The following is a 66,595-nucleotide window of genomic DNA, read 5'->3' on the forward strand; positions in this document are numbered from 1 at the left end:
TAATTTTTGCATTCATATAATCAATTCTTATTTGCACGCATTGTCTCTTTTTCCAGTGAATTTGATTCACAGGTAACCATTACAATACAATTAAACTAATCACATTCAATTTGTAGTGGTTTGTACCATGAAAGCAAATAATTTTAATATTTTACACTTACCCCTGGTATCAAACATTGCGGGGGAAGTGGAAAAATATTCTGATCACGCAATTTTTTCCGCAATTTCCCTCCTGGTTTTATGTGAATCTTAATATGTTCCTTCTTTGCTATCATTATGATTTGAGTGGTGATTGGAATAATGTACATAAGAAAAAGCCTGATTAATCCACCTATCAGTATTAATGCCTTTCACATGTATGTTCACATGAAATGTATGAAAAAGGTAAAAATAGCACCGGTAGGTGCATATATTCCATAATTCACATTCATTTATATTTAAAGCAAATTTTGGTGTTGAATGCAATTTTTTGTGCGAACAAATTGGTTAAGGACAAGTGCTTAAAAATAGGAGATAATTTTGTACGTGTTTTTCGCACACACATACATACAAACACGCACACACAGACATCACCTCAATTCGTTAAACTAAGTTGATTAGTTTATAACCCTGTAAGCCCCATTTTTCCTATAAAAAAAATCATTTTTGGGGCGAACCTATAGATTTTACGTACACTTAATGTTTGAGTAGGCAAAACCAGACCTCCACTAGCTATTACAAGAATTCTTTGGGACCTATTCCGTTAAGGACATAGTTGGAAGAGTACCACAATGGCAGCCAATATGGCACCGGACCTTCCACGGGCCAACCCCACACCTCCCGCACTCCTCTCCCACCAACATTCGAATGCATCGAACAGCATCGAACAAAAGTTTAATATTCAAATTACTAACCTGTTCACAGCATATTTCTTTACTTCCCGTGATAATGAACATGTTTCTTCAATGAATCCTATGTATTCCGGCTCGAATTGTAGCATAAATCAGCAGTTTCGTGCCAATTTAATAGCCGTTCTCGATTTGTTGGGGTCATCACTGCACTTCACTTCTTCTCAAAGGGCATTGAAAAAGTCAAGCTTTGACTCACTTCTCCGCACATGAGCAGCCCGAAATGTTGATAGAATGCAAATTAAACACCACTTTTTGATATCAGTCACTTATTTGAACCGAAAACTTAGTATAAACTGCTGGATTTGCCCGAAAAAAAACGATTAAAAACTGATCGCGGAGCGAATGTAAACACCGCGGTGCACCGGCACCGGCAGCAGCAAACTAATAAGTAGGGTGGCTCAAAAAATAATTTTGCTTCGCCACGCTCAGTTGATTATGATTTTTAAATTGGGTTTCGGCTGGTTTGAATAGGCTTACCGTGCGCAGGTCGTTTCAGGTTTGTATGACAGTCGTCATTGGGCGATGGCGAGGGGGGAGACCATATGACTGGATGAAATATTTAAGAGCTTCAACTCCATAGACAATCCATATTGAATGGTCGTCCCAATAGTTGGAAGTCGGTTTTAATCGAAGTTGCGATTCTTTCGCATGATAATTAGGCTTCTCAGAAGGCATCAGTGAAACGTGCAATTCAACAAAATACCCAGAATTTGCATGTGAAATATATCGCACCAGGGGCAGATACTTCTAGTCTAGTCTAGTCTACACTATCGTACCAGGGGCAGATACTTCATACAAAAAGTGTGAAATAAGGGTGAGTGGAGTATAAAATGCTATATTTGCGTTACGTAATCAATGGATCTTTCCTGCGGTGCGGTTTTCGTTCACTGTCTCTGGAATGTTGCTTTCAGCTATGTGGGTTCTCTTTTCGCCAGCGTTTGGAGGGAAAGCGCCGTAGTCAGTGTAATAAAAGGTTTAGTTTCCCATTCTAGTTTTCATACAAACTTGAACCGGCTTGTGCTCAACCAGTTTTTGTTCGAATCGGTTTTTTTAGGACACTCGGAGCATGGGACGGAATCGAGTGAGCGTGATGGTGCTGGGTCGTTTTTTGAACCACCCTACTAATATTCTTTGTTTTTTTATAAATACAACACCAATACTACTACAGTATATGAAAGTTTTTACTGTACCAATACTATCAAAGCTTTGTTTTGGTACTCAACCCACCTTCACCTTAAGCCAATGAAGTTATTCGACAACAAATACTCAGAGCAATTACCGTTTTGATTTTAGTTATATGTAGCTACCCATCACAATTGAAGGTCAAAGTAATTTGGGTTTTCCACTTACCCCATCCCACTGGGTTAAGTGGAAAAACAACTCTAGTGGGATGGGGTAACAACTAATTTTTAAATATTTTTCCATGAATTTCAAGCAAACAAATTGGTCTGAATTAACGCACAGCTGGTGCAAAATTGACTGTTTTTGATAGCCCATTTTGATTGAATGCATTTAGATTATTTAAACTGGTTTTACACTAATTCAAACATGCACTTTCGATTTTTCCTTTTCCACTTCCCCCAGTGTACCTTACTTTATTAACGTGATTATATCATGTAGCTGTCAATGATGGTTGGATTTCAAAACGTGTTGTATGATGGACTTAAAGTGCGAACAAACACTTCAACACTGCCTAATAGTTCGTTGTTTGAATTCCATTAACAAGAGAGATATTTTGGTAGTTCAGTAACCTAAAATAAAAAAATGAATTTTTGTTATCTTTTCGTATAAGTTACTGCAACTTGCGCTTTAACTACGTTGTTAGTGGAATTCAATCAACGAACTATTGGCAGAGTTATAGAAAAATCCTTTGCACTAAAAGTATACCATACAAGAGTTATTCTTTGTGATCAAAAAACATAATTCACACCATTGGTTTACCATTTTGACTCTAGTCTAACTTTTGACTAGGGCCTAAGCAAAAGCACCTTGAACACTTTCAAAAAAATTTAACTTGATGTCTTCGGCAAAGTTTTAGGTAATCAATGAGGCTATGTGAAAAAAATATACACTGCGAAAAAAAATTGAATACAAATTCATATACTGCAACGAATGCCAAAGGGTTCAAACATGCACATGGTGTTGCCTCTACTATTGGCCAATGGTAATTTTGTAATTTTTAAATTCATTTCTTATATTTGTCTACTACTTGTTCATCCTGATCCACCCTAAAAAAAAGGATAGAATCACCGTCTTCGACCAGTGGTTGCACAGACTGAACACTTAACATCTAGCATGAGACAACGGACAGGACATTCACACAACACTCAGTGGACCAGGGGAGAACTTTTCGCTTTACGAAAACCTGTAAGTCCCTTTAATTAGTAAGGTTGAAAGATTTGGATTTGAGTATTACTACATAAAGTATTTTTTCCACAACCTCATACCACGAAAATGACCAACTACCGCGCCAATACTAGCATTTGTCAATAAATATCAATAACTCAGTAAAATTTGATTCTAGGTTTAATATAATCGAAAAACATGCGAAAACGACTGAAAATTTAAAAAATTGGTATATTTTATCTTATAACCGCTATATCTAAGAAACGGGAGCACTTAGAAAAAAAAATGCCATATACCTTTTACATTGAAAATTTTACGTACTTTCATAAAATCGAGCTGATAAAAGCATTTAAAAAAATTATAACTTTTTTGTCCATCATTTCTCCATTATGACTCATAGTGCAAAAAAATACATATATTATCTACTACAACATATCAAAAAATATAAAAAAGAGGAATTCGTTTTTGAGAAAAATCATTTTTAAGTTTTATTTTCAATATTTGAACAATTTTTTTCGCAGTGTATATTTTTTTTCACATAGCCTCATTGGTTACCTAAAACATTGTCGAAGACACTTTAACGATCGGGCAAGCCGTTATCAAGTAATATTTTTTTTGAAACAGTTCAAGGTGTTTTTGCTTAAGCCCTTGTCAAAAGTTAGACTTGAGTTAAAAAGGCAAAACTCATGATTTCACAGAGAATTACTCTAATGACAAAATGGAAGATAGACGGATAACTCCGAGTCACTCGAGTCGAGTCTCGGAATAGGAAAATAAAATGCAAGTGTGAGAGAAGTGACTTGAATCGTGCAATTAGAGTTCCTTAGAACTCTTTCGAAAATTATTTCAAGAATTCCTTCGGATATCGGAAATTATTAAGGAACTTCTGAAGGAATTTCCGAAATTTTCATAATTATGGTTATCTTTATTATCTAGATTTTCAGCCCGTGGTTGATTCGTCTAGTAATCATTCTCCAAAAATCTGTTTGGACATTCCTCAAGAACAATTTCGGAATTTACATCGGTGATAAATCAAGAAATTCCTTCAGAAATTTCTCAAGACATTGCTTTGGAAATTCAAAGATGGGATTCGAAGAAAATTTCGATTTTTTTTGAGAGTTCCTTTGCGAATTCTTTAAGGAATTTCTTCGGAATTTTTTAGAAATCCCTAAGAGTTTCCCATGGAAATATCTTCGGAAATACCTTTATTTCCTTCAAAAATTTCTTCAGGAATACCAACAGAAATTCCTTTAGGAGAAATCCTTTGAAAATTTCTCTAGGAGTTTATTCGGAAATAGATTTAGGAATTTCTCAAAGATACGTTTTTGGAAATCCTTCAGAAATTCTTTTGGGGAATCTTTCAAGAATTCACTGCAGGAAAATTATGCGAGGAATTTTTTTTATATTCGTCCAGGAAATCGTTCGGAAAAAAATCTCTGGAAACGCTTTCGAAAATTTTTAGCATGATTTTTGAAAGCGTCGTATGTTCAAATGAGAGACTCCTTCGTTGCTATCTCTTTCACTAATATCTAAGCTCGCTTTGCATTTATTGCAATATTTCCACCTCAGCTCGCTAGTCAAAGCTATTTTCTTCAGATCTCTGTTAGGCCGTTACAAATATTTAATTTGAATTATGTCCTACTGGTCTCCGAAAGGTCAAGGGGGGATAATAAAAAATAAATATTAAAATGGAAAAAATCAATAAAACTCCTCGGATTTGTTAAAAAATGTTTTGAAAATCCTCAAAATAGTCCGAATTTTTTTTGTTGCCCCTCAAAATATTATTTTTGGGCAAAAAAACCAAGGGGGAGGGGGACATAATTGTTTTTAAATATTTGTATCGGCCTTTATAAATCCGATGTAAATGTCAGTATGGCTTCGTAATAATCGAAAGAGAAAGTAAACAAAGAGAGCTTCTCTTTTGAACATACGACGTTTTCAAAAATCACATGAGATTTTTCCTGAAATTGCTAAGAAACTTCCTCCAAGAAATCTTTTTAGAAATACCATACGAAATTCCTTTTAAAATTCCTGCCAAAATTATTCCGGAAATTTTGTTGGAAGAATTTTTGTAGAAACTTATTAAAGAATTAAAAAGGAAATACTGATGGAAATTTCAAAGGAACTTTTAGATGAAGTTTCATACAGAAGTCTTATAGTAATTTTCTAATGATTGCTTAAAGTATTTCTGAAGTGATTGTCGATTTTTTTAAAAGGAATATCCAAAGGTCGAATTTCTAATTAAATTACCAGAAAAATGTCAAAAAGAATTAAAAAAAAATCCGAAGTCTTCTAAGAATTTCTTCCAAAAGTATCCGAAGGATTCTCCTTATGAATTACTGGAAGAATCTATTCCTGAAATAACTGCAAAAGCAATTTCCAAAAAAAAAATGAGTTAGAAATTTTGGAAGGTTTTCTTGAAACAATTTCCGTAGGCATTTCCGAAGAATTTTCTATAGGACCTAATTTCCGAAGGAATTTGAGGTATTTTCAAAAGAATTCCTGTATAAATAGGCTGACCAGATCATTTCGGTGGAAAAACGGGACAAACGCACTTGCAAAACGGGACATGTCAAAAAACCTTCTGACAACATTCAAGAGCTGTGGAAGCTTAATTTTCATTCCCCGTGTAAGAAGTTAGAGAAATTTTTTAGAGTGAATCATTCACCACCATAACCTTCTATTGCATTAACCCTCTACAACCCAAATTTTTGTTTTCGCTCAAAATCACTATTTTGCTTTCTGAAATCGATCTAAAATCGACCGGTTTGGGCATTAAAAATTTTCAATTCGTGATTTTATCAATTCCACACTTTGAATTTTTAGAATTTTGCAAAATCACTATTTTGCTTTCTGAAATCGATCTAAAATCGACCGGTTTGGGCATTAAAAATTTTCAATTCGTGATTTTATCAATTCCACACTTTGAATTTTAAGAATTTTGTTTTGCAAGTTTTTAATCCAATCGAATAGTTTCCTAAATCTATTGACCTTTTTGATTTTCAACATTTTTACAGTTTGAACATTCTTATCCAATGCTGACTAATTGAGATTTTTAAATTTTCAGAAGTATTTTCCGTGAAACGAGTTCGATAAATATTTTAGCGTGTAACATTCATCTCTATAACCTTCTATTGAATAAGGTTAGTTGTAGAAAAATACTAAACTACAAATATTTCACTCTTCAAAGGTATACGAGCGAAAACACGGAAGAACAAAATATTACTCAATTTTTAATATTTTTTTATAAATGTGTAGAGCTTTGAAAATTGACTTTAAAACACATTTAAACATGCTTTGAAGTTAATATTATTGATCAAAATCAAAAACTTTTCAAAATTTAATCAATAAAAAATTTAAAAAAAAATCAAAATGCCCCGTCTAAAGGCGGCCTTGGGCACTAGAGGGTTAAGTTAGTTGTGGAAAAATACTAAAATACAAATATTTCACTCTCCAAAGGGACGCAGAAAAAATACAAAAAATACGCATTTCTCAAAATATTAAAAAAAAATGGGGAAGTTGGATTTTTTTAAAACTGCTCTTACACATGGATTTTATTACTGACCAATATCAAAAAGTTTTGCAATTCTGAACAAATCAATATGACAAAAAATTGTCAAAGTATCAAAGCCCAAAGCCGGTCTGAGCTTAGAGAGAGTTTGAGTTGAGTTTGATTGATGGCTCGTAGTTGCTACTCCATTATGACCACCAGATCAGCTGTTCTTGCACAGGGAACCAACAGATGTTTGTTTGGGACTAGCACACATTTTCAATGTACAAGTACTGGTGATCTCGTTTGTTAGGTCATACTGGCGCCTGCCACGTCAGAATGCAAGTCAATGTAGGGAAGATGGAGGAAATGATGATGCAATCACTCGCCCACTGCAAGCCGAATATACCTCTGCACTTGCCACGAGCTCATGCGGAATTTGTTGGAATTTTTGGGTTAGGTTCGAGAGGCAGAGGTCCGTCTTGGTTAACGAGCTGCCAATGTAATAGATGGGAGAAAGCAACTGATGGAATTTCTAATTGGATGTAGGAAACGAGCTCTATAGTTCATTTCCAATTCTAGCAGATTACTGTTAGAATACTCAAGTTGAAGGTATAGGAATAGTAATGGAAACGGTGTGGAAGTCCATTTCCAGTTCTAGCAATTGATAGAACATGAGAAATATAGAGAAAGATACAAAGTAGGAGAATTTAAAGGGACCTGGGATTGAACCCATGACCTCCTGCATATAAGGCAGAAGCAGTAGCCATAAGACTACCAAGTCCGCTTCCAAAGCCGGTCTGGGCTTAGAGGATAAAAAAATAAGTTTGAAAAAAGTTCAAAAGATAAATGTGGGTGGAATTATTGATTTCCCGTACTAAATAAAAATTCATGAACATAGGTGAGAGAAAATCTACAGAATATCAAAAATATCAACAAGTAAAGAACATTAATAAAATGTAATTTAAATTATTCCCATCAACATGGTTGGCGCATGTGAATAAATGTCAAATCTTATCGATTCACAGTGATTTTTGATCGAAATTGATTTGAAAGACGCTAAAACTAGTGTGACTAGCCTTAAACTCGATCTTATTCAGGTGATGTATAAATTATTTTTTATTATCGTCTTTTACAGTGGATGATTTTGAAATATTCAGAATTGTTCAAAAAGGCTTTGAATGATCCCCAATGTTTCGAAAAGAATCATTCAGGCTTTCGAAAAAGTCATTGAAATGGAACTGTATGAAAAAATCTCCCGTTGTCACCTATTGTCATTAACTGTTAAAAACGTTAAGTTTTCTCATATTTTTCTTATATATGTTGACTTAGTTCGACTTTTGTCAATCCATGCAAAATACATGACGGCATAAATAGCTTTCTCTTAAAAGAAAAACTAATAACATAACATCTCAAACTTTTTTGATGGGTTTCATTCACTTTCTTTGTATTTGGTTTTAGATTCCTGCCTAAAATATTGAATTTGTTTGAATGATATTTTGGAGCTCTTTGGAAGAATCAATGGAAAAACGGGACAAATTGAGGATTTTTTAGATTACGACGGGACAGCACAATAAGGTCCAAAAAACGGGACTGTCCCGTTAAATATGGTACGCATGGTCAGCCTATGTGTAAAGGAATTTTTGAAGGAATGGCCAGAGTAATTCAAGAATATCGGAAATTCCTTCGGGAGTTCATTTGGAAAATCCTTTGGGTGTGGAGACAAGCCAGCCTAGGGCTGAAAGTCTCCTTAATAGAGAAATAATAAAGTTAGGAAAATCCTGAAGAAAACTTCGGAGGAATTATGGGAGTCGAGGGAGCGGAATTTCTGACCTGGAAGAATTACTGAAAGTATTGCTAACAGTGATAAAGGAAATTGCGTAGATATTTTTTTTTAAATTCTTAGAATTTTTTTTAAAGAGTTTTTGAAAGAGATCCTAATGGATTTTCTAAAGGTAGTATTTCTAGATTCATTTGCCGAGAATTTTTTTTAAAGAAATTCCTTGAGGACTTTTGTAATGTATCCCTGGGGGAATTTACGATGGAATTTCTGGAGGAACTTTTGATGGTATGCCTGAAAGAATGTCTAGATGACTAACCGAGTTATTTCCTAGGAGTATTTCTACGAAAAAAGGCTGGAGAAAATCCTGAACGACCTATAAGATAAATTTATGAAATATCACCAGGATGAATGCTTTAATAAATATCTGAAAAAATTTCCGAAGCAACTCCTGAAGTAAATTCCAAAGAAATATTCGAAGAAGTATGATGATGGATTAACCGCAATCCCGATATTCAAAACAGGGATTTGTGTTACTACTGTCCGAATTTTCAAAAGAATTACTAGATTAACTCCAGAAGGAATTCCTGTAAAAAATCTAGAAATTTGTATGTAGAAATGTATGTGGAAATTCTTTCGTGGACTTTTTGTATAATTCTTTAAGAAATTATTTATAAAAATAGTCGGAAAACTTTTTTTCAGAAAAACTTTGGCGTATATTAAATTTTGGGGAAAATATTCGATTTGGCGAGTCACTGTCCCATCGTGCCCCAGCTTAACTCCCCCAGTGATGAAAGCTCTAATGTAGAAGCTCCATCGAGGCCTGGATGCCCTAACAGGTTACCTGCTTAGTTGAATGATTTGCAGAAATGCTGCAAAAACTGACTCCCCGGGTTTGTCAGAATTGGACTTCACTGACTCAATCATTGACAAAATAGTCATACTAATGTTGCAGCAAGTAAATTGGTAAAAATTTTGCCTCTTGAGCCAGTTATTTATCCTTGTTGCGTCTGTGGTTGTTATAATCGTTGTATACGGCACATAAGGCAATGTGGCTTACTTTCTCGTTTCGGCTCTATACATAAAGTGAGCCGTGTAAAGCTCATCTACAGATAGAAGATGAGGCAGAATAGTCATAACACAAAATCCTTTGTTGAAATGGTTGTAGGTACACCTGAATCAACCAAAGATCGAAAAAGTCCTGAAAAAATTGTTTAGATCTAATATGTACTGTCTACTAACAGATCACCCACCTCCCTGACTACGATATTCCGATAAACAATCTGAATCAATTCTTCCGCATTATTATGAACACCCAGGGTACACGAACGTCCAAGGCTCAGCAGCTGACTGGAATGAAAATTCTTGAAGGCTTCTTTGGTGAGACAAAAAAGAATTTTAGTGTGCGTTGCGAAATACAGGAAAACCAAATTATGAGAGTTTTGTTGGTCAGGTTTTAACATTTCAGAGTCACTTAGATAGTATTTTTCTATTCAACTGATGCTTTGTAACAATAACTCATTGGTAAATCTTAAGAGTTTGAATAAAACAATCAAGCGTATTTTAAAGTTGAAGCGCAGATCACTTAGAATGGAGGATTGTTATTCAAACAAGAAGAAATTGATTAAACGTGAATTTAACTAAACTAAATAGTCGACTTAAAGTGCATGGAAGTAAATTAATAAAAAAAGTGAGCCAAATGTCTGACATCTTTCTCAAAATAGTCAACTTTTTTAGACGCAAGAGCTCAGAATATTATAACTTCGTATCAGCTGGCTCTAGCTTAACTCAACGAACGTTGGTGCACACATTTATCCATTCTGATTTCCTTATAATTCTCATCAAAGCATTTATTCTTATTCCAAGCATGTTTCATGCAAACGACTTTTCCAGCTTCGACAAAAGCAAATTCTACCGATCCTAAGTGGTATCACGAGTATCGCATGTTTGCTGATGCCGGCGATTCGATCGTTTGTATTCGCGCACAAATGGATCGAACCATGCCTCCGCGGCCACAGTCAAAACAATAATCTTATAATCGTACCGAGTTGGAGCGCGGCAAAACAGTTGCATTTGGTGCTTCGAACGGTTCAGATCGGTGACGACTTGCACTAACTTCTTGGGAGCGCTCGAGGACTGGTGGTTTGATTTGTGATTCGAAAGGAGGAATTGGTGATTTTGTTTTGATTCCCGCGTTCGTAGTGGCTGACCGCGTTGAAGTCTCTTCCAACCGGTTGGAACAGTTGGACTGAAGACCGAGACTGTGCTGTGCTGGTGATTGTTTGTGTTTCCCATCGAGAAACGTTCCGGCTTAATAGTTACTGGTTAGTGGAATAGATTCGGTAATTAATGTTTTAGATAGGATTAATTGATGTTCTGCTGAGGACGTTCAGAGTGCATATTGATGGTTTCCGAACGATTTTTTTTGTGTGAAAAAATTAACAAAGGTGATATATTTTACGCGAAGCCTTTCAAACTCAGTTTTATTCTCAGTTGACATATGTATCAGAATTATACATGTATAAATCGAAAAACTGAATGTGTAATTATTGTTAAAAAAAGTTAAAATTGTGCGCAATGTTTGGAGAACAGCAAATTTTTCTTCCTAGCAAATGTATTTCAAAACTATAAAATATTCATTTGTGGAATTTTCAAATTTGTAGACTTCATATTCATCTTACAACCTTTCTCGAAGATGACAACCTTCTAGTTGGTCAAGATAACAACCTTCGTGATTTTCGAGTCAAATGATAGCCTTTCGATAGGATTTCCAAAATCTGAATTTCACAAAGAAGGAAAACATTTTATAGGTTTGGAGAAATTAATAATATTCAGAAACTAGTGTTTTGTCATGGATTTTGGTACTAGTACATTTTGAGCGAGACTTTTTTTAAATTAAAATTACCCATTGAATTACGGAAACCTTTTCCTAAAATTTTAACTTGGCTTTATTTAGTTTCATCTGAAATAAAAAATATTGGCAGGAAATTGTAGAAATCGAAAAATTTTCCACGTTAGAAGTGGATACATCCTTGAACATGTTCATTTTATTTCCAAGTTCCGCTGCCATAAAAAATGGCAAAGATCAATGTGGCATATGCAAAACACAAAATCTCGTTCATCCCATTCTGCGTCAACAGTGCAGAGTGCTTGGTTGCGAATAAAATTAAAACCAGTCAATATTTAGTGTGAATAGAACCTTGGCAATTTGATAGTATCTTGGACAGCACAACGACCTGTTTGTTGATTGCCGACCATAATCTCGCAATCTTTACTGCGCAATTTTGTATGCTGCACACATCAGAGTGACACATAAACGCTTCGTACTTTTTATTTGAATTGCATGCCTTTCCCAATGAGGCTGGGGTGTCAAAGTACACTTATCTGGTAAAGTACATTACAAATAATGCCTCCATTCCTCGTATTTAGTTGAAGAAAGTGACACGTTACATGACTCAGCTGAATTTAGTCGTTTTTGTTCGGATATCCGTTGGTAAACGTGTTGCACAAACATAATTTCATATCCACACTATGCCATTCGTCAACGCACAAGGAGAGTGAGGTGCGGCATTTCCAGTTTATCTGCATTAGCGTCAATAGGAAGTGTAGAATTGAATCCAGTTGACGCACTCGTTCCAATTTTTGGTTGGCTATTATATGGATGGAGTTTTTTTTTGTTCTAGACCGGTTTGTTTCAATAGTGCCCGGATTATCGTTTTTGCTGGGGTTTTGGACGTGTACAAGGTTTTTTTTTATTAAAAAAAAGCTGTCCTGAACTAGTTAAGTGAAGTCTGAGCATTTTTTTTAAAATTAATTGTTGTTGTCTTTGAACATTTTTTTCTTTTTTTTTACTTGCTTGAGTTTATTTTTAGTAAGAAGGACTTAATGTGTGTCACATGATAATGTTGTAGTATTGTACATGTACATATTCTCTATTGTATAATTTAAACCACATCCGCAGAAGACGATTATTCTGATATTTTGGCCATATATTCCAGTAGGTAAAATGCCCTTTTGCCTTGTTGGGAGAAAAGCATATGTTAGCAATAATCATTAAATAGCATTTAAAATACTTAGGCTGGGAAAAAATATTTGCAAAAAAAATAATTTTTCTAACTGGAAGCAATGCTATCCATGAATTGTTATCGAACACATATCTCGCCTGTTTTCTTGAAAACGTCGAATTTTCAAAGGGGAGATTATTACAAAGCCTTTTAAACATTTATATCGGAATTTTTGACACAGATCTTAAGAAAATAATTTGGCTTACATGCTGAAGTGAAAACAAATGCAAAACTAGGTCTAGGTATTGGCGAATAACAGCGTAATGAGAGAGAATCTTTCATTTGGACATACGACGTTATAAAAAATCATGCTAGATATCTTTAACTACTACGTTGAAGAAAATTCGATATAAATTGTGATATCTAATATATGTAAGACTTTTAGCGGAATCTCGAACTTAGTCTTTAAAAATGAGCAATAACAGAGAGTGACTTTGACCCTAATGATGAAACGGACTTTTCGGTAGAAAACATTTAATTATTAGAGCTCCAAAGTGCCAATAGAAGATTTCCTTAGAATTTAGAATTCACTAAAATTGTAGAGCATATGAATAATACTTTGCTGGGCCCAGAGTTTACTGAGTCATTTTTGGTAAACTAAATGCATAATTTCAAGCTATCATAACTTTCCTTGCATTCTTCAATAAATTCCTCATATAGGAAAGGAATATCTAGAAAAAAAATGGATCCTTGGCAATCAACGAGCATGAAGTTTATATGAGAAAAATCAACTAAACATATAAGAAAATGCATACTTTTCACTTTTTTGTTTTTTGACAAAATCACTCGCGGTTTTCGGAAGCCTCTTCGTAAAAATGTAAAGATAGTAAATGTCACTAATGAGCGGGATAGAATGTCTACAGCGCTACCTAGAGGTAAAAAGTGGAAAGTGTGCATTTTCCCATATATGTATTTAGTCGATTTTTCCCATATAAACTTCATGCTCGTTGAGCATCCACTTGGGCTTGACGGACCTGGCTGAAATTTTTACAGAAGCTTCTGGGAGCAAAAAAAACTTTATTTTTGAGGGGGTATACATCTGCAAATTTTTTTTGCAATTTGGGGGCAGCAGGGACTTTGTCCAAGGGCTTGACGATCCCTCCCCAGGCCATCTGCGAGTTGTGGCGCCTGCCTAGGATGTGGTGGGGTTTGACAGTGGGCCCTGTTAAACCTCTAAAAAAAGCTGCATGTATCCGCAAGTAGGCTCCGCCAAAGCGACCGTGTGCCGCTCAAAGCGCACAAGCCCAAGTCCTAGTGTTAGGTGGGACGCTAAACAGCCCTGACACGACGGCCCTCCGGCGAGACAGGAGGTTTGCGCAGGCCCAATAAGCCGCCTGGAAAACCAATAATTACGAACAATATAAGAGATAATGCGACTCGATATAATCGGCAAAGACCTAGGCGACGAATAAAGGATCACGATTGGAAGCTTGGAACATGGAACTGCAAGTCGCTAGGTTTCGCAGGTTGCGACAGGATGATCTACGATGAATTACATCCCCGCAACTTCGACGTCGTGGCGCTGCAGGAGATTTGCTGGACAGGACAGAAAGTGTGGAAAAGCGGGCATCGGGCGGCTACCTTCTACCAAAGCTGTGGCACCACCAACGAGCTGGGGAACCGGCTTCATAGTGCTGGGAAAGATGCGCCAACGCGTGATTGGGTGGCAGCCAATCAACGCAAGGATGTGCAAGCTGAGGATTAAAGGCCGTTTCTTCAACTATAGCATCATCAACGTGCACTGCCCACACGAAGGGAGACCCGACGACGAGAAAGAAGCGTTCTACGCACAGCTGGAGCAGACATACGATGGATGCCCACTGCGGGACGTCAAAATCGTCATCGGTGACATGAACGCGCAGGTAGGAAGGGAGGAAATGTATAGACCGGTTATCGGACCGGATAGTCTTCACACCGTATCGAATGACAACGGCCAACGATGCATAAACTTCGCAGCCTCCCGCGGAATGGTAGTCCGAAGCACCTTCTTTCCCCGCAAAAATATCCACAAGGCCACATGGAGATCACCTAACCAAGAAACGGAAAACCAAATCGACCACGTTCTAATCGACGGTAAATTCTTCTCCGACATCACAAACGTCCGCACTTACCGCAGTGCGAATATTGAATCCGACCACTACCTCGTTGCAGTTTGCCTGCGCTCAAAACTCTCGACGGTGTACAACACGCGTCGAAGTCGGACGCCGCGGCTTAATATTGGGCGGCTACAAGACGGTAGGCTAGCCCAAGAATACGCGCAGCAGCTGGAAGTGGCACTCCCAACGGAAGAGCAGCTAGGCGCAGCGTCTCTTGAAGATGGCTGGAGAGATATTCGATCCGCCATTGGTAGCACCGCAACCGCTGCACTTGGCACGGTGCCCCCGGATCGGAGAAACGACTGGTATGACGGCGAATGTGAGCAGTTAGTAGAAGAGAAGAATGCAGCATGGGCGAGATTGCTGCAACACCGCACGAGGGCGAACGAGGCACGATATAAACAGGCGCGGAACAGACAAAACTCGATTTTCCGGAGGAAAAGCGTCAGCAGGAAGATCGAGACCGTGAAGAGACGGAGCAACTGTACCGCACTAATAACACACGAAAGTTCTATGAGAAGTTGAACCGTTCACGTAAGGGCCACGTGCCACAGCCTGATATGTGCAAGGACATAAACGGGAACCTTCTTACGAACGAGCGTGAGGTGATCCAAAGGTGGCAGCAGCACTACGAAGAGCACCTGAATGGCGATGTGGCAGACGAATATGGCGGTATGGTGATGAACCTAGGGGAACGCGCGCAGGACATAATTCTACCGGCCCCGGATCTCCAGGAAATCCAGGAGCAGATTGGCCGGCTGAAGAACAACAAAGCCCCTGGGGTTGACCAACTACCAGGAGAGCTATTTAAACACGGTGGTGAGGCACTGGCTAGAGCGCTGCACTGGGTCATTACCAAGATTTGGGAGGATGAGGTTCTGCCGCAGGAGTGGATGGAAGGTGTCGTGTGTCCCATCTACAAAAAGGGCGATAAGCTGGATTGTAGCAACTACCGCGCAATCGCATTGCTGAACGCCGCCTACAAGGTACTCTCCCAAATTATATGCCGTCGACTAGCACCAATTGCAAGGGAGTTCGTGGGGCAGTACCAGGCGGGTTTTATGGGCGAACGCTCCACCACGGACCAGGTGTTCGCCATTCGCCAAGTACTGCAGAAATGCCGCGAATACAATGTGCCCACACATCATCTATTCATCGACTTCAAAGCCGCATATGATTCAATCGATCGGGACCAGCTATGGCAGCTAATGCACGAAAACGGATTTCCGGATAAACTGACACGGTTGATCAAAGCGACGATGGATCGGGTGATGTGCGTAGTTCGAGTTTCAGGGGCATTCTCGAGTCCCTTCGAAACCCGCAGAGGGTTACGGCAAGGTGATGGTCTTTCGTGTCTGCTATTCAACATCGCTTTGGAAGGGGTAATACGAAGAGCGGGGATTAACACGAGTGGCACAATTTTCAATAAGTCCGTCCAGCTATTTGGCTTCGCCGACGACATAGATATTATGGCACGTAACTTTGAGAAGATGGAGGAAGCCTACATCAGACTGAAGAGGGAAGCCAAGCGGATCGGACTAGTCATCAACACGTCGAAGACGAAGTACATGATAGGAAGAGGTTCTAGAGAAGACAATGTGAGCCACCCACCGCGAATTGGCATCGGTGGTGACGAAATCGAGGTGGTAGAAGAATTTGTGTACTTGGGCTCACTGGTGACTGCCGAAAATGATACCAGCAGAGAAATTCGGAGGCGTATAGTGGCTGGAAATCGTGCATACTTTGGACTCCGCAAGACGCTTCGATCGAATAGAGTTCGCCGCCGTACCAAACTGACAATCTACAAAACGCTCATTAGACCGATAGTCCTCTACGGACACGAGACCTGGACGATGCTCGTGGAGGACCAACGCGCACTTGGAGTTTTCGAAAGGAAAGTGCTGCGTACCATCTATGGTGGGGTGCAGATGGCGGACGGTACGTGGAGGAGGCGAATGAACCACGAGTTGCATCAGCTGTTGGGAGAACCATCCATCGTTCACACCGCGAAAATCGGACGACTGCGGTGGGCCGGGCACGTAGCCAGAATGTCGGACAATAACCCGGTGAAAATGGTTCTCGACAACGATCCGACGGGCACAAGAAGGCGAGGTGCGCAGCGGGCAAGATGGATCGATCAGGTGGAAGATGACTTGCGGACCCTCCGTAGACTGCGTGGCTGGCGACGTGTTGCCATGGACCGAGCCGAATGGAGAAGACTCTTACATACTGCACAGGCCACTTCGGCCTTAGTCTGAATAAATAAATAATAACATCTGCAAAAAATGATTTTGAATTTTTTCATCTTTTTTCATTTCATTTTCATTCATTTATTTAGTTAACATCTAAACAGATAACACTGAATCAACAATTTGACGCCACAATGCACGGTTCGAGGCCGCATCTCTCCATCCTCGGATACGCCCCACGCTCGCCAAGTCGTTCTGCACCTGGTCTGCCCATCTCGCTCGCTGCGCTCCACGCCGTCTCGTACCTGCCGGATCGGAAGCGAACACCATCTTTGCAGGGTTGCTGTCCGGCATTCTTGCAACATGTCCTGCCCATCGTACCCTTCCGGCTTTAGCTACCTTCTGGATACTGGGTTCGCCGTAGAGTTGGGCGAGCTCATGGTTCATTCTTCGCCGCCACACACCGTCTTCTTGCACATCGCCAAAGATGGTCCTAAGCACCCGTCTCTCGAATACTCCGAGTGCTTGCAAGTCCTCCTCGAGCATTGTCCATGTTTCATGTCCGTAGAGGACAACCGGTCTTATTAGCGTCTTGTACATGACACATTTGGTGCGGTGGCGAATCTTTTTCGACCGCAGTTTCTTCTGGAGCCCGTAGTAGGCCCGACTTCCACAGATGATGCGCCTTCGTATTTCACGACTAACGTTGTTGTCAGCCGTTAGCAAGGATCCGAGGTAGACGAATTCCTCGACCACCTCGAAGGTATCCCCGTCTATCGTAACGCTGCTTCCCAGGCGGGCCCTGTCGCGCTCGGTTCCGCCCACAAGCAAGTACTTTGTCTTTGACGCATTCACCACCAGTCCAACTTTTGTTGCTTCACGTTTCAGGCGGGTGTACAGTTCTGCCACCTTTGCAAATGTTCGGCCGACAATGTCCATGCCATCCGCGAAGCAAATAAATTGACTGGATCTGTTGAAAATCGTACCCCGGCTGTTACACCCGGCTCTCCGCATGACACCTTCTAGCACAATGTTGAACAACAGGCACGAAAGTCCATCACCTTGTCTTAGTCCCCGGCGCGATTCAAACGAACTGGAGTGTTCGCCCGAAATCTTCACACAGTTTTGCACACCATCCACCGTTGCTTTGATCAGTCTGGTAAGCTTCCCAGGGAAGCTGTTCTCGTCCATAATTTTCCATAACTCTACGCGGTCTATACTGTCGTATGCCGCCTTGAAATCAACGAACAGATGGTGCGTTGGGACCTGGTATTCACGGCATTTTTGAAGGATTTGCCGTACAGTAAAGATCTGGTCCGTTGTCGAGCGGCCGTCAACGAAGCCGGATTGATAACTTCCCACGAACTCGTTCACTAATGGTGACAGACGACGGAAGATGATCTGGGATATCACTTTGTAGGCGGCATTAAGGATGGTGATCGCTCGAAAGTTCTCACACTCCAGTTTGTCGCCTTTCTTGTAGATAGGGCATATAACCCCTTCCTTCCACTCCTCCGGTAGCTGTTCGGTTTCCCAGATTCTGACTATCAGTTTGTGCAGGCAAGTGGCCAGCTTTTCCGGGCCCATCTTGATGAGCTCAGATCCGATACCATCCTTACCAGCTGCTTTATTGGTCTTTAGCTGTTGAATGGCATCCTTAACTTCCCTCAAGGTGGGGGCTGGTTGGCTTCCATCGTCCGCTGAACTGACGTAGTCATCTCCTCCGCTGCCTTGACTTTCACTACCTGTACTCTCAGCGCCATTCAGATGTTCCTCGTAGTGCTGCTTCCACCTTTCGATCACCACACGTTCGTCCGTCAAGATGCTCCCATCCTTATCCCGGCACATTTCGGCTCGCGGCACGAAGCCTTTGCGGGATGCGTTGAGCTTCTGATAGAACTTGCGTGTATCTTGAGAACGGCACAGCTGTTCCATCTCCTCGCACTCCGCTTCTTCCAGGCGGCGTTTCTTCTCCTGAAAAAGGCGGGTCTGCTGTCTCCGCTTCCGTCTATAACGTTCCACGTTCTCCCGGGTACCTTGCTGCAGCGCGACCGCCCGCGCTGCGTCCTTCTCCTCCAGAATCTGTCTGCACTCTTCGTCGAACCAATCGTTCCGTCGACTTCGACCCATATACCCGACGTTGTTCTCCGCTGCGTCGTTAATGGCTGCTTTGACTGTATTCCAGCAGTCCTCAAGAGGGCCCCATCGAGCTCACCCTCTTCCGGCAACGCTGCCTCGAGATGCTGCGCGTATGCAGTGGCGACATCAGGTTGCTTCAGTCGCTCTAGGTCGTACCGCGGCGGTCGTCGGTACCGAACATTGTTGATGACGGATAGTTTTGGGCGCAGTTTAACCATCACCAGATAGTGGTCAGAGTCGATGTTAGCGCCACGATATGTCCTGACGTCGATAATGTCGGAGAAGTGCCGTCCATCAATCAGAACGTGGTCGATTTGTGATTCTGTCTGCAGTGGTGATCTCCAGGTGTACCGATACGGGAGGCTGTGTTGGAAGTAGGTGCTACGAATGGCCATATTCTTGGAGGCGGCGAAATCAATTAGTCGTAGGCCGTTTTCGTTCGTCAGCCGGTGAGCGCTGAACTTTCCAATAGTCGGTCTAAACTCCTCCTCTTGGCCAACCTGAGCGTTCAAATCTCCTATGATGATTTTGACGTCGTGGCTTGGGCAGCTGTCGTACTCACGTTCCAGCTGCGCGTAGAATGCGTCCTTATCATCATCAGTGCTTCCGGAGTGTGGGCTATGGACGTTGATTATGCTGAAGTTGAAGAACCGGCCTTTGATCCTCAACCTGCACATTCTTTCATTGATCGGCCACCACCCGATCACGCGCCTTTGCATATCGCCCATCACTATGAAAGCTGTTCCCAGCTCATGTGTGTTGCCGCAGCTCTGGTAGATGGTATGATTACCTCTAAACGTTCGCACCATTGATCCCTTCCAACAAACCTCCTGCATTGCTACGATGCCGAATCCACGGTCCTTGAGCACATCGGCGAGTATGCGTGTGCTCCCGATGAAGTTGAGAGATTTGCAGTTCCACGAACCGAGTTTCCAATCGCTAGTCCCTTTTCGTCGCAGTGGTCTTCGCCGATGGTTCCGGTCCGTACTCTCTTGTTGATTGTTCGTTGCTTATAATTTTTTAAAGGCTGGCTTGCAGGGCCTGACACCAAACCCCCTAAATTTCCGGAGGACCATTCCTCCTTATTTCTGGTGGACCATGGTACACAGTTTCTAGAGTCTAGAGTCCCTCGCTGGCACTCGGACGATGATCAGCCGCCCCTAACATGGAGAACAGACGCTGTTGTGAGCCGATCCTGACATGGAGAACAGACGCTCAATAAGATTTGCACCTCTGGAGAGGAGCAAACCCCCCCTTCCCTGTCAGCATACGACCATAGTTCCCACCGGGGTTGGTTACCCGATCTTCCCTAAGGTTGCTCGTATCCCGGCCAACACCGCGGGGAGGTAGGGATAGGAGTTGCTGGGTAAGAGGCTAAGGACCGCGAGATGGGGTCTATTTTATTCCTTCAGGTACGCGAAGTACCAATGGTACGCTTTACCCAGCATTTGCCGTGCCGAATTTTTTCATCTACATTTAACAAAACCATGAAACATGAGCCATCACACGCCTTGTTTAGACTCGATTTTAGAAGTGGCCGATTTTCCAAAGGTAACAGAATTCCAACAGAATCTGATTCTAGAATAATTCGGAAACCAAACAATGGATTGCTAGGGAATGAATCACATGGTTGGAAAATTTGGGCTCTGGAGAGAGTGCAAGTTGTTGCGAATGAATTGACCAGGAGTTGTGCTGTTTACATATTTGTAATCACTTATACCTTAATGCGCATAGATTGAGAGTTCTAAACATTGAAAGATCATCTTGGAAATGAAGAAATGCGATATCTGTTTTAACTAGATACCGAGATCAAATCTGTATCTCCATAGTTTCCGATGGAGGGATTCTCATTATTGGGACAGGGTAAGAAGTAGAACGAATTTGGATTCTCCTTGGTAAGTGATGCCATCCATGAAACATTATTTAGATGAAAAATACATTCAGATATTTTGACTGAAATATGAACACCAATATACGTCGTTAATCCTGATGACGAACTGTTCAATTGATATTAAAATATAAAATCTAACAAATAACAATGAAAGTTAATTTAATATTTATTTTGGTATAAATTTATAATAAATTATCGATATTGTTATGACGAACCATACAATTTTCATTTTTCAGAAAACAAATCGACAGTAGCATTGCAATAAACAGAGTTTGGGCACTAATTATACTCAAGTTTCTTTCGAAATCCCTATCCCAACTGCTATGAGAGATTAAGGTGGGACCAAAGCGTAAAATAAATCGAAAATTTTTGGTGAAGTCCATTTTTCTTCATTTGTCAGTTCACTTCCGACACGTATTCGGCTCTGGACAGTCATTATTCAGTTGAATATTAGTCATTGAATATTTATGCACATTTTACAAATTGATAAATTATCTGAAATCTGAACACGTTTCAAATGAGTAAAGTGATTTATCACACAGGACTGAATCCGATTTTCATCCGCGAGGCACTTTCAACGGTAAACATCAACATAAACAATGCTAATTATGTTTTTTCTGCACATAGTAAACACACTCAGTGACAGTCGAATGAATGAGTTCGTGGAGTAGTCGTCTGACTATGTCATTCTATGTTTTGAATATTCATGCGATGTTTGTCAAAATTCGGACCGAAGTTGCTTTATGAAGATGAATATTTTAAGCTCTGGGTGGGACGCAATCCTTGGAACCATTCCTAAAGATAAAAATTGCAAAATCTTGAGGATCACTGCAACCAAACACGCCCATCCCGAGCAAAATCTTAAAACATAATGAGAGCATATAGAAAACATATTTTGATTTTGAAATCAAATTGTTTTCTAGTATGAGTCATCATGATTGATTACTTATTTTGATTTCATTTTGCTCAGAAAATTATTTTGAGCTTTTTAGTGGAATGTCTTCACTTGTCATAAGACGAGTTTGGACAAGACACTGAAGACGACCTTACTGTTGAGGTCGAAATACGTATCTGTCAAGGTACAATTAAGTGGTGGAATTAAATGGGATTGTACAAACTCGTTCATTTTTTGATAGGAGAACTGTTCCGTTTTCCATCTCACTCATCGCAAAACAAAGAAATACAGCACCAATCTCGTCGCTTCTTTTTGTTAACATGCGTGCTCACTGCTGAAAAAATCACAAAAATAAGAAACAAATTAAATTTCTTTTCATTGCTTTGTTTTTGATAGGATGAAAATGAGATGCAGTGCTATGAGTTATGAGCTATGAGCTATGAAATGAAGTGCTAAACTGCTCATGATTTCATAGTTGACGTAACAACCATTGCACTTTTGTATGTATTTCGAATAATTAAGAAACAAATATCGTAAATTTAAAGAATTTCAATCCGTAACCAGTCAAATGAGGTTTGGAACAAGCAACATGTCGACGTTGCAGCGGTTGAATTGCTTGTAAACGCGTGATAAGTTAAATTGGCTGAAATTTCAAATGGTTGATACGTCAACTATGAAATCATGGGCAGTTAACTGTTCCCCTATGACATCAAACTGTGTACTTATTTTACTATCGGGGATCAATATTAAAATTTGCTTTCGATTTGCTCTCATCGATAGCAGGAATAGTTTTCGAATTGATGTCACAGTAAGATTTTTATGCTATACGATTTTAATATATCAAAAAGATATCAAATTAAGAAGTCATAATCGGCGATTTCACAACATCGAACCAAGTTATCGAATTGCTCTCAAACTTTGTACGGGATCTTCTACTTAATTACATATTATACCAACACACCGTCATCTTTATAGGTACTACGGAGTAGGAGATAGGAGACGATATTCCTTGGGTCAGGATTCGCCTGAAACTGATAATCTGGCCATGATAAATCTAGCTCCGTAGCACACCACGAAATGGTTTTATAGTGAAAAGTAGTTTACAAAAAAAGTGTCTGGTGGTCAGGAAAGAACACAAAGCCACTAATAGTGATTCGCTTTCGGCTTGCTAATTTCCTTGCAAGTTGCACAGAGCGTTATTTTAGCGCAAGTTAAATGTTTATTCTTTTATAACGCGATGTAATTTGAGTAGCACTCATTGAAGCAACGAAAAATATAAAAGTTGTTTGAATAGGATTAAATATTATTGATTGAACATATAAATAATGATTATTGATTAAACACAAAAGATTTATGAATATATTTAATGATTACCCGAGCAGAAGGTCATATCAAAATTTTATCAACATATGTTATTATGTTATACTAAATTTAAAAAAAAATTGTTTTAAACTTGGTGCAGGCTGTTGTTAAAATATCTTTATTTATATTAAAACTACACTAGTTGAAACAAAAAGCTTTCAAATTTTGTTACAATTTTATATTTATTAAAAAAATCCCATACAAAATTTTTGCGAAGTTGTTCCATTTTGCATGATTCGTCGCGAAATCAAAAAACGTTTTTTTACACGGATCTTCGAATTTTGAACTGAAAACTTTTTTTACACGGAACGCATCCCCCGTGTAAAACAAGAATCGAGTGTAATAACATATTTTGTTATAAATTTCAGAATAAAAATAGCTAATTTATAACAGAATCAGATTCAAAATATATTGTTTATCGTGCAGTTGAAAAATTTTACAGGTCTTGACAGGTCTACAGATGGTGACCAACAATCAAACATCTTTGTTTGTGTCATAACAAATTAGGCAACCATTTCAAATTACATATAGTGGTGGAAATCTGTGAACCTTGCTCACAAAACGAGAAGTAGGCAATGCAAAATACTCGCGAACACTTGTTTTGCCTACCTACTACTCGCAGAGAAAACAGAAAAACGAACCCCGAAAAATGTTCGTGAAGCTTCGCGAGTCATTCGGGGTAATTTGCAAAATGTCATAAAACAACCTCGGAACATGTTTATCACGGATGTTCGAGCAAGAACACATTAGTTTATTTTTATTGGGTTTATCTCAAGTGAAATTTATCCATTCTATTCGAAGTAACCACAAATACTCGCGACCGTGATTTTTACTCGCGAACAAAATACTGCTCTGCTTTTTGTCTTTGCTCTGTCCGTACTCGCGAACAAAGCAAGTGCCAGGGAAATGCAGGCGTCAGGTTCGCGCGAGTATGGCATTTTTGGTAGGCCCAATTACACTTTTTTCTTACTCGTAAAGCGAGTATTTCCACCACTGATTACATTAGTGTTGTGATGTCTATAGCTGGGAAACTTTGCTACCAGTCAGTGACGGGAAATGTCATTTAGATGTCATGGGACCGATTTGCTAATAACTTTTTTCACAAGTTATTTACAATTGAGCTTCTTATATAAACATGTAGCCCTTAAACGATCCTGAAGCTTTTTCTTAGAGGTCATTGATCTAAATTTGAGATTGGCGGCGTGAGAGGCGAATTAGTGTCAAATGGCATTAATGTCATGATATTCCGTGACAATTTCTTAATGTCATGCTCATGCCTTACATCCTTAAAGCATTACATGTTAATAAAAAAAACTGAATTGTTCATAACTTTCGAAAAAAGATATTAAAAAATTAATTATATCCATCCCATGACATTTTTGTGACATTTCCCATAACTGTTTGCTACTACCATTTTTATTGCCTACTTTAGGGCATCTTGGTGTTACGCATTTTTATAATTATATTATGAAAAATAATAACTACAAAGAACAAAATGTTATCAAAATAGTTTATAAATATCACAATGTGTTAAAATGATGAACTGGCATTTGAATAATTCGGTTGTCATGTCCATCAAACTATTTCAATTATTATTAAAATTGGAACTGTACATATTTTACAGTTTTCAGCACACAATAACATCGTGCAAAATTATACTTGTATGTTCTCACTAACACTATGTAAAAATTTGTTTTATACATACACCAACACAGTTAACGCTGGAGCTGTCATTTAATTTTGTACGTGTTTTGCGCACACACATACATACAAACACGCAAACACAGACATCTTCTCAATTCGTTAAATTGAGTCGATAAATTTATAACACTCTAAGTCAAATTCTTCCTCAAAAAAGTTCATCTTTGGGCGAACATATAGACTTTACATACACTTAGTGTTCGAGAGGGCAACATTAGCTCTCACCTAGCTATTACAAGAATTCCTTGATAACTATTCTGTTAATCCAACGAAGTTATTCAAGAAAATATACTCAGAGACCCTTTTTTATTTTAATTATATTGCATTACTCAATTGAAGGTTGAATAGTTTGTTGTGCAACAAAAATAGTTTGTGCAACAAGTTGCAACAAAAAAGATTATTTCAGCACGAGTTGTACGTTTATCCAACGAGGCTTGCCATTTTATTGGTATGGAAAAGCTTCACTGCCGAAACACTAAAATCAGGTATTGTGATCAGGAATTGCACAAATAATATTTTTGAGTTATTTTCATTAATGAATAATGATTAAATAACTCATTATTCATTAGTAATGAATAAATCTATAATTAATGATGTCTGAATGAAAACAATAAAATTAATCAAGTATTTCGGTGAGCTCCATATGACAAGGAGGTCAATTTAGTAATCCTATTTAGTTTCTTTCAAATTTCTTTCCTTGTAACAAACAAGACATCTTATTGCTTGCATTCATCTTCCAAGGTGTATGTAGAATTTCCTTTTACATCTATTTATAGAACCGGATTAAACCTTCATTCAACGAAATAGAAAGGCCAAATTTTTAACAGTCCACTATAATATATTCTGCTGATTCGAACAGGTTTTCACCTGCCAACCGGCATTCCGCTAGCGAGCCGAGTTGTTTGGTATTTTATCGCTGGTAGACTCTGTGGCTAGCCTCATTTGTGCATAATTGATTCTTTATCATGCTGCCCTTGCCAATATTCAACCAAGCACATTCAACTACATATGCAAAAGGAGATTAAGGAAAAATAATTCTCGTTTAACTTTTTATAAAGGTCCTAAGAATCAAAGTGTTCTTTAAACGCTCTGTGCCACATCATAAACAAACGTCGCATGACTATTCAAAACATAGAATGACTTACTCAGTTTTCATCTTCACTTATTCATTCATTTGATTGGTACTGAGAATGGTCACTGCGTTTAAAGAAAACATAATTGCCCTTGATTATGTTGAGTTTTGGCACTAAAAATGTCCCTCAGTTTATCGTCGGGGTCAGATCTATGTGAGTAACGGTTGATATCATCATTTAAGTGTTTAGTTTCACAGTAATTTTTAAGTTTACGAAATCTAAATAAATACTCAATGACTGATATTTGATCGGAAATTATCAATGTTCAGCCGAATATGAATATCAGAGCATAAAATATTCACTTTCATGAAGCACATTCACTCCTACTTTTGACATTCGTGTTTTGATTATTCAAAACATAGAATGACTTACTCAGTTTACTTCTTCATAAATTCATTCAATTGATTACCACTGAGTACGGTAACTACGCGCGAAAAAAACAAAATTAGCCTTGATTATATTGACATTTGACGCTAAAAATGCCCCTCAATTGACCGTCGGGATTAGATCTATGCGTGTATTTATTTAAATCAGGCCTGCCCAACCTTTTCAAGCAACGGGCCAATTTTCAAAATGGCCACTTGCGTGCGGGCCAGACAATATTCGGTACATTTTTTATACATTTTCAAAATAACCAAAATAAAATATATTTTTTCTCGAATGGCATTTAGTTTTACAGAATGGTTAAAATTGTTTAAAAGAAAAACTAAGCATAAATTAAATCTTGTTTGAACAATTTTTATGTGTGCTTATTTTCTTTCTCTTTTTATATGGAATTGTTGGCTTCTTTCCAATACTCGACACATATTGATTTCGCAATCGGTGATCGATTTTCGCAAGCGAGATAATGAAGATCAACAATTACTTGTTACTACTTTCATTCTTGATAAGAGTTGTTCACACAGATATGATTTCTGGAGAGAGAAAATATCTTACAAAAGATATGTCTTTCTGAAATTTAGATTTGAGCACGTTGCTGCATTGGAGGTCAATTATTTCCATTTGAAACATTCTAAGTACGTTATTCAAACCAGTGAACGGTGTTGAGGAACTGTGTTCTCAAAAATAAGCAAATAGGTTTGAAAATTTCTGTTCGTAGGTTTCGACTGTTTTCCACCGGAATTTGAGAAATGTATCCGTTTGCGACAATCAATTGTGCCAAATTGTTTCAATTTTATTTCAATAGTTTGCATGTTGGATAATAAAGGTTCGATGTGTTGATCCTTGATTTGCAGCTTTATGTTCATGTTATTGAGATGATTGGTGACATCTACTATAAATCTCAGTAATTCATTCATTCAGGATCATGCAGCTTGGGCATTGGATTTGCTTTATCTTGTAAAAATGGTGTAATTTTCTTACGAAGAGAATAAAATCTCTCAAGCAAGGTACCACGGGATAGCCAACGAACTTCACAATAACACAGCAAATCACTTCCATTTTCCTCAACATAATTTGGAATTAGTGGTGGTTAAGTTTCCTCGCATAGGTAAAGTTGATTTTTCTAATAACTAGCATCGCTGCATCACGAATATTGATAGTTTTTGCACATATAAATTTTTTGGTAAAAAAATGCAATGTGCAAAGATTTATCACAGAATAACTTTTGTTTCTTATTAACAATCGTATAACAAAAAAACAAATTGCTTTAATTTTCAAGTGTCACAACGCCTGTGTTCTTTCCCGTCATCGCCGGTGCCTCATATGTGTTTAGGCCTTAAGTTTTCCAAGAAGAGTTGAAGCTCCTTCATACGGGTTTTAACAGCTTTCCTCAGGTATATACCTGAAGTAGTTGTTACCTTTATTAAGATCAAAACTGCTAATTCCTTTGTAATCTAAAGATGATTCTCTGTCTTGGAAAGCTCTCATCAGTTTTGTTAAAATCTCATTAACAGCAAAACTGGCCCAGATTTAATTCTTATAATTAGTAATAACCTACAGAAGGAGCTTTTCGAGTCAGATAGAAAGGCTTTCGGGCCGCATATGAAGTATTTTTTCTTACACGCCGCGGGCCACAAAAAATGGAGCCAAGGGCCGCATCCGGCCCGCGGGCCGTACGTTGGGCAGCCCTGATTTAAATCATCAAAACTGTGTTCAGTTTTACGATTATTTAATAATTTGTGATATTCAAATAAATACTCACTGACCCATATTCATTCTGAAAATTGACGGTGCAGAGCCGAATATGAATATGTTTAGAAGTGAAGTGACAAAGAAGGCCGATGGGCTTCATAAAAAATAATCGAATATTTACAGCTCTGATGAATATGCACAAAGTGAGGGTGACAAAGAAAGCCGATGGGCTTCACCAAAAATATTCGATTATTTAAAGCTCTGCTCTGTGCGACTAAGTAAGTAACCTTTTCGATTAGAGCTGCTTTTTTGTGTAATATCAAAGGTAAAAATATGCGATATCATTATGTATTGAAGATTTTTCTGAAAAACTTTGATAAGAAAGAGCGAAAAAAATAAAAAAAACATATGGCCTTTACGCGTATATTTAGTACACGAAAAAAAAAAAACAAATATGATTTAGTTCTGTCTTACTGCTTGGTTTACCGAATGGAAAGCACGTATTCTTACTATTTGGACCACGAATTGCTGTGTAGTGCACATTAAAAGGCAAACATTTATGAAAATCAGTTATGGTGTGGTGAGAGATGCTGATGTTCATTACTCAAGGATTCTTCTTATCTTCTTATTGGCATTACATCCCCACACTGGGACAGAGCCACCTCGCAGCTTATTGTTCATTAAGCACTTCCACAGTTATTAACTGCGAGGTTTCTAAGCCAAGTTACCATTTTTGCATTCGTATATCATGAGGCTAACACGATGATACTTTTATGCCCAGGGAAGTCGAGACAATTTCCAAGCCGAAAATTGCCTAGACCGGCACCGGGAGAATCGAACCCAGCCACCCTCAGCATGGTCTTGCTTTGTAGCCGCGCATCTTACCGCACGGCTAAGGAGGGCCTCAAGGTCATAAACAATTTGTTACCAATTGTTAGCGTCTACCATACCTAATTGACTTTTTTAACATTTATATTACACGTTATGAGACTTTTTTTTATGGATCAAATTCATTGTATGAGAGGGTTTCACTCATTATGTTTAGATCACGGGGTTTACTTTTTAAAAAAGTTTATGGATCACACGAAGATTCCAATGTGTCAACTAAGAGCTGTTTTCCTTAAGCGTGCCCATATTAAGTTTACAATATGTACACCTGGAATTACTGTAGTTCCCATACAGTCTTCTATGATTAATGATTAAAACAGAAATTGATTCAAAATCGTAGAGATATGACAATTAGCGACATCGGTAAGTATGTCATTCTCGTTCAAGTTCGGATTTTCGCACTTCATTTGATCAGTGCTCTACATTTAAAAAAATAGTTCACATAAATTAGCACCTGATCGATTAGATGTGTGATCATCAAGATTTTGATACGAAAATTATTTAGTAATTTTGAATTTTTTAGTGGAATGTCTTCACTTATCATTAGATGGGTTAGTACTACAAGTTTGACATTACCACCGGAGACCACATTATCCACAACCGGAGACATTGCCCTGTTAATTAATCTTATCGCTTGAAATTCTCATCCTTTATGTTTTAAGTACGTTGTCAGATTGCCTTATATCAATTTTATTTTCATAATTCGCGGAACGGGTCACACGCCGGGAACATGTCCATCCTGAGACAATCGGGAAATTAAGCGTGCTACTTCTAGCTTGGTAATACAGACAAAGCTATGTGAGGTTAATCCTAGCTCTGAGCAGCACAATTCAAATCGATTCAGTTGCAACACCGCATGTATGACTTAATTCGGTTGTAAACTTATGTACTTTAATCATAACTAGTAATTTGTCCCTGACAAGTGCGCTAGCACTGCTTGGGAGTAAATACACGAGTTTCTTGTTTTATTTTTGATTAATAATTAAAAGCGTTTGATAAACTCATACGATTAACAATGAACAATCAAACACGTTGCAATACGAACCAGAATTAAAACCAGCAGCGTGGTGTCAATGGTAGGCATACAATAATTATATTAATCAGCACCATTTGCGTTTCCTTGCATTTGCAAAGCCACATTCAAAGTGTCTATTGTGAGCAGAAAACATGCCCACTGAACTAACTGTGGTAACTCGGTAGTGACAATGGAAAGTAATCGCGAAAAAAAGCAGAACTGATCCAAATCAGATCTGAATAAATGCAGCTCACATACGATGGCAATGGCACGACGGTTGCCGCCAACCTGATGTGAATAAGCTCAATGCTGCTCATTCCTGTTACAAAGTGTAGTATGTATAATGCAATATTATGTAGGTGTAATAAAAAGTGAAATGATTGTGTGAAAGTTATGCAATGGTACTGTGTGGCATCACATCAGAGGAGGAGTAGTAATGAAACGGTATTCATTTGAAAATTATCGGAAATTTTTACTTTGTTCTCAATACGGTGCAAACATACAATTGTCGTCTCGTTCAATGTGTGATTGTTTCATTAAATGCATGATTATCAGCTCTAAACACTTACCGAACTTTCAACAGCTGAACGTTCGCCAATCAGTTCGGTAAACGAAAATATTACAGATCGTTCGGTAATTTTAATTTGTGATGATCTTCAAAAAATACCGTACACTTCGGTAATGTATAATCCAGAATTTCCACACGCTCCGGTAGTTTTTATTCAGAATTATTTTTTGTTATTTAAAGTTTTCATGGATTGTGATCAAATAAAATACACTACCTACCACAGTTTTTTTATTTATTCGATTCTTAATTACTACAGTCTTAAATTCTTAAGTTCAGAAAAATGCAGGCCAGAAAAATTTAGGAACTTTTTTCAAATGGGCGGAATTGATTCTGACCTTCATTTTAGGAATTGCGATTGTGCGCTTAATTCAAACTATTTTGGGCAACTAATGCACCCAACACAAAAAATAGATTGCGATCTATCAGGTAGTAACGTCAATTGAACAAAATATGCTGAATAGAGAGAGTAGGAGTCGTTTCAAATTTCAAGGTCAAATACAGTTACGCCTATTTGAGAAAAGTTCCTAGAAATTCCTTTTACACTATTTTTACAGCTTTCGCGGACTTCGGAAAGAAGACGGAAGTATCACTGAATCGATGATGCAGGAAGAACCATCGCAAAAATAAACTAAAATGAGATTTTATTGTCATGCAAATTTAATTGCTTACATGATTATTTTAATGTTGCATGTACAATACCTGTTGCTGTTATTGTTCCTCCTCCATGGTCGGCATGCGTAAAACAAACTTCTTGTTTTTTTACAATGTTATGGAAACTCATATGTGAATATGTACGTTATGTGGAAGATATTGATTTGAAAAATGTATTGAGGTAACCACTTTCCTTCGATGGGACTCAGACCCATGACCCTACAGTACTGTAGGGTCATGGGTTCGAGTCCCATCGAAAGGAAAGTGGTTACCTCCAATACATTTTTCAAATCAATATCTTAACGTACACATAACGTACATATTCACATATGAGTTTCCATAACATTGTAAATTAACGTCCAAGTCGGGTGGTTTAATCCCCGGAAATAGGCAATTAACTTTGATTGAACTGAAACTTCTTGTGTTGATGCCGTTAAAAATAGTGACAATTGTTTATGTAATATACAGACTAGAGCTACAAGTAATTGTTGATTAAACTTAATTGGATTTGACACTTCGATTTAACAGTAATTCTGTAAAAAATAAATCAATTTGCAGTTTGTTCGGTATTTACTTTACATTGTCCGCCAAATATTCGATTCTACCAAACTAATTGTAAGTTCATAACCGAATTATGGCTAATTATTGTGTAGAACTTCACCGACATTCGGTAAAATTTATAATTTCTACCGAACTACCGAAAGTTTTAGGTTACCGTCCAAACAGCGAAATATATTTTATGTGTTTGTATAAAGCAGAGAGGCAAAGAGGCAGCAACATAAAATTTCCATGAAGAATCAGAGTCTCTTAATTCTCGTGTATACATAGATGAGACAGTGTGCCATGAGCTACAAAAGCTCACGTAGCACCGATTCAGTGCGACGAGAGAAGCTAGCGCGCATAAAATAACTGAGTGAGCGTGTCTCAATGTACGTCTCATGAGACTCATCTCATGCGCTAGCTATGCATAGCTGGCGTTACTTAGGCGACGATATTATTGAATTAAAATTTCCCGCCCATGCTGTTTTACGCACTTTCGCTGTTGTTTGCAAAGGTTTGCCATGGCACACAGCGCATGAGCTGATCGCATTGAGATGTCTCAATCTCATTCTTTTTTGTACGCGTGCATGATGTCTGTGAAGAATTAGAAGTTTTCTATAAAAAATAACAAAAAAAAAATAATACAAAATTTCCATAAATCAATCAATATTAGCAATAAACAATTACAATTTTTTTCCTAAAATAAATGTTTTTTCCATTAAAAATTTAAAAAATTTCCACAAAATAATCAATAAAAAGCAATAAAAAAATTAGAAAATTTCCATAAAAACTACAAAAAAGCAATAAAATTGATAAAATTTTCCATGAACTTTGAACGCTTTTTAAAAAGGGGTCATATATTGATAAAATGCTCAGTTTATTTGCATTTTTATATTTTTTTTTATGGAAATTTCCATATTTTTTATTACTCTTTATTGATTTTTCCGTGGAAACAAATATTGATTTTGTGAATAATTAGTAATTGTTGATTGCTTATATTGATTTACTTATGGAAACTTTGTATTTTTTCCGTAAAACATTTTGATTTAATTGTGGAAAATTCTTTTATAATTGTAGTTTTTGCTCTAAAAAGTGCTACTTTGTTTTTATTTTTTGGAAATTTCTAATTGTTCAAGGAAATTTTGCATTATTTGAGGAAATTTTATACAGTACTTATTTATTGCTTATACACTGAATAAAGCAATCAGTGTATGAGCAATAAATAAGTACTGTATAAAATTTCCATTGGCAATTTTCTAATTTTCTATGGATTTTTTTTGGGACTGTTTTTATTTTGATCTTCCAGAGAGAGATTGGTTGTATGGCAGAACCGAATGATGGCTTTTTAAGCAAGGGTGAATGAAATTTTACAACCTGGCTCCTGGTATGGGGTTAGGAGCAATATTTTTAAGTGAGTAGATTGGTGCATGGCCCGACCCTATAAAACGCAGAACCCTTTTCACTAGTGTTAATCTACCCAGCTTTGCAATGACACATACCTTCAGGGGGAGCTTCAGTTGATAGCCGAATTCTGGGAGAATGAACAACTATCGGAAGAGTCGATAACAAGGTGGAATGTGTGCACTAAAGTGATTCAAATTTTGACTTTTTCGCTCCACTATGCTTAAACGATGACATTTACTGTTTTATTATTCCTCCTAAATTTTTAACTGATTTGGATGTAACTAGACTGAGCAGTATATGGAAAAAGTGAAAAGTCTGGAATTTCAAACCTTGCACCCTTAAATGACAGTTTAGGGGTCCCAGAAGCTCCCCTGAAAATTTCAGCTCATTCGGTCCAGTGGTTGGCGTGCGCAAATGGCTTAAAGTTTGTATGGGAAAAGTGATCCAAATGTATGAGGAAACGCAACCGTTTCAGTTTTTAGCTTCTAGGTGGCGCTGTAGTCGACGGATTCCTGTTGTGGACAAAATGTAGAACCTTTTTATATAAGGAAGCGACTGATGAAGACCGGATGTAAAACCTTTGAAATTGGCCAAGTTATAAGCATCCAAAGTCGAGGGTGTCGAGCGTGTCCCCAGGGGTGTTTAAAATGAGAGCAACGTACCACCGACCATTGCGGCGGCGATGCAGGCGTATTCGGTGCCGTGCGAAATTAAATGCATGATTATCACGCAATCTCGCGAATTTTTATCCGATTGGTAAATACTTTCCGTGTTCTATACAGTAGTGTAGCTAGAGAGGGAGGGGGTGACTTACCACTGAAGCCAACGAGCTGAAGTTCCCTTTGCAGAATAAGGAACTGTTTATCCTTATCGTTTTTAATCAAATTGAATGCATTTCGTCGAGCAATGTCAAACAATCGATCCAAATTATTAATGAAACTAGACTCTTGCTCTTTCAGTTTTTCTCCCGCGTGAGAAGATTTTTTGATAATTGCTCGCATTTTGTTAAATAATTTTAGGAGCTTAAGGTGGTTATACAACAAAGCCACATATCGGCCATCTTGGAAACCACGTGCTTTTTCTAGTGATTTTTCAAGAGCACGAATTGAGAGAACCTCAATGTCCATGGGGATAAACACATCCGTAGATCATTTGCTTACTTATGATAAACAATCGACTTGAATTTCAGCATTGTACGAAAATGATTACGCTAGATTTGAACTTTTGATGATAGGAGTAGAGAACCGTGTGGTGAATTTAAAATTCACCACATGGCTTGATTGTATAATCACCTTAACAACAGCATTGTAGTGTTGCATTAGAGAAATTCTATATTTCTCCCAAAAAAATTGAAGTTCAGTTACTACAGTTTTAGCAGCTGGTTTTATACTCAAGTGTTGATTTTTCATTATAAAACGCATCCGACCAAGCACATCACCGTTTGAAGGCAACTTTACACCTTTAAAACTTTCAATTGGGACAAGTTCCATACTTAATTCTTCCTTAGATTTTGAATCCATTTTATGTATTCCACTTGCACGATCAAATATCACTTCACAAAAGCAAGAAGCACATTTTTCTTGCTGGACCAGTGGTTTTGGAGATACAACGATTTGAAGAGTGAAAAATTAGTTACGTTGTATCGAGGTATACCTGTAGAAATAAAGAGCTTTTATTTGATTGGTTAATACAATAAATAGGCCTAATGATTTGGGAGTTACAATTTTATGAAAAATTAAAATTCCTGAAATGATCGATTTTTCTGAATACCCTATATTGAAATTGGTCACCATAATGGGGAAATAATAAAAGGGTCCAATATTGTTCTATAAGGAACGATTCTACCAAATATAAGGTAATTTTGAGGGATCATATCAATAATGTTGGAACTGGATGGCTGTATATTTTTATTTGAGGCTAACAAAATAAATGGAAGAAGTACTTAATTTATTCCGTGTATTTACATTCACACTTCGAAAATTGAGCTCTAAACTATAGCATAAACCAAACTTGACCAAATTTTGAGTTCTTCAATTTATGTCAATTTTGAGTAAATTTTTTTAGCGTGTTAGCTCGAAGATAAAACGACGCCAGAAAATTGCGAGATTAAACATCGAACAATATCCCGGATGTGTTTTTCTACTAAAAAAAGATCGTCCCCTTGCCCCCCCTTATTTACCCCCTCCCTCTCTAGCTACACTACTGTACAGAACACGGAAAGTATTTACCAATCGGATAAAAATTCGCGAGATTGCGTGATAATCATGCATTTAATTTCGCACGGCACCGAATACGCCTGCATCGCCGCCGCAATGGTCGGTGGTACGTTGCTCTCATTTTAAACACCCCTGGGGGACACGCTCGACACCCTCGACTTTGGATGCTTATAACTTGGCCAATTTCAAAGGGATTTACATCCGGTCTTCATCAGTCGCTTCCTTATATAAAAAAGGTTCTACATTTTGTCCACAACAGGAATCCGTCGACTACAGCGCCACCTAGAAGCAAAAAACTGAAACGGTTGCGTTTCCCCATACATTTGGATCACTTTTCCCATACAAACTTTGAGCCATTTGCACAAGCCGGACCGAGCGCAACCACTGGACCGAATGAGCTGAAATTTTCAGGGGAGCTTCTGGGACCCCCAAACTGTCATTTTAGGGTGCAAGGTTTGAAATTCGTAGCCTCTTTATTTATTTATTTATTTAGCTTACATCTAATCAGATAACACTGAATCAATAATTTGAACAGCTTTCGAGTCCGCATTTCTCCATCATCAAATGCGCCCTACGCTCGCCAAGTCGTTCTGTATCCGGTCAGCTCACCTCGCTTGCTGCGCTCCAAGTCGTCTTGCACCTACCAGATAGGACGTGAACACCATATTTGCAGGGTTACTGTCCGACATTCTTGCATCCTTCAAAAATGCCGTGAATACCAGGTCCCAACGCACCATATGTGCATCGAGTTGAAAGCGGCAAATAACAGCAAACGCGTAGAGCTTTGGAAAATTATGGACGAGAACAGCTTTCCTGGGTAGCTTACCAGACTGATCATGGTGGATGGTGTGCAAAACTGTGTGAAGATATCGGGCGAATACTCCAATTCGTTCAAATCTCACCGGAGACTAAGACAAGGTGATGGGCTTTCGTGCCTGTTGTTCAACATAGCGCTAGAAGGTGCCATTCAGAGAACCGGGGTACGATTTTCAACAGATCCAGTGAATTTATTTGTTTCGCGGATGACATGAACATTGTCGACCGAATATTTACAAAGGTGGCAGAACCGCGGCCGTCAACGTAGCCGGCTTGATAACTTCTATGAACCCATTCAATATTGGTGACAGATCACGGAAGATGATCTGGGATATATTAGGGATGGTGATCGCACGAAAGTTCTTACACTCCAGCTTGTCACCTTTCTTGTAAATGGGATATATGACCCCTACTTTCCACTCCACCAGTAGCCGTTCAGTTTCCCAGATTCTGACAATAAGTTTGTGCAGGCAAGTGGCCCGTTTTCCCGGGCTCATCTTGATGAACTTTTCTTCGATACCATCCTTACCAGCTGCTTTATTGGTCTTTAGCTGTTGGATGTCATCCGTAACTTATGGTGGGGGCTGATTGGTCTCCATCGTCCGCTGAACTGACGTAGTCATCTCTTCCGCTGCTTTGACTTTCACTGCCTATACTCTCAACGCCATTTAAGTGTTCCTCGTAGTGCTGCTTCCGCCTATCGATCACAACACGTTCGTCGGTCAAGATGCTCCCATACCTGCAGAGCTCGGATCGCTGCACAAAGCCTTTGTGGGATGCATTGAGCTTCTGATAAAACTTGCGTGTTTCTTGCGTTCTACGTTCTGAGGTCCCTTGCTGCAGCGCATACCCGACGTTGTTCTCCACTGTGCGTAGAATGCGGCCTTATCATCATTAGTGCTTCCAGAGTGTGGGCTATGGACGTTGATTATGCTAAAGTTGAAGAACCGGCCTTTGATCATCAACCTGCTCATTGATCGGCAACCACCCAATCACGTTCTTTTGCATAACGCCCATCACTATCAAAGCTCGTGTATCTTTACAATTTAACAAGGAGAATCAAGAACATCCAATACCATTGAAAAATCTTCAGCTGATTATATTTCCAACGAGACACGCATAAGTCGATGGCAATGATGTATTTGCAGCGGAAACTTTACGAACAATCACTGCTACAACATCCTGAAATAAGCTATTTGCAAATGAGTCTAAATGATCGAACTTTTCCTGCAAACCAGTGTATTGCATTTCTCGTGCATCACGTTGTAAAGATGTAACTACAATACACGCAATAAAAAATGTTGTCTTCGTGACGCACATCACATCTGAAAATAACTGAGGTAATACACCTCAATCGTATCATCATTATCTCATTTCGATATCGTTTGTAATATGGTCGGGGTTCTGCCAAATCGCACCGAGCGCCAATGAAAAATGACCAATTTTCTTGCACAAGTTTTAGTGTAGCAGATCCAATTGATCACAAATTGTATCAGATATCCTACCACCCTATAATTGAGGATATCCGAAAACAAATATAAGAATGTTTTGACTTGAATTCATTTCCGTTTCTACGAACAAAATGTCACAAGTCAATCATAAAGGCTTTTCTCAATCAAATATACTTCTCACAGAACCGAACTTTCCGAAGCAAATTTCAGAACAAAAAAGGAATGGAGATGTATTTTCTAATATATTTTGACTGAAAACAAATTTGTCAGCTTATGCAACAATCGATTAAGTTGACTAAGGGTTGCCGTTTCGTATCCTGGGCCAGTCTAATATGGACGAAAGCTTAGATAGAAACATATCTACCACTAAAGGGTATCCGGGTTCGCACTTAAATTTTGATCTGACCATGTCGTACGGTGTGATTTTTTTAGAGCACTATGAGTTTTACTACTCTTAGCTTGTAGATCTATTTTCAAGCTTTTGCCCAAGTACTAACATGTAGGGTAACCGTACCCTTAGTGGAGGTAGTACCAATAGTGGAGGTAGTGGAGTTTTAATTGGATTTATCATATTTATACAGTTTACGATGGTTTCAGTTGATTCGCCGTGCTTTAAATATCCTGTTAAATGCAGCTTATCTTAAGATTTTGCTTTAAAAACTATTTAAAACAATGATTTTCCTTAACAAAATTGACTCCCTTGCACCTATAGTGGTGCAACTGTACCAATAGTGGCGAGTCTCATAAGACACCAATGGATAGCACCACTATGGGACCCAAAATTATTTTTTACCGCCACTAAAGGAACAGTGTACCCATAGTGGTGCAAGCAATATTTGGTAATTGTTGATGTTAAATGACATCTATCTCATTTTAGTTAGCAAATTTATTAGTTTATCTATTGACTAAGATATTAAATCTGTATATTTCCCATAATTATCTATTTTTAAAAAATATTTTCTTTTGTGGATCTACTAATACCTCCACTATTGGTACCGTTACCCTACGACATTGCTATTGAGATAAAATAAAACAGTCGTTATTTATTCAGATATTTCCATAACTTGATATGAAACTTTTATATTGAAGTACTGCTTTTTAATACCTTTCGAGAAATAGCTTTCACTGACTTAGCTTGTATTGACTTTTCAGTACAGAGATCTGATTTTATTGCGCTTCCGGAATCCCACGGAATCAGTCATGGCTGTCCAACAGATCTACCAAATAGGGTAACCAACTTAATTTGGACCCCTACACATTAAGGAGGAGGAGGGTGGCATTCTTTTGATTTCTGAACTAAAATCAATGCCGCTGCTAATTCCCCCATTGGCTTCAGGAAAATAATATTGATCAGCATCTGTTTCACTGGTTTCTCGTGCGAAAATTTCTATGCTGAGATGAAATTTCGAGGAAATTAGTTTGCTCAAGAAGGCGAGCGTTACAATGCTTTATGCTTTAAAGTATACATCACTGAAAATCTCAGAACGTACACAATAAGTTTTTGTAGAAATTGTGAATTTAAAACGCATCAGGAATGCATGCCATTCGAAAGATAAGACTTTGCTTCGGCTTAATTGACCAGAGTAAATTAGAAATTCGACTTTGAAGAGACTGAATTGGGGGTGTCCAAAATGTGTACAAAATATGTTGCACTGTCCAAAACGAAAAATATTTTCATTTCAGAAAGTTACAATTCACAGCGATTTATCAACACTTGATGCCAATTTCAAATTTCTTTTTCATAAATGAGACTTCTATGAAATGGTGTGATTTCGCCTATATCAAACGTGCCATTTGATACATATAAGCAAATATCGGCAAGCACTTCCTCTAGGGGACCAAAATGGAACATTTACCCTACATATTAGTTTTATTCTTCATTGATGCGCTCATCATTACCTGGAGCTTATGGTTAATTGAGCTGCGTTTTTTATCATCTACTCATTTGACATGCCATTAAGGAAATCCTAAAAAAGATTTGATGAGTAATTATAAAGCCAGTTATTGTTGTTCTTTCATCCGTCAACAAGAATACTTAGTTAGAAGTAGAGTGAAGTGTGATAGATCTTACTTCGCAACACATCTAACTACTAGTAGATATGAACTGCGAAGCAGAGAACGCATCGTCCATCGAGTTAATCCTGATTCATGGAACAGTATCAATTTTCCTGCTCAAACAAAAACTCGATTCTAACATATGATAATAATGAAGATGTGGTTTAGATGTAAGTCTTCCAACAGTTTTCCAACATAGTCAAGTACGAGACACTGAAGACGGCCTTACAGTTGGGGTCGAAATACGTATATGTAAAAGTAATACGATGTAATACTTATGACATTGAAAGTTTGTTATTTATTTATCATTTGCATTTTCAACATATATTTTGCTATTGGTTTGTTCTTATCATGGCAAAATGAGTTATTTTTTAGTTATTCGCTCCAACAATTTCTGCTATTATTTTAGTTATTTTAGCAACTAATCAAACAAACTAACATCAGATATCGCTATTTCGTTATTCAAATATTAATGGTAAACTTCGTTATTCTTTTGCTATTTTCCTTTAACCGGGAAATTGCTGTGTTGTAGGATCTAGAACTCATTTGCAGTTTTGATTTTTCGTGCGAAAACCATTGGATATTTTATTTTTAGGGCACATGGTGCTCTAGTTAAGTGTCGAATATAAGTCATGTTCAAGATTGGAGTCAAAACGGGAAACTAAAAAAATAGATGAACTTTCCTAGTGATGATGTGGTTTTCTTGAACAACTACAGTAGTTTTACAATGATATGGAAATGCTAATATCATCTTCCAAACTTGGACGTACATGTTCATGATAGCATTAGAGGCGAAAGTATAGAATTGATAGTTCCGTTAGGATACGGCAGGCATGAAGAATGTTTTTATAGAAGTCGATTTGAAAGCGAGCGGAGGGCAATATTTGTGATGGCACATATCACACGACCTTCCTTCTGCTCCCGTATGAAGGGGAGGAAGAATATCAGTGTGGAAGCTGATATATCTCCACTGGCAAAAGGAAGGTGGTTTGACTTGCTTATATGCCATCGCGTGCGGAAGGATTTGGTATCGACGAGTACTGTCTCCAAATTTCTAATATGGCATCAGCATTTAGTCGAATAGGATTTTTATTGCACAGTTCTGTTTTCTCATTACAGTAGTTTTCTTTTCTCATAATGGATAAGATAAAAGAAAAAGAAAATAAGGACGAATTAAAACTTGATTTAAAAGCTTCCACCACGGTACGAATTTAGCTTGGAAGATGAGCTCTAAGAAATATTGCTCGAAGAACTATTTGTTGTATATGAGTTTGCTGTTAAGTCTTGGTATCAAACCTTACATACCATTATGAGACACAATCAACCATAACGTCAAATTGCTGCTTTTAAATTTTTCAATTCCATAAGGTCATACAGTCACGCGAAGCTAGTAGCTATTAATTTGCATAGAGGATATTTTGCAAGCTAGAATCTATCACGCAATACTTTTCATGCTTGAAACATATCAAGCTCTTGCAGGAATAATTGCGTATGTTGCATAAAAGAGTTATGTTTGTCGATTTATCTTTTTTAGAATTTGCGTTTTATCACGTCAAAATGCTACTTTTTTTGAGTTGAGAAAATCGCAAGCAAACCCTCTTTTGTAGTTTTAATTCACAAGAGAGGAATTGATGGAAAAACTGTTTTTTTTAACGATTTACTCCTTCATTGCAGCAAGAGCTGCATACCTGATTGACCTTCTGTGTTCTAAATGTGTCTTTTCTCTTCACAGTTAACGTTCCGGTTCTAGGATTTCTCACACCACAATCACGCACTGCCATGCCGGAGATAGAGGTGTTGCAACCTTCCACACCGGCACTTCAACCGGCACCATCGGTGAAAATGAGTAGCGCCACTAGCAGTTCCCACAAGAGCAACACCTCAAGCAGCAAGCCGGTATTGGAACTAGATCAGCCGCCGCCACCACTGTTTGCCGACGATGAGAAGAAATCCAGCAAAATCCAAGAACTACGAAAGCTAATTGAAAGTGAGTTTTCTTTTATGAGAGTTTTTACACGTGTTAGCATGTTGTGCTTGTTGGTCGTTCAGATGTATGATTAGTTCCTAATGAGCACCGTACCGCTCTTGGCTCGGCCGCTTGTGCAGTCAACCAGTACAGCAGTGCCTTTTGACGGTCGATCGACCCCCCGTCTAGTAAATATCTATCGGCGATGGACGGCGTGAACCACGCTTTCCGCGAACGATTCTTTGGACTTCACGCTTATGTTTGCCGGTTGTTTGCATTGAAACTGGAATCGAAACTTAGCGTATCTTAAGGAAAACGGCAGCTACTGCATGATAAATTGGAGAATTGGTTTTGATTTGGCATAGCAAATACTATATTTGCTTGAAACAAATTGAGACCTTGGTCAAGTTCTATTACCATGGCTAAATAGTAATTATCATACATTAACCTTCGATTGAGTTCTCTCATGACATTGATTGATTGTTTTCCTTCGATTTTTTTTACATATTTTAGTAGTGCTATTATATAGTGTTCATTATGGTAAAATGTACGGCTATAAAGCAACACCATGCTGAAAGTAAAAGAATACAGTACCAGGCATATATCATTGTCGTGTCAGCATCACGATATATGAATGGAAACTTGGGCTACAAACCTCGCAGTTAGAATCTGTATAACCAATAAAAACTAAGCGGTGATGCAGTAATATCCCGATTGTAAGAAAAGTGTACACTGTGTCTCACTTTTTCATGATAACTTTTTTGTATTGAACCATCTTTACCCTATTTTTTATGTTAATTAAGGTTTTAAATTATCATTATGCTGCACGCGCGTTAGAAGAAAAGCAAAGGTGCCACTTTTCTTCTTTTGACATTAGATGAATTTCAGTGAGATGAAAAATGGAATTGTTCCCCATTCAATAAAAGTTGAATTTAAAACAGTCACATTTCAATAACAGATATCTATGATACAAGTGAACCACTGAACTACGGATATCTGGTACAAAATATGTCCAAACACGTCTTTTGAGTCTGTCTTCCACAGCTGACAACTGATTGTGAAGTTCTGAACTTCAAAGTATTTTAACAACTTTGCAAAAACTAGACTTCTGCAGAAAGAAAACCAAACAAACTTTGACTGCATCGTCCATTCGATGAACTATCGAACACCGGAAGTACGGTCACATAAAAATAGCAAAACAAACGGCAAAATCTGCTTCATCAGCAAAGCCATTTTTGATTGTACCGGTTCGATCAATATTACTACGTGCCAGCTTGACATAAAACCGCAAGCGACAGAAAAGCCAACTAATACGAAATCATCACCGTAACACGTACCGGCATCGCATCAGTCCCATTTGAGGGCTGGCCCGTACAAACTACTCAATCATTACAACAAAGTTGACGACAACGGGCGATCGATGGAAGTAACATGCCAACTAGTAAGCAGTTACCAAGGCAGACCGTAGAAAAAGAATGATGATCGTGGTTTTGTTTGATGAGCTGGATATATTCGAATGGATACTTCCGATCACGTCACTATTGGCTCGCATTCTGTTTCTGAGCACGTTCGACATCACGAGTTGGGTTAAGATTCAAATAAAACCGACCTTGGGGTTTATTTAGGAAGAACTTCATCGTACTATCGGCCAATCGGAGGGTTAATCAAAGTAAATACCTATTGATCGAAACAAAGCAATCAATTCAAACAAGTGAATTAGTAGTCAAAGTATATTGGGATAGGTTTCCATTGGAAGATTCTATTCAGCATGATCTGCTAGCTACGCATTTAAACGCTGAGATACAGTCGGAATCAGACTGTATACAGAATAGGGACGTTCCGATACTTCAAAATATCGATATTTGATTCGATACGATAATCGAATCAAAGTATCGATATCACCGATATATTGGAATGAAAATATCGATGTATCGAAAAATCATATGATATTTCAGAAATGAGAATATTTAAAATATATTAGTTGTAGCTATTCAATTACTATTGTATTGCCCTATTACCCCTTTACAATAATGTTTGGAAATTCCTTTTTTCCTATTACTTACTCCAATCTGCTACACACGCTACCAGTCCAGCAGTCATCGGCGGTGGCGTTCGTCGTAGTTTTAACCTGTAGCGGCGGCTTTTTTTGTTTGTTCGAAAAAATCAACTGAAGTTTCTAATTCTTAACAAAATACAATTATCTCTTCAGAATTTACACGGAAGTATTTTTTAAATTTAATTTTCAAAGAAAATTCAGAATTTTCACGAAAAAAACATTGGAATGTTCTAGAAAAAGGAAATACTCATACATTTTCATAAAACATTATCTTCATGTTCCACATGGAATTCCCTGGAATATCTGCAGCAAATTCTCTTAGATTTTCACGGGCATTCTTCAAAATTTACGCAAAAATTTCAAATAAACCCGTAGAATTATTTTAATGAAATTCTTTTTAATTTCGTAAGGAAATTTTCATATTCTTCAAAGTTCTCATTTCCACAAATCTCTTCCTAATTTCTAAAGTTAATTTATCTAATTTATCATATGGAAACGTCAAGTATATAATTGAATCATTTGTTTGAGAAACTGCATATATCCATTTTACACAATTTTGAGAAATCAACAAAAAACTGTTTTTGAACAAATTGACACCGAATCTTTCGATTTCTTCGATACAGATCAATAGTTTTTGGCAAAACTCAACACCCTGGGGCCCTTCGAGTGCGAAAGCTGCAAGCAGTACTCCAAAATTGCTCTTTAAAGTGCGTGCACATATGTAGTTTCTCAAACAAACGTAAAAAAAATATTCGTCTCTGAAAATAAACATTTTTTCGTGTTTTTGCCAGGATACGTATTTTTGGACGAGGATTCAGAATATATAAAAATCTCATTTTGTGTGTGTGTGTGTGTTATTACAATCTAACTCCCACTGTCTGGCAGTGGCATTATGGATAGAATATTCGTGCAACCATTTTATTTATATAATTGCAAGAATCCTAGATCCGGGAGCTAGAAGGTGATAGCTCTATTGCAACTCCTATAGCCCATTTCAAGAACGCGAGCATTCCGAGCAACGCGATGATGTAGCATGGAAAATAATACAAGAATAAACAAGCCGTTACCCACTTTACCCCGCCTGTTCACTTTACCCCCGCTACCTTTACAAATAATGTAACTATTTTACTGAAGTGCCATTTTTACCCTTTCGATGTCCTTTTATGCTACACCCAACAAGCGTACTCCAGAACCCCATAGTTTCGTACAGGAACCCACCAAAATTCCCACAAAAACTAGGAAAATACAAAATAATCAGATGCTCACACAAATTCTTCTTTGACAATATACCCACAAAAGGGGGGTCCCGTAGCGTAGTTGGCTACACGTTCGCCTTTCAAGCGAATGGTCATGGGTTCGATGCCCAGCCCCTCCACCAAAACCCTCGTCAGTCGCCGGATGCGCAGCCTATGCGGTAGCGTATTGGGGTGCACGCTTCACCATCACGACTGCCTGATGACGACTGCCAGATGACGACTGACAACTTGTTCTTTTCGGAGGCATTCCTCCAACGTTACCCGGATAAATGGCATCCGGATAATGCAACGATCATTGGATACACGACATGGATAATATATAAAAATCTCATTTTGGCCAAAAATGTTACATATAAGCAGTTTCTCAAACAAATGGTTCATTTGAATTCGGGTAAAGAGGTGAGCCAGCCTAGGGCTGCAAACCGCTATAATAAAGATATAAAAAAAAAATCGGGTAAGGATTTAAGGACCAACGGCATGACAGATGTTGCACAACGGCGTGTCAATGCAAAGCGTCGAGTTGCCAAAACTATTTGTGGCAGCGCACATCTAACACCATCCGCGCTATAGAGAAAAATCATCTTAACCATCAAAAATACGGCATTTCAGATCCATTTGGAAGTATTTTCTTTCACAAAATACAATGCAATTGTTATTTTTGTGTTACTTTGTTCTGATTCAATATATCGATATCGAAAGCATAAATATCGATATGACCGATATATTGAAAGCAAAAGATCGATACAAAAATATCGGATATCGAAACAAAAATATCGATATTCCGATATATCGGAAGTATCGGAACGTCCCTAATACAGAATCAAGGTACAATTAAGTGGTGGAATTAAGTGGCATTGTACAAACTCGTCTTATGACAAGTGAAGACATTCCACTAAAAAGCTCAAAATATTTTTTTCAACGGAATAGAGTGTTTGGTACTACACCCAACAAGCGGATGGCAGATTTTAATACAGTTCTGCATAAGAACCTTGCAGAAACTGTATAATAATTGGGCATATACAAAATCTGTATTATTTCAATACAATTATTGTATTAAAATAATACAGATTTGTATTATTTTAATACAATATTTGTATAAAAAGCTTACAGAATTGTATATGCCCAGATTTTATACAATAATTGTCAGATTTGTTTTTTGGGTGTACCAAGATTATTTTTCTATATATATAAAAACCAATATATGTAGGTATGCATGTTCGCTAACTACTCTCGAACCACTTGACTGATTTCAATCAAATTTGATAAACATATTCTCTAACTTCAGGGGAAGATAACAAAGGAGTTGTGAGGGTCATACACACTTAACTCATTTCACAGTATTCGGTAAATTTAACCGAAATCTCAACAGCAGAACTTTTCGGTAAATAATTTTACAGATTTTTTTGTAATTTTTTCCATTGTTCAACTGTTAAAATCACCGAAAATCAGTAAAATTATTTACCGAACAATTCAGCTGTTGAGATTTCGGTAAAAAAGGGGAAGGGGTGGGAAAGATTTTTGTTCAGAAAACGTACAATTCAATGTAACTTTCAACACCCTGGACCGATTTCAACCAAATTTTGTACACATATAAACTATGAGGAAACGATTTTATAAGTAATTTTGGAAAAGGGAGGGTGTGGATGAAGGGATAATGTTTAAAAAAAAATATGGAGAGGTAAAATGGTAAAAGCAAGTTATTTAATAAAATACTACCCTACTTCATTTATGGTTGCAAACGATAGTGCATCGGTCAAGAATACATGAACCGATGTTATATAAATTCTGATAATAGTCTAAGTCAGTAAAAATGATATTTTTGTGTTTGAGATTTTTTAAGACAGGTTTTGGGCTGAGCAACGTCTCTTGCTGAAAAAACAACATATCTGATTTCCGATGTATCACAGCAAAAAATAAATAAACATACGCGATTTTCACACAGATTCTCTACGAAGTATAGTATTTAACTTTACTGATGTATGATAGTCTTTAAATTATTGTTGTTATTGATACACAATCGATTTTTTTGAGTGCTGACAAAAATGGACAATATTTGGGGGAAATTGATCCCTCTCCCAAGAACTTGCTTTGATAAAATTAGAAAGGTGCCCTCAGATTTTTTTAAAATATTTTTCCTTCAAAATACGCGGAATTTTCGAATTGCTGTGCATATACATGAACGATTTTTGTTATTGAATTCGACAGCACATGCAATTTTAAAATTTGAGGAGACTTGATCTTTCTATGATATCTACGCAATAAATATTTTTTCCTGCCAACCCTTCATCAAGTCTGTCAAATCTATAAAAGATTAGAAGCCTGAGAACTGATTTATATTTTTTTGATTTTTTTCGCCAAATTTTTGTATGGGTGATTAATGGGGGATCAAGTGTCCCCATATTGAGGCAATAACTTCAAATCCAAATATCCTTAAACTTTAATGGAATATGTTAACATTTTCATCAGTACAGATCATTAAGCATATTTATGGCTTTGTGCTGTGAAAAAACGAAAGCATTCGATCATTGATATGAAAAGTTTTTTTAAATTTTGAGTGGCCAATAAAAAAATCTTTAGGAAGGTCAAAACATGCAATCCGCCCTTGAGCTTGAGCTTGATTGACTGCCCGTAGTTGCTACTCCATTATGACCAGATCAGCTGTTCTTGCACAGAGAACCAACAGATGTTTGCTTGGGACTAGCATTCATCTTCAATGTACAAGTACTGGTGATCTCATTTGTTAGGTCACACTGGCGCCTGCCACGTCAGAATGCAAGTCAATGTAGGGAAAGGGAAGGAAATGATGATGCAATCACTCGCCCACTGCAAGCCGAATATACCTCTGCACTTGCCACGAGTTCATGCGGAATTTGTTGGAATTTTTGGGTTAGGTTCGAGAGGCAGAGGTTCGTCTTGGTTAACGAGCTGCCAATGTGACAGATAGGAGAAAGCAACTGATAGAATTTCTTATTGGATGTAGGAGAAACGTACGAGAAATGTACGAGAAACGAGCTCAAAACATACAATCCGCCCTGCAGAATAAATAAGGTTATCAATCCAAAAAACAACTCACCACATAAAGGTCTTTTGTCTAGAGGATCTACACTAAAAAATACGCTAACGCTAGAACAAAACTACTTTAGTTCTCGATAAAACAGGGGGTGATCAAGTCTTCCCGGGATCAAGTCTCTCCACCTTCCCCTAACCTTCCCTTAACTGTCCTAACCAAATTTGGAAGTTGTTTGTTGTAAGCATCAAATATCATCGAAAACCAATGCTTTTTTGTTCGAACAACTTGTTTGAAGAAATCCTAACGTATAAATTTATGACAAAGGTTTAGCTTCTAATTTTTAAGAATTTAACGGTAAATCGCACATTGGCAATTATACTTATTTCATATTTGATACTTGATGGGCTACATCTCTTCGATGAACCTACGGCGAATGGAGTATCCTTCTTTACTGGACTTGATCCTAGGCCAATCGCTTCCAGTCGCCCTGAACATTGAGCGCCATCAGGTCCTCTTCAACTGCAAAAAGTCATCGTGTACGCGGCCTTCCACGAAGCCTGCGATATCTTCCGGGTTCTCTACTAAATATTATCTTCACCTGACGATTTTCCGGCATACGAACAACGTGTCAAGCCCACAGTAGTCTACCGTGTTGTATAAGCTTGATAACATCCAGCCTTTTATACACCTGGTACAACTCGTGATTCATGCGACACCGCCAGATACCGTTCTCCTGTTTACCGCCCAGTATTGTCTGCAGCACTTTACGCTCAAACACTCCGAAAGCTCACCGATCAGCCTCCTTTAACGTCCATGTTTCATGGCCGTATAAAGCCACCGGAAGAATCAGAGTAGTATACAGCGCGAATTTTGTCTCCGTTTGCAGACTACGGGACTAAAGCTGATTACGAAGTCGGTAATAAGCCCTAATAAGCTGCAATACGCCTTCTCACCTCGCGGGTAACATCGTTATCGCACATCACTAATGTTCCAAGATACACAAATTCTTCTACCACTTCAAATTTTTCACCATCCTGCACCATTTCGCTACCACTATACCACTAATGAACCCACGTTGATTGCCAGCGTCCATGTACTTCGTTTTGCTGGTATCACTCCCTCGAGCGCTATATTGAACAGTAGATTCGAGAGTGCATCACCCTGCTTTAATCCATCTAAGGTAACAAATGACGTCATTATTTCATCCCCAACCCTTACACTTGATTTCGATCCTTCCCCGCAGCCTTATTGTTTTTCAGCTCTTCAATAGCTTTTCTAACTTCATCTAGTTTAGGCGACTCCACAGCTTACCATCGTCGGTAATATTTATTCTGTTCACCGATGCACCTCCACTATTCAACAAAGTCTCGAAGTGTTGATTCCACCTGGCAGCCACTTCGGTTTTATCTGTCAAATTCCCTTTTTGGTCGTTGCACATCACTTGTTCTCCATACTATTTTTTCTCCGCTTCCTTGTACCGATCTCTATTCGATCGGGCACCTGCCCAGTCAACACAAGATCGTATATGATGTCGTATAAGATGCTAAAGTGGAGGCGATATGGGTTCTTCACCATACAACATGTGCGTATATCGCCTCCACCTTAGCATGTTATGTTGCATCATATACGATTTGTTGTTGACTGGGTGACACCAACATCCGGTTTCTGGCAACGTTCTTCTCGTCTGTCACTGTCTGACACTCCACATCGAACCAATTGATCCTAGATCGCCTCTGTGCAGTGCCTACCACTTCTCGTGTTGTTGAGTTGATTGATTGCACTTATCCGTTCGTCGAGCTTCTGGCAGTACTCAGCTGATACTCCTTCCGCCGACAATCGCTGTATACTGTAACGCATCATTCGCTGTGATCTTTCGTTCGATACGGTTGACAACCGTGATCGAATTTTACTGACAACGAGGTAGTGATCAGAGTCAATGTTCGGACCTCTGAATGAAAGAACATCTGAGAAATGGCGCTCATCCACCAGAACACGGTCTATCTGGTTGCAAGTATCATCATTTGGGTGTCTCCAGGTGTGCTTTCGGATGTTCTTTTGTGCAAAGTAGGTGCTACTGATGGCCCTCTGGCAGCAGCAAAATTTAGTAGCCGTAGGCCGTTGTCATTGGTAGCGAAGTGAAGACTCTCCCTACCGATTATGGGACGGAAAAAGTCCTCTCTACCGACCTCAGCGTTAGCGTTTCCGATAACAATTTTCACGTCATGCTTTGGGCACTCTCCATAGGCTTTATCAAGACATTCATGAAACGTGTCCTTCACGTCGTCGGATTTATCGTTTGTCGGTGCGTAAGCGTTGATTAGGCTGTAATTGAGGAATTTGTCCCGTGTTCTCAACAAACAGATTTGTTCGCTAATGGGTTTCCACCACATCACTCGCTTCATTTGCTTGCCCATCACTACGAAACCAACTCCTTGCTTTTCTGCCGCCGCTGTGATAGATGTTATATTTGAATGCAGTGTTGGTCGTGGGGTCCAATGCACGGAATTCAAGTTCTCCGGATCTAGGCCATCGGACTTCTTGAATAGCGGCCACGTTCACTCCAACCTTCTGCAGTTCACGAGCCAGAAGGCTCACTCGTCCAGGTTCATTTAGCGTCCTGACATTCCAGGTACCGAGTTTCCAATCATAGTACTTATTTCGTTTCCGGGTCGGTTGCCAAAAATAACGTTCTCTTTTTCTTCTATCTCCATTTTTCGTGGTATTTGAGAGGCTTCTGTAAGCTACCTTACCGGGGTCACGTTACCTACTTCGCGCTGGTGGGGCTGCCACCTTAGGTATAGTTGACGTTAGTTAATCAGCCGCTGGGAACCAGGCAGACGCTGTTGGAGCCGCACCTCCTGGTGAACAGATGCTCGAGACGTACCTTCTCATACTAGCTGATGTCAGTAGGACGACAGTGCCCAGGCTGCACTACCAGCTAAGTACACAACCCTTAGCTTGCGGTCTTTTGTCATCGGACGACCCGTGGAAGCGTGAGATAGGAACAGAACTATGATGGGCGCTCCTTCCTTGATGTCAACCCACCATAGCGCATATAGAATGCAAGTTCTGAATACAAGATCAGTTTGAACGATCCAAACTATCACTCAATGACCGTAGGTCTACCGGGAGATGCAATAGGTATTAATGAATAACTACATATTCATTCTTTGAATGACGAGAAAAAGCTATTGTCCTGTATAAATTGCTATATAAAGGATCTCCCAAACATGTCTTAGATTTCTGTTAAACTTCTAGGAGATGTAATAGATATGATTGAATAAACATTGAAGTTCTGGGTAACAAAATAAAGCAAGTGTCGTGGTTGAAGATCGCATGTTCTGAGCTCAACAACCATTCAGATGACCCGGAACATTCCGAAGCTATTTTGCCATGTCTGTTGCTCTTCAAAAATATTTTTTAGATATGGATGCAATATGCCCTGCAAAAAAAAAAAGAATTTCGACTTGTATTGCTTTTTTCTCCATTAATAATCACAAAACAAATGGAATATTTAAAATATACATACTGTGTAATATAGCTTGGAAAATTGTTGGGTCCGAAAGGGTTGAAATTTTTAAAACATTCATCTAATCCAAGGCATGCACTCAATTTTGCGAGTAACTGGATCTCGATTGTACACGAATGAATGATAATATGCAAAACAGATTCATAAAGGGTCGAAATTCTCAATTGCATTCCCGCATTGAAAGTAATGTTTCCGCTATTATTTCTTCCTAGGACTTGACGGTTGAAAAAGTTTTATTGTCGTTAATTAAATGATCCCTTATGATCGTCATTGCCGTTCCGATGAAAATAAAGCCATTCAAATGGTGCTTCCAATGTTCTTTTTTCGTCGTTGTTTACATAAACAGCCAGAGGTATTGTGTACACAGGCCGATATCATATGGCTTGGGGTCGGACCCGTGCGCTGAAACATAAGTAGTTGAGCGTGCGAATTTTATCGCCTACGATGTCAAAATTGGATACCGGAGTAACTTTTGCGCAGACGACGTGCTTTGCTGCTGAATTAGTTTTAAACTTTACATATTTGGTTTTATTTTCAATGTTTACTTTTCTCGTAGACTGAGTGTAAATATGAAGGCTAGAGTATCATTCCTAAACTACGATTTTGAAAGACGGCGTGGAAACCCATAATGGTATACTACCCCATTCTAAGATATGAAACAAGGCGCGTTTATTACGCGGTTGAATGACCGTAGAACTTTTGTTTTCTCAAATTGCATGCAATTAAATAGAATGTTCAATCCCGTTGATTGCTAATTGGCTTCCTTCTTTTTGTTTAATTTCAGATTGCGATGATTTCATACGTCGCAATGATGATTTGTTTTTGGTTAGGTTTTTGCACTGCTGCGACTGGAACGTGGATGCAGCTTACCAGCGGATGATCAAACTGTTTAAATTGAAGGTGAGTGAAGCTAATTTGGATAACCTATAGTAAATCCTGAACAGTTACATTACAATAAATCCCTTTATTGCTATATTGTCTTCGCTGTGATAAGAAGTGTGAGTACTGCATAGAAAAAAATAAGAAGTTTTTAAAATACTAACTCCCTTTTGGTGCCTCAAATGGTTTTGATTACAAATATTTTTGTGTCGGATGAATACGTTGATAGTTCTGCTTCATCTTTCTAAAACATTACCATTAAAACGTTCATCGATTCATCGGCAGCCATAGAACCCACTTACCCCGTATTTTCACTTGCCCTGGGGAACCTTACTGCGATCGATTGATACCAAAATCTCCACAAGCGGTTGGAAGACAACTGTGTTATTAGCCCATACTTCCTGGGTTCGATTCCCGGTGCAGGTCTAGGCAATTTTCGGTTTGGAATTTGTCTCGACTTCCATCATGTTAGCCTCATGATATACGAATGCAAAAATGGTAACTTGGCTTAGAAACCTCGCGGTTAATAGTAACCGTTGAAGTGCTGAATGGACACTATGCAGCGAGGCGGCAATGTTCCAATGGGAGTTGTAATGCTAATAATAATAAGAAGAAACATTTCAGTAGAAAATAATTCGGAAGAAATCATTTTAGTTCTTTTTTTAAAACATAAATAAATATTAAACTCTTTCTTTACATTTCAGCATGACCACCCAGACTGGTTTGTTGATAAACCTCTGCTCCATTATGAAGGAATACTGAAACGGAACATTAAGTTTGCCCTGGATAAGCGAGACAAAAATGGGCGCCGGATATTCGTCAGCAAAATGGGCAATATGGACATTAATACATTCGCAGCAACAGATTTAGCTCACCTGGACGAACTGTGGTTCGAGCTGATGTTGAACGAATTGGAGACCCAGAAGAATGGTATCTCCTGTTTGATCGACATGAGCGGCTATTCGATCAGGAGTATGCGGTATCTAACTCCGACAAATATCCGAATTGCCACGCAAAAGGCCGACTTGATGCCGCTGAAGCATATGGAATTCCACGTGGTTAACTCTTCGGCTTTTATGAACGCTGCCGTCGCCATCCTGTACCCGATGCTGAGCAAACAGATCAAAGATTCGGTCCATTTCCATTACTCAAACTGGGACTCGTTACATGCTCAGCTGGGAAAGGATGCGCTGCCAGCGGAATATGGTGGCACTAACGGAGAGACGTTTGACTACGACATGCTTAACAGGCAGCTGCTGGATATGGAACACCATTACGACAGTTTGGTTCGGTTCGGGTACGAATTGAAACCACACGTGGATCCCAGCAAGTATGCAAAATTTTTCCGCAATGTGGATAAGATAAAGGGAAATAAGCGGAAGAACAAATCCAAGAAAAATGAAGACGTAGAAGAATAGTGACAATGGATTCTGTACAAGGTTATAAAGGTATATTGTTAAGGTTTAATAAATTTAAAATGTGATAAGTGAAATCTCAAAAGAATACTGAATGGTTAGTTTTGTTAACTACTATAAGTTCAATACCTTAGAAGATTTAACTAAACTTAAGTTATAAATTCCATTTAATCAGTTAGTCAAATGGTGTCAACTTATAAAGTACTAGTTTCTACAGTTTTAATTAATAAGCATGTTTTTTCATTTCATTTGAAAGAAGTTGTCATCATTTTAGTCGCTTTGTTGCTCGAAAGCCGAGTTTTGATCCTTCAGACATTCAAACACTTCGGAAAGCACCTTATCCACTTCGTTTCTTGACATCCGTACCACGTCCAGCAGGCAGTCTCTGGTGTCGTTACCTAACGAAACTATTTCCCGTGAGGTTTCGGAGGTTAGTTTACCAACATCTTTTATGATGTCTTGCACAATCTCAGTCGATTCGTTAACCTTGTAAATATAAAAAACTTGAGCTCATCTGCCTCATACGTAAATAAATCATAATAGAACTTACGTGATCCAAAACGCACTTCACCTGATCCACTAGCTTTGGATTCTGAGTCATACATTCCACTGCAATGTGTTCAATTTCTGCTACCTTTTTTATCACATAATCCACGTGCTCCTCCACGTTATCAATCGTTAATCTGACTCTCGTTACCAGATCGTCATAACACTTTTTCGTATTTTCATATGAATGGATAGCAACTTTCTCCAGTTTGGCAGTGGCAGGTACTACACATTCTGCTACCTGTGATCCAACGGTGGTAAGGTTCTGCTTTGCTTCTTCCAGATAATCGTTGATGCTGCCATTTGCCAACTGTAGCAATTCTTCAGATTTTTGTGATACTTCTTCTAAAAGCTTGTCTACGCTCTGTTTAAGCTCGTGCACAGAATCCAAAGCAATTTGGGTGATATAGTCCAACAGTTTTCGTAATTCTTGCAGCAACCCTTCGACAAGTGGTAGATGAAAATTATCCTGAGGGCCGTCCAACAGTTCTAATTTAGTGATATCAAATGTGTGGACAGTTCTGGCCTCGGTTGGGAAGGCGATTGCCCAACAACAGATTAACAGCAGTGCGACTTTCATGATCTAAGTATCTTTAGTGAAGATAATGAACTAACGGCAAGTGCAACAAAAGTAGATTATATTTATACTTGAAAGCTGGTAAAATGTAACCGTTTGATATCAGATAAGCGGGTAAGAAGCCTTCGATTGATAATGGGAACTACTATCAACCAGAGTTATGTGGTAAACAGGGACTGCGATAATATTTAATTCGTTGCACTGTCCATGTGGCAATCGAGTCTGGTGCAATTGACCTTTCATGAAGTTGTTATGCAAGCAAGTGGACATGTAAGGAAATGCTTGGGATTCTGAGCTGTTTAGTGGTGCACATTTAAAATAATGGCTTCACATCATTTTACGCGAAATGACACAACATCTAGGTTCTATTAACTTTTTGTATGTGCTCTGGGAATCAACCCCAGGCCACTTTGAAAGGCTGCTACTTTTTTAATTTTCGACCGATTCTCATAATTTTTGGTAGTTTGAAAAATCTCGCCGAGATCTGTCCCCTAGGTGCGAATTTGCTTGAAAAATCTTGAAGATAATCGCTACAGTGTACTTTTATAAAAAAAAACTTATGCTGTCTGTGCTTTGGGTCATATTGACACCAAATTGAATCAGTACATTCAAAGTTAATTGCCTATATGCCGGGTATTAAGCCACCGGGAGTGGAAATTAATTACTATGTCTGAAACTTGATTATGCATATGTACAACATGTGATAGATTTAGTTCGGAAAAGGTATTGGAGGGTAACCGCCCCTTCGGTGGGGTTTGATCCCACGACCCCAGTTCGCATGACAGGTGCTTTCCCTACTAAGCTACGAAGGACCTCCGTCGTCCACCGCAGCTTAGCGGGTACTGATGAAACCAAATTCCCAGCACCAGGTACCAGCCGATCTCTCGCAATACATTTTCAGAACTAACTCTCCCAAATGTATTTTTGTACACATCATGTCAACCAAGTAGGATGAGTATTTAGTATTGTCCGGCTCCTACACACTTGCTTAGTAGGGTAGGGAAGTTAGTAGCTTAGTAGGGAAAGCACCTGTCATGCGAACTGGGGTCGTGGGATCAAACCCCACCGAAGGGGCGGTTACCCTCCAATACCTTTTCCGAACTAAATCTATCACATGTTGTACATATGCATAATCAAGTTTCAGGCATAGTAACCAAATTGAAATTGTTTTTATTGTGTGGCTGATTTCGAATTTTTTGAGCTCGCATAAAAATAATATATTGATCTCTCCAAAGTTGGCATTCGTACCAAGACCGGGCAGGTTCGTCTAGAACCCTAGGAACGTGGTTTGGATTTCTCACTCACTCACGCGACAACAGATCTCTCCACCATCCATTTTATCCGGATAAATTATAATGCGATAAACTCCGGCACAAGCGATGGTGCGAAACATTGTTTTCCTTCTTCAAATGTTTCGCGATAATCAAATGCTGCTTACTTTGCCTCTCCAAACTGATTGAATCTGACTATGCGCCACGATAAGTAGAAGGTTCAATACAATAGTTTTTCTCTTTTGACGTAGGACTTACGTCTTTCATTACTATACTGGGTGTCATTTAAAATTTTGGAAATCGAAAGCGTTACGCAGGAAGGGAAGATTTCGAACGTTACTAGCGCCTTTATCTTTCGATGGATTTTGAAGATTTATATATAAATCGACTCGAACACTCTCCAGAAATTTTCCAATTTCATTGAAACTTAAGATTATTTATCATAAGCTATTGAAAATTTCAATTCTTGTCAGCAACCTACTGTGCCAAAGTGCTTCATAAACAGGCGCGGTACAGACATAACTCGATTTTCCGGAGGAAAAGCGTTAGCAGGAAGATCGAGGCCGTGAAGAGACGGAGCAACTGTACCGCGCTAATAACACACTACGAAGAGCACATGAATGGCGATGCGGCAGACGAAGATGGCGGTATGGTGATGGACCTGGGGGAACGCGCGCAGGACATAATTCTACCGGCTCCGAATCTCCAGGAAATCCAGGATGAGATTGGCTGGCTGAAGAACAACAAAGCCCCTGGGGTAACCAACTACCAGGACAGCTATTTAAACACGGTGGTGAGGCACTGGCTAGAGCGCTGCACTGGGTCATTATCAAGATTTGGGAGGAGGAAGTTTTGCCGCAGGAGTGGATGGAAGGTGTCGTGTGTCCCACCTACAAAAAGGACGATGAGCTGGATTGTAGCAACTACCGCGCAATCACATTGCTGAACGCCGCCTACAAGGTACTCTCCCAAATTTTATGCCGTCGACTAGCACCAATTGCAAGGGAGTTCGTGGGGCAGTACCAGGCGGGTTTTATGGGCGAACGCTCCACCACGGACCAGGTGTTCGCCATTCGCCAAGTACTGCAGGAATGCCGCGAATACAACGTGCCCACACATCATCTATTCATCGACTTCAAAGCCGCATATGATACAATCGATCGGGACCAGCTATGGCAGCTAATGCACGAACACGGATTTCCGGATAAACTGACACGGTTGATCAAAGCGACGGATCGGGTTATGTGCGTAGTTCGAGTTTCAGGGGCATTCTCGAGTCCCTTCGAAACCCGCAGAGGGTTACGGCAAGGTGATGGTCTTTCGTGTCTGCTATTCAACATCGCTTTGGAAGGGGTAATACGAAGAGCAGGGATTAACACGAGTGGTACAATTTTCAATAAGTCCGTCCAGCTATTTGGCTTCGCCGATGACATAGATATTATGGCACGTAACTTTGAGAAGATGGAGGAAGCCTACATCAGACTGAAGAGGGAAGCTAAGCGGATCGGACTAGTCATCAACACGTCGAAGACGAAGTAAATGATAGGAAGAGGTTCAAGTGAAGACAATGTGAGCCACCCACCGCGAGTTGGCATCGGTAGTGACGAAAACGAAGTGGTAGAAGAATTTGTGTATTCGGGCTCACTGGTGACTGCCAAAAATGATACCAACAGAGAAATTCGGAGACGCATAGTGGCTGGAAATCGTACATACTTTGGACTCCGCAAGACGCTCCGATCGAATATAGTTCGCCGCCGTACCAAACTGACAATCTACAAAACGCTCATTAGACCGGTAGTCCTCTACGGACACGAGACCTGGACGATGCTCGTGGAGGACCAAAGCGCACTCGGAGTTTTCGAAAGGAAAGTGCTGCATACCATCTATGATGGGGTGCAGATGGAGGACGGTACGTGGAGAAGGCGAATGAACCACGAGTTGCATCAGCTGTTGGGAGAACCATCCATTGTTCACACCGCGAAAATCGGACGCCTGCGGTGGGCCGGGCACGTAGCCAGAATGTCGGACAATAATCCGGTGAAAATGATTCTCGACAACGATCCGACGGGCACAAGAAGGCGAGGTGCGCAGCAGGCAAGGTGGATCGATCAGGTGGAAGATGACTGGCGGACCCTCCGTAGACTGCGTGGTTGGCGAAGTGTAGCCATGGACCGAGCCGAATGGAGAAGACTCTTATATACCGCACAGGCCACTTCGGCCTTAGTCTGAATAAATGAAATGAATGAGCTTCGAGCTTTTGAAGTTCTATCATCTGGACCTTTTCAAATATTATATTTCATAGAATGCTTGGATTCAGATTTCATTTCTTCAATATAGGGGAACTGTTCCGATCTCCATCTCACTGTACATAGACCTCTTCATGTTTTCAAAAAGTATCAAAAATTCAATCGGTCAGCCCAGAATCACAATTCTTATGCTAAAATAAGTCTCCTGTCAAATTTTCAGCTAATTCGGATAAAATTTCGAGGTGGCTCAAGTCGATTTAGTGTTTTTGGGCTATTTTCAATTTTAGAAAAAATCTAACAAGAGATATAAACGTCGAAAACTATCGCAACAACCTCTATACGAAAGCTTTTGGTGTGCTCTACAAGTCTTGTGAACATTGCGATTCGTTCCGTTTTGTCCATGTTGAAGTGATTTTCAAGCTTTTAAGTGCATACAAATACTGTTTCCCCCAAAAGTCGATGTTCTACAAAATTCTTGAGTTTATGACAAATGATTGGTTATTTATTATATTATTATTCCCCTTTTTTCCCTGGACATTTGAGTAATAAAATTGCTCATGTGCGATTTACCGTTAAATTAATACAAATTTCAGAACCCTTTCATACAAAAAACGTTACGAGACGGTGGTGGGTGGGGGTTGAAAATGGTCAAATTTTGCGTTATGTAATTTGTGAATGGACCCTAAACTGTGAAGCTATATCTTACATCGTGATAATGATTCTGACCATATAACATGTTGTTTTTGCCTTTCTCGTACAACAAAGTTGTACCGAAAGGCTATCATTTCACTCCAAAATCGAACTTTTTATAGAAGTCTCGGAGACCCACGATGTTATATACCAATCGACTCAGCTCGTCGAACTGAACAAATGTCTGTCTGTCCGTGTGTATGTGTGTGTGTGTGTGCACACGAAAACCGAAAAACATTAGCCACTTTTTCATATAGTAATTCTTAACCGATTTTCTCGCAACAAGTTGCATTCGACAGGGGACAATCCCTTGTTGATCACTATTGAGTTTTATAACGATCGACCATTGCGTTTAAAAGTTATTTGGAAAATGGAATCGAACTATATAAGCGCCATATAAGGTTGGTGTCTTGGCTAAATGCGAGAAAGGCAGTATCACCACTCGGTGAATTAAGTTGGGTTTTTATTATGCGGACAGTTATCTTTCCAAGAAATCAAGCGTCGATGGGCGTGTGGTCTACACAGAAAAAAATTCCATGGTAACGGTTACTATTTTGTAGACTACGCCATGTTTTTAAAACAACCACAAATTTTCAGTTAAATTAACCACGCATTCGGACAAATTCACCACTGATTCAGTTCATGCAACAACATCCCACCAGGACCACAGTTGATTTTTACTGCGCGCATCAAGGCGCGCATGGTAAAATCAAACGGAATTGTTGTCTGCTAAAAATCGTCGGTGCGTATTTTTAAATTAACCCTCGGAATGGTAGTTTCGACCGCAACATTTTTTTGCGTGGACATACCGGCCTGCCGACCCCGTCGCACACTTAAAAAAATTGACCGAATTCGGTTAAATTTTAACCGAGTTTTTATCTGCTGAACGCTCGGTTGTCTGCTTGGTTCAAGAGTTAACAACCGAGCACTCGTTAAACTTTTCAGCAAGCCCTTTCTGTCAAAACTATCGAAAAAACTCGGTTCATGGAAAAACCTCGGTTGTTCAGTTTTCTTCAAATTTTACCGAGAGATGTCAAATAAACCGAAAGTTCGGTAGCAATAACGGAATTCGGTTCCCAGGGTCACGCACAAATATGTAGCTGTTTATAATTAGAAGAAAATATGCTCTTTCAAATCAATTTTCAATCTTATTTTTATTTAGTAAAGATAAAAAAATACATAAAATTCATATAACGTTAAGAAAAATCATGGAATTAGTTCAACTTTAATCACCACACCAACACATAACCACAATTCAAGCGCAACGGCAACATCCAGCTGCATTGTAGCCAAGATTGATACGATCCTAACAGAGGCTGGATCCTCTAAAATAGTCTTCATCTGCCTGGAATTAGAAAAACATGATTACCTCATATATGAGTGATGTGTAATTTACTTTACATTTATCGACTCCCTCACGCTACCCAATGTATTCTTGGTCTTGATCTCCATACTGAAATTAGTTTTCCATGTTCATTGTTTTAAAACTAGTTACATGAAAACTGTGAGAAAGAACTTGGGACAAAAAGAAATGACTGACAGTTTCTTTGACCTTACTTGACTGATGCGTCAACCGAGTTTTTCAGTTTCGATATAGGTCAAAACGGTTTGAAACCGAGTATTCTCGGTTTTAATGAACCGAGCTCGTTCATACAATCGGTTAACCGGAGTGTTCGGTTTATCTAGCGTGCCGAACTGTCATATTATCAACAATAATACCGATTCTCGGTTGAATTTTAAAATATATGTTAGTTGTTTTGCTTTTAACCGGTTGTTCGGTTCTTTATTGGTGAACCGATCTGGCCCGGTTAAAAAATACAACCGAAGTCGGTAATAATTTCTAAGTGTGCGTTCATGGTTCGAACCGAGTCTGCCGCACTTCACTTTTTTCAAATGAAAATCATCATTCATAAGGCAACATAAATATTGAAATTCATACCGATTCCTTGTGGCAAATTTTCATAAGGCGTTTGATTGAAAATCATACGTCCATTTTCCTCAGTGTTTGCCGCGTTCACGTCGTTCACACTGAAACCAAGTTTACAGTAAATTTAACTATGATCGTGTAGTAAAAATAACAATTCATGATGTTGTCAAAATAACAACATAGTTTTCAATAACACTATCCAGTTTTCCGCGAGCGGTAATGGCCGCCAGCTTGCCTGCGGGTTAGTCTCTGATTTGACGTTTCTGGAGGTCAACTGCACCCACTATTCGAGCATTTTGATCAATGTGGTATATAAGAAGGCTTGAATTCACTGAATCAGCACCTTCTTATATGCAATATTGGTCAGATTGCTCGGAGCGGTGGGTGCAGTTGACCTCCAGAAACGTCAAATCAGAGACTAACCCGCAGGCAAGCTGGCGGCCATTACCGCTCGCGGAAAACTGGATTGCCGATTTCACCAATTTGAAGAGTTATGTGTAGATTGTGATTTGCCCGCATCTTTTTCTCACACCCACTCTCATTTCGGCATGATCAATTTTTGTTACTGAAATTTACCCAATTCTAACCCATTACTCGTTAGTCACATGTAAGCGTGTACACTAAATCGATTCCCGCCATGATTTGACGTCTATTTGTTTTCAGATTGGGTACTCACACTCAAATATTATGCACGGAAAATCAAACTTTTTTGAGTGTATTGAGTGTGAGAAAAAGATGACTGTGAGAAAAAAAATCTCGCAGAACTCTTATAAAGTGCAAAAAGCGCAATATGCTGCCGTGGTATAATTGACCACTTAGGGTGAAATCAGGAGTGATTCAGTTTCATTCTAAATTTTCGACCACTATTCTAGTTTGAATCTGGAGCAAAATAGAACAAACTCGCTGGTTTCCCCAGCACTGTTCTATTCATGTCTTCAAATTTTCAATTAATTTAAATCATTATGTTACTGCCAAGAAAGGCGCCGAAATTGCAAAGTGGACTGATCCGTAGAAGAAATGACGCATTCATCCACCAAACCAAATGAAAAATATTTTAATCTCGTGATTCAATCGTGGTTCAAATCTGCAGAAAATAGAACGGAGCGTTATACCAGTTTTATTTTTTGACAGTTGACTGGTATAAAACTGAATCTAGAACAGCTGCTGGGAAAATTCATGTTTCAGATTCATATTCAAACTGACAGCCCCGAACGATTTGAATCACTGCTGATTTTACTCTTACATGGTTAGACTAACAACATCTGTTCTTGTTCACTCGATTCACTTTTTTCCACATTTCACGCCATCTTCCCCGACCAAAGAGTGTAAACATTGCGATTTCTTGAGAATCTGATAAGTTTTATATTAAAATGAGTGCCTATAGCAATTCTCGAACGGTTGAAATTGCTATCGACGATATAGTTGTAGAAACACAGCTTGTTGATAGTTCGTATTAAGCAATGTTTTAGAAAACAAATTTACTTGTTTTTCCTTTCTGCAACCCGTGAAATGGTAGCTGATAATGGACAACTGGATTCACCAATTCACTCTACTTTGAAAAGTAAGATCATTTTTTGTTATTTTTTATTGAATTCATATATGATCCTTTCGATATAGGACGGCGGAACATCATGCGGTCATTTATGAAGCGGTCCTGGTATATAATTTCCAGTCGCGAAGTGGACAGGCAATGAGCACATTCTTGAGAGAGACCTACATCTTTGGGAAAAATTTCCAACGAGATCTTTCTATGAACGCTTAGAAGAATCAATAAATATAATATGTTTATAATAATTGATTATATCAAGACAAAATTTTCAAAACGACTTATCTGCTTTTGTAAACAAAGATTCAAACGACGATTTGACGAATCTGATAGCTCTCCCACGCATACCAACACCATCAACAGGTAGCGGAAACCTCCATCTACCTATTGGTGGTGCTGATTTGTAAAAATCAGAATCTGAACATTTGTCATAAATTTGCACGCTGAGATTTCTTCAAGCAAGTTGTTCGAACAAAACATAAATCAAATCATATGATATTTGATGCTTACAACAAACGACTTCCGGTTAGTTTTAGAATTTATATTCACTTACGAAATGGATCTGTAGTAGAACAGTCGGTCGATCCTGCCGGGCGGCAGAGGGAGAAGGATGAACAGCACCAGTCGCGCAGTCGGTAGGTTGGGCCCGAACGGGTAGGGCGGCACGTCGGTGACGTGTGGTGGCGCGATGCGACCGACCGGTGGAAGCGGGTCACTGGGACAGTAACGACGATGAATAGGTGGCAGGCAGGATACGGCAGTAACACTCAATCGCGTCTTGTAGGGAGGGGTAATCTTTCACCGATGAAGGGCGTCACGTGGAAGGTGTTCACACAGAATGGCGATAAGCTGGTCAAATAAAATGGTTTCCGGCACCCGGCGTCCCTCCACGAGCCGTTGGTTTGGGCTACCTAAGCCGCTCGAAATGGTAACTACTGCTGGTAAACAGTGGCCGCTCGAAGCGGAAACCCAAAACTGGTTGACGAGATTCAATGGCCGCTTACGGAAGGTCGCCTCTCTAAACGAGTAGCTGGTTCGTGCTTGCAATCGCCGCTCGAGGGCGGAGGATAGAGTAGGCTGCACGGCTATTTGGTAGGGCGATGACTGAACGGGTCTAATCGTAATGGCGGCAATGGCGACCAACGCCTTTCCGGTTTCGGTAGCCGACTTGGTCCGGGGCCTTCCTCGTACAAAAGTTGCTGCACTATCTCGGCACTACCACGTTATCGGTGCAGTATCGTATGGCTGTTAGCTTATTCGCTTGACTTCAATTACTCGATCTTTTCAGAAACACTTTTTCCGATCCGCTTGGGCGTACAGTCGAAGACCTCTTTTCCCTCGTTTTTCGCGCGAACCCTCCAGATCGATCCGTTTTCCTCCACGTTCCTTCCGCCATCCATCGCAGCCGTGATTTGTCATCCCGTCGGCTACCAAAATTCATCCACCAATCCAGGATTTATTTTACTGCCCAACTTGGTAACCATGCCACACGCGAATAGCGTTCTAAAACCTAGCCCTCCTTCTGAATGTAACCAAGCAGTAAAAATCGCAAGTAAAATATTTTCACTTTTACAATGAATAACTTGTAACTTTTATTGTTACAAAGTACTCGAGTAGCATAGTATATGTTGGATAACAAATCTAATCTCAAAATTAATTTAGCGTTCCAAAATTACTCTTTGGTGAAAAATCCGAGCAACATATTAGGTTTTGTCCGGCATTTTTATGGGGGCCCGCCACTGTGCGTCGTTGACTATGTCCATCCTGCTCCTTAATACACCTTTGCACCAATCAATAAATCAAAATTCATTTATTTGCAGTTAAAAAAAAGGAACATTTTGGCGAAGCAAAACGCCGTAGTGAGACTAACCTACAATGTACTATGCGCCTCCACGAACTTTCCATACGTCAGAATATTGAATAGCTAAAACTGCCAGCTAAAAGGCGTTTTGCATCATGTGTTTTCCGGGAACAGAATATCACCACTTTTTTTTTAATGATTTACAAATTTAAGATGGCATCAGCTAGATATGTTTATTAATTTTTGGATCTCGGAGACGAGCCAGCCTCGGGCTAAAAGTCTCCTTAAGGACATAGTTGGAAGAGTACCACAATGGCAGTCAATATGGCACCGGACCTTCCACGGGTCAACCCCATACCTCCCGCACTCCTCTCCCACCAACATTCGGATGCATCGAACAGCATCGAATAAAAGTCTAATAATGAAAATACTAACCTGTTCACAGCATATTTATTCACTTCCTATGATAATGGACATGTTTATCCAAAGGGTCCTTTGTATTTCGGCTTCACTTCTTCTCAAAGGGCACGCAAAAAATCAAGTTTTTACTCACTTTTCTGCACATAAGCAGCCCGAAATGTTGATGGAATGCAAATTAAACATCACTTTTCGAAATCAGTTACTTGTTTAAACCGAAAACTTAATATAAACTGCTATTTTTGCCCGAAAAAAACGATTAAAAACTGATCGCGGAGCGAATGTAAACACCGCGGTGCACCGGCACTGGCAGCAGCAAACTAATAAGTAGGGTGGTTCAAAAAATAATTTTGCTCCGCCACGCTCAGTCGATTATGATTTATAAATTGGGTGTCATCCAATGGTTTAGGCTGGTTTGAATAGAGGCTTACCGTGCACAGGTCGTTTCAGGTTTGTATGAAAGTTGATATGCTGAGGTTGAATTTAACATTATTCTGATTCTGGCACTCCGTCATTGGGCGCTAGCGAGGGAGGAGACCATATGACTGGATGAAATATTCAAGAGCTTCAACTCCATAGACAATCCATATTAAATGGTCGTTCCAATAGTTGGGAGTCGATTTTAATCGAGGTAGCGAATCTATCGCATGATAATTAGGCTTCTCAGAAGGCATCAGTGATTTTGCAGCGTGCAATTCAACAAAAAACCCAGAATTTGTCTGTGATATCTATCGCACCAGGGGCAGATACTTCTAGTCTAGTCTAGTCTACACTATCGCACCGGGGGCAAATGCTTCATACAAAAAGTATTACATAAGGGTGAGTGGGGTATAAAATGCTATATTTGCGTTACGTAATCAATGGATCTTTCCTGCGGTGCGATTTTCGTTCAGTGAAGTCTCTGGAATGTTGCTTTCAGCTATGTGGGTTCTCTTTTCGCCAGCGTTTGGAGGGGAGGCGCCGTAGCCAGTGTAATAAAAGGTTTAGTTTCCCATACTAGTTTTCATACAAACTTGAACCGGCTTGCGCTCAACCAGTTTTTGTTCAAATCGGTTTTTTGAGGACACTCGGAGCATGGGACGAAATCGAGTGAGCGTGGTGGAGCTGGGTCGTTTTTTGAACCACCCTACTAATATTCTTTGTTATTTTATAAATACGACACCAATACTACTACAGTATATGACAGTTTTTATTGTACCAATACTTTCAAAGCTTTGTTTTGGTACTCAACCCACCTTCACCTTAATAAAGACAACAACAAAAATTTGGATTAGGTAAAAATACCCATATAAAGCCTGTCCACGTTAAATTTCGGATAGTCAAATGATAATCAATTTGAATGAGAGCTAAACCATACTGTAAGCAGCAGTAGCGTTAGCGTTAGCGTTGTTACGGTATACTTCGTAGATTGGACACTAGTGATACTCATGTTTCTTATGGAATCCTTATCCAGATTGCTATCGGAAATCAAGGTGGGGAATTACCCTTGATTCCAATCTAAGATAAAAATGGCATAAGCATGAGGATTACTACTCCCGGCCACGCCCATCTTTACCATAACTAGGGATAGGAAAGGAAATGTTGATGCAGAACTTACTTAACGAGAGGCCCCCGACTTGGCGACGCCCTCATAAGTTCTACGGAGTTGGTGGTTGGGTAGGGTAAGGTAGGTCATGGAGGTTTGCCTCAAGCTGGCAATTCGACCCACAGACTATGTTGTTTACCTGTTTTTATTTAAACTCTTTCCAGCCGGCTGTCAAAAGAGTATGCTAATATCGATTTTATTTACAGTTTATTCTTTAAATTATTT

The 66,595-nt window shown here is 39.0% G+C and overlaps 2 protein-coding genes across 3 annotated transcripts; one reads left to right on the forward strand and one right to left on the reverse strand.

The window, feature by feature from the left end:
- The first annotated feature begins 10,557 nt into the window (after nucleotides 1-10,557).
- LOC134213286 (alpha-tocopherol transfer protein) lies at nucleotides 10,558-53,994 on the forward strand. 2 transcript variants are annotated; one of them, XM_062692192.1, is made up of 4 exons: nucleotides 10,558-10,848; nucleotides 41,386-41,640; nucleotides 52,255-52,370; nucleotides 53,054-53,994. In XM_062692192.1, the coding sequence occupies exons 2-4, from the start codon at nucleotides 41,433-41,435 to the stop codon at nucleotides 53,765-53,767; spliced, it is 1,038 nt and encodes a 345-aa protein (XP_062548176.1). In that variant the 5' UTR covers nucleotides 10,558-10,848; nucleotides 41,386-41,432; the 3' UTR covers nucleotides 53,768-53,994. The 2 variants fall into 2 exon arrangements, with proteins under 2 accessions (XP_062548176.1, XP_062548175.1); XM_062692191.1 differs by having other exon boundaries at nucleotides 10,559-10,830.
- Nucleotides 53,778-54,929, reverse strand: LOC134213287 (uncharacterized). The gene is made up of 2 exons (XM_062692193.1): nucleotides 54,315-54,929; nucleotides 53,778-54,250 (listed from the first exon to the last, which is right to left on the reverse strand). The coding sequence occupies exons 1-2, from the start codon at nucleotides 54,888-54,890 to the stop codon at nucleotides 54,035-54,037; spliced, it is 792 nt and encodes a 263-aa protein (XP_062548177.1). The 5' UTR covers nucleotides 54,891-54,929; the 3' UTR covers nucleotides 53,778-54,034.
- Nucleotides 54,930-66,595: the final 11,666 nt, after the last annotated feature.

This window comes from Armigeres subalbatus, chromosome 2 (assembly GCF_024139115.2).
Source record: "Armigeres subalbatus isolate Guangzhou_Male chromosome 2, GZ_Asu_2, whole genome shotgun sequence".
Classification (NCBI taxonomy): Eukaryota; Metazoa; Arthropoda; class Insecta; order Diptera; family Culicidae; genus Armigeres; species Armigeres subalbatus.

Excerpts from the sequence above, each read along its gene's own strand:
- LOC134213286 (XM_062692192.1), top strand. The coding sequence starts at position 41,433 with ATGCCGGAGATAGAGGTGTTGCAACCTTCCACACCGGCACTTCAACCG. Across the intron at positions 41,641-52,254 it reads ACTACGAAAGCTAATTGAAA|ATTGCGATGATTTCATACGT; the intron begins GTGAGTTTTCTT and ends GTTTAATTTCAG. Across the intron at positions 52,371-53,053 it reads TCAAACTGTTTAAATTGAAG|CATGACCACCCAGACTGGTT; the intron begins GTGAGTGAAGCT and ends TTTACATTTCAG.
- LOC134213287 (XM_062692193.1), bottom strand. The coding sequence starts at position 54,890 with ATGAAAGTCGCACTGCTGTTAATCTGTTGTTGGGCAATCGCCTTCCCA. Across the intron at positions 54,251-54,314 it reads TGAAGTGCGTTTTGGATCAC|GTTAACGAATCGACTGAGAT; the intron begins GTAAGTTCTATT and ends TATATTTACAAG.